This window comes from Sceloporus occidentalis, unplaced genomic scaffold, assembly GCF_023333645.1.
Source record: "Sceloporus occidentalis isolate IW3139 unplaced genomic scaffold, rSceOcc1.0.p SCAF_1, whole genome shotgun sequence".
NCBI lineage: Eukaryota > Metazoa > Chordata > Lepidosauria > Squamata > Phrynosomatidae > Sceloporus > Sceloporus occidentalis.
In genome coordinates this window covers 278,173,639-278,237,894 of record NW_028316981.1, presented here as the reverse complement: position 1 = coordinate 278,237,894, position 64,256 = coordinate 278,173,639, and the positions used below count along the sequence as shown (strand labels likewise).

The 64,256-nt window shown below is 41.2% G+C and overlaps 2 protein-coding genes across 2 annotated transcripts; both read right to left on the bottom strand.

Annotated features, from left to right (window-relative positions):
* Positions 1–23,747: 23,747 nt before the first annotated feature.
* On the bottom strand, positions 23,748–55,523 carry LOC149323944 (protein S100-Z-like). The gene is made up of 4 exons (XM_089512866.1): positions 55,301–55,523; positions 38,026–38,167; positions 28,565–28,728; positions 23,748–23,789 (listed from the first exon to the last, which is right to left on the bottom strand). Exons 1-3 carry the CDS (start codon positions 55,318–55,320, stop codon positions 28,570–28,572), a joined length of 321 nt encoding a protein of 106 aa, XP_089368992.1. The 5' UTR covers positions 55,321–55,523; the 3' UTR covers positions 23,748–23,789; positions 28,565–28,569.
* Positions 55,524–55,920: 397 nt separating this feature from the next.
* LOC149323943 (proteinase-activated receptor 2-like) lies at positions 55,921–64,020 on the bottom strand. Its single transcript, XM_089512852.1, has 2 exons — positions 63,890–64,020; positions 55,921–57,768 (listed from the first exon to the last, which is right to left on the bottom strand). The coding sequence occupies exons 1-2, from the start codon at positions 63,963–63,965 to the stop codon at positions 56,669–56,671; spliced, it is 1,176 nt and encodes a 391-aa protein (XP_089368978.1). The 5' UTR covers positions 63,966–64,020; the 3' UTR covers positions 55,921–56,668.
* Between the last annotated feature and the right edge of the window lie 236 nt (positions 64,021–64,256).

Below are 64,256 nucleotides of genomic sequence, written 5' to 3'. Positions count from 1 at the left end.
AGCAACAACAAATGTGAACTCCCACTCACTCAAGTCATAGCACCCAAAGACAGCCAAGTTATTCTGGTACATGTGGTTGAAAATTTCACATGCATCTCCTTGTTTCTGCCAGTAAATAACCATGACACAAATAGCTAACAATCTGCTGCCTAGAGTGTGGACTACCCTTGGTACAAGTAGAGAGTTGGCTTGATTTGAAAGGACAGATGGACGACTCAGGAGACACTGGTGGGGCATTGGCAGCATATTGGTGGTAGATAGGGGATCAGGGAAAGAAATTTTGAGTTGAAGTGTGTTATTTGTTCCTGCATGGCAGGGAGTTGGACTGGATGGCCCTTGTGGTCCCTTCTAACTCTATGTTTCTATGGCCTGGAATGGATGGGCCAAATGAAGCAACTTCTGTTTCCATTCTGCTCCCTGATTCCCTATTTATTTATTGTAATTTGTTGTTTTTAGTTGTCATAAGGTCAGCTTTGACTTATGGTGACCCTATGAATGAGACATCTTTAAGAAAGCCAGTCTTCAACTGTGGTGTTCAGGTCTTGTAGGCTCAGGACTGCAGTTTCCTTTATTGAATCAATCCACCTGTGCTCCTCCCCCCTTAACTGTCATCTTTCGGCCTATGAGGGAGAGAATAGGCTGGCCCAACTCCATCAGGGGCTAGCCTGAAGAAAGAGGCTCCTCCCCCTTAACTGTAATCCTTCGGCCTATGAGGGAGAGAATAGGCTGGCCCAGCTTCATCAGGGCTAGCCTGAAGAAAGAGGCTCCTCCCCCCTTTACTGTCATCTTTCAGCCTATGAGGGAGAGAATAGGCTGGCCCAATTCCATCAGGGGCTATCCTGAAGAAAGAGGCTCCTCCCCCCTTAACTGTCATCCTTCAGCCTATGAGGGAGAGAATAGGCTGGCCCAACTCCATCAGGGCTAGCCTGAAGAAAGTGGCTCCTCCCCCCTTAACTGTCATCTTTCGGCCTATGAGGGAGAGAATAGGCTGGCCCAACTCCATCAGGGGCTAGCCTGAAGAAAGAGGCTCCTCCCCCCTTAACTGTCATCCTTCGGCCTATGAGGGAGAGAATAGGCTGGCCCAACTCCATCAGGGCTAGCCTGAAGAAAGAGGCTCCTCCCCCCTTTACTGTCATCTTTCGGCCTATGAGGGAGAGAATAGGCTGGCCCAGCTCCATCAGGGCAGCCTGAAGATAGAGCGTCCTCCCCCCTTAACTATGATCCTTCAGCCTGCAAGGGAGTGAATAGGCTGGCCCAGCTCCACCAGGACTAGCCTGAAAAAGAAGAGCCCTCCCTCCAGTCCATCTGCCTTGATCCAGGCCTCAGAGGGAGAGAAGAACTGCTGGGCCTGATCCCCTGCCCCCCTCACCATTCCCTTCTCCTTTTGTGTCGTGTCTTTTAGATTGTAAGCCTGAGGGCAGGGAACCATCTATTATCCCCTCTGTTGTAAACTGCTTGGATTCCCAGTGATTGGGCGGTATATAAATAAATCCTATTATTATTATTATTATTATTATTATTATTATTATTACTACTACTACTACTACAGTGATCTCCCTCTTTTCTTATTGCCTTCCACATTACTGAGCATTATCACCTTTTCTATGTCTTTTCAGGGTATGCCCAAAGTACCACAGCCTCAATTTAGTCATTTAGGCTTCTAGTAAGAGCTCAGGCCTGATTTGTTCTTACATGAGAAGCAGATGGTCAAAAGGAGTCAGCTTCCTGGCAAACTGGAGGCATGGCATTCAGACAGCAGCACCCCCCCCCCCAGTCCACCAGGAAGTTGCATAGCTGACTGCACATGCGGTGGATCCAAGGCATTTCAGCAGTGCAGTGCTTACACATGCTGCACTGAAGAAATGCCGCCATGTCTACAAAGGCGCCCTTTCCTTGGTGCAAAACAGAGTGCCAGAGAAAGGCTGGGTTGGGGGCATGTTGTGCTGTTGCTGTGGCCCCAACCTGGCAAGCAAAGGGGTGGCCAGAAGCTGCTCCATTGGGGCTGTTTGTTTTGCCCCTTAGACTCATTTATTGGTCTTTCTGGCAGTCCTTGGTACCCATTGAATTCTTTCCCAGCACCACATTCCAAATGCATTGACTTCCTTGCTTTCATCTTTTTTCACTGTTTACTTTTCATACACGTATTTACAAATCAGAAATGCAAATAGCAGAAATACATAGAAACAAATAGAAATAAAATGGCCTTTTATTTTATTTTATTTTATTCATTTTTGCAATAAGCCATTTTATCTCTGGCTCTATGTATGGTCTATTTCCTAGGTGATAATTGCAACTGATCCTTTGTTGTGAGTGGGAGTGAGTGTGCCAGGGTGACCTTTGCAAGTCACTTGGGTATATGTCAGGTATATGTCAGGTGGCATTTTTTCTGCAGCAATTGTCACTTTTTTCTTTCCTGTAAGGTGACTCTGCACATATTTGCATAGCTAGTACTGATATTTTAGAGATGAGCACATATGCTGCATCTAATTATTATGTAAATCTAATTTTTAAAGAATTGGCAAAAGCATTAATTACTTCATACGTCAGATCTTGATATGGCAATAATGCCTTGATTACATTCATTTGGAATACTGTAACCCTTTCTATTGTTACCAAGTTTGGACTTATATAAACTGTTCGGTACATGCGGTCTGTGCTATGACTCCTGACTGACCCCATAGAGGACCCGCCGCTAACCTAAGAGCGGAGAGACCATGTAGGCAGCTCACCTGACTCAGGCAGAGCCCTAGAAAAAGCTAAAATTGGGAAATTCCATAGGAAGTCTTGGGAGTCGCCAAACCAGAATCGCCTCTGCTGTCCAAGTAAAGACAATGGACTTAGCTTCTCACTTAATGGGCTAGTGATCAGCTTAACGGCTCAGCAATCAAGTCGGCTGCCCTTCCGAATTGTGTCCTGACCTAGTGCATTGTGCAACACATTGCTTGCTCACGGCTTAACAAAGCCCAGGCAATCAACGCCTTTGTCTAGCAAGTCCCATAGCCTCGGGATACGTTTCCTCCTATATAAACCCTGAATTTTGAGACCCTCTTTGGGTTTTCTGAGCCTGGGTTCTTTGAACATTAAGCTCTGCTGAAATCACTGAGCTACACTGAGCTCTCACTGTCACCAACTTGAGCCCGGCTCTCAAGCCTCTGCGGCCTTCTTTCCGCTCCCGCGGCCGTGATCCACTGTCCATCCAAGCTTCATCTGTACTTCCCGGAGAAGACTTCTAAGGTAGTATATCCTACTGGTGCCTCTCCTTCTCAACCTATCTCCTGAACTTACCCCTCCCCTGCTGTAGCACTGTGTGTGTGTGTGTGCATGTGTGTGTGCGTGCCCCTTTTGCTGTGTGGTTTAACTTGTACTTTAATAAATGTTATTAGATTAATTGGACCTAGTTGGTATCAGAGTCTCATTCTCTTGGGGTGTACTGGCGACCTCTGGTATACACTTTGGGACACAATCCTGGCACGTGGTATTGTAAGGGCCACCTCTACTTTGATCCTTCCTAACACTATGTGGGGATAACTTTGGAAAGTGATCAGAAACACTTCAAAATGATGTGGCCAGACTGCTCACTGGGGATGGTTATAGGGAACATTGTACAGTGGGCCCTTGGTATCCAGTGGGGTTGTTCCAGGACCCCCCATGGATACCAAAATCTGTGAATGCTCAAGCCCCATGAAATACAATGGCATAATAAAATGGTGTCCTTTATATAAAATGGCAAAATCAAGGTGTGCTTTTTGTAATTTATATATTTTTAAAATATTTTCAAGCCATGGATGCTTGAATCCATGGATAAAAAATTATGTGGATATGACATTTCCCAAATTGTATGATCTTTGAAGAGGGCTTTCTCTTAGTCCTTCTGCAATTGGAAGATGGCAAAGACATGAGGAAAAGACTTTTCAGTGGCATTAATGATTAAAGTAGCCACCCAAACTTTTGCATATGCAAATTCCATATAAGCCCTGATCAAGACTACAGGAAGTATAGTGAGAGAACTATTGCTTCACTTTTCATATTAGCATAACTCACAGTTATATAAAACACAATCACACATTCCTGTTTTCTTCATTAGGAAAGGTAGGTACCTTTTCCTCCGAGGTACTTCTGCACTGAAAAGTAGGAAGTTATCAACACAGGTGAATATCACATGGGAGGCTTACCATGTGTAAATTGTCAGGAAATAGTCAGAAATTGTGGGAAAACCGTGATCTGTGTTCACACCCCTATGTTCACACCCTATGAGTAAATCATCATGGAGGCGTCAGCACTCCCCTATCCCATCAGTAAAGCATTCTTGGAGCTGCCACTTGGCAAAAACGTGATCTACCATTATTGCCAAATGGCAGCTCCAAAAACACTTTAGTGATGGGATGAGCAAGCACCAATGCCTCCATGACGATTTACTCACAAGAGAAGCACGTGGGGGTGTGACAGCAGATCATGGGTTTTCCACAATTTCTGGTGATTTCCTGACGATTTACACACGGTAAGTCTCCTGTGTGATATTCTCCACAAACACTGCAGCTATGCAGCCTACACAATTGTCAGCCATATGGGCAGTCAGAATGCTGGGATCTCATCCACAGAGCCATATCGATCTGATTAAATCTTACAGAGGTTAAAAAATGGATCAGTCATATCTAGTTTTGCAGGCTATGTTGTTCACAAACAGAAATTAAAACAAAACAAAACAAAAATACCCACTGTAAACCTTGACTGTCCACGTTAGCCATAGCCCTAGGCATCACTTACCGTTCATTAAACTGATCCTTGTTAGCACTTGTTGGGAATGTCATTTGTTAATATTACACTCTATAATTTAATAAAGCTCATTAACAGACTGACATTGCTGCAGGCAATTAAATAATCTAACACACACACACACACACGGTCACATTATTGTGACCTCTTCCATGCTTGGAAATCACACATCCATAACTCACTTCTGAATTAGCAGGCGCTGCTGCTGCTCCTTCTGAGGTATAAAAACATTTTCAGTTCTTCCTACTCATATATAGCAGGATGATCAGAACCAAAACAAATGAGCAGGTGTCTGAACCCCAGTTAAAAACCATTTGGGGACCTTAAGCTAGTGTTTCTAGGTTTTTCAAACATCAAGACAGGACAGGTTAGCTCAAAACTGGCTGGCACACATGAGACAGGTGTGTATATAAAAATGTGTTTCAAGCTTTGCAAAAGGAGGGCTTCTCTCTCATGGGAGGCCCCCATGTCACAAGATTAGAGACAGGTTTTATATAGGCCTGCCTCACATGCAATTTGGCTCAGTCAATTGGGCCTGCAGAGCTAAGAGTAGGATGAATTGGTGCCAGCCACATTCATAACAAACAGAATGCTGCAACATTTGTTATTTGAAATCTGAAGCCATTTTGCTCTGTGTCAAATACTGTACTTGCAGGTTGGTTTGTTTTAAGCACAGCTGATGCCCACTCTTGCTACTGTCACTGATACAGAATTTGGAGTTGCTATGCTCCAAGACAATAACTTATGTAACATAGCTGGACCCCCTTCCAGACCCTGGAACCATCCCCCCCTCCATCAGCTCTGATCAAAGCAGCTCCTATATAGAGTTGGTTTCAATCACTTCACATAAAAAAGTATTTGCATATTTTACCTTGGAGTGGAGCAAGTACAGACAATGCACATGGCCCCCAGGACTACCCAGCATTCCAAGAACCATTTTTAAAGGGAGAACCCTCCAAAAGGCTTCCCAATGCTCAGAAGGGGCAGGAAGGTCAATTTTGCCATGTCCCCTCCCAGCCAAAGTCCTCCTGCCCCAACATGAAGTGATTTACTAAGATTTTTTATCCAGCTTTTAGCTCTATAAAGATCTTTTAAAAGCACACACAAATACTATTAATCTCTTTAAGTGTAAGTGAACAATTGATACACAGGCCATATGATCTATTTTAGAGCGGCCAGTCCTCAGTGTAAAAGTATGTCAGAGGAAATTTCTTTATTTGCAGGCTTCCTGTATTTGAAGGGTTCTCTAGTGCAAGGTAGATATAAGGAACTATAGTAAAGACTGGAAATTAAGGGAATAAAGAGAAATAAAGACAAGGAACTGTAGCATGAGAAAGCACCAGGGGCTTTGAAGTTGTCCATCAACAGTTAGCACTTGGACAGCAGAATCAGTCTCCCCTGCTTGGATGAGATGTACTGTTTTTTGATTTAAATTACCCTTGGGCTACTGTCACTCACCTTGCTCCCTTGCTCCTCAAAATCCCTCTCTGGATTGGGTGCTTGGTGATCCCTTTATGGGGCAGTGGATGAGTGGTTCAATGTGATAAGCATGACCAGGCTCTATACTAAAATTTAACAGGAACAGCCAGACACAGTTGTTTAAAAAATGCAAACGAACAATTACAAGTTTGTTAATGCACAATTAGTTCACATACTAACCTCTGACTCATATTTAATAATTCAGACCTCCCCAAAATCCTATTCGATTCTTTTCTCTGACTGACTGTCCTATCTTTATCACAGCTTTACCTTATCTCTATGCCATCTTTTCCCTATCTGCATTCTGTCATAGACAAGTCTTAGTTTTGTATCCTTTCATACACACACACACCGACAGCCTTCCTGTCACAACATTTCCTGAGCTGTGATAGGCTGGCACCAACAAGACCTGCCCACCTTCTCCCTTCACATATGCATATATATATATATATATATATATACACACACACACACACACACACACACACACACTTTTTATGCAAACCTATCTCTTTTTGGATTATGCATAAGTGGCCTCCCTATTCTTGAGCTCCTTTTTGGTTTCCACACTACATTGCAGTACTCCCACCACCATTCATATTGGTATCTAGTCACCTTGGCTTTAAGCAGCATCCTTCCTCCTGACATATTCCCCAATGACCATAGTTAAAACTGTACTTGTCACCTTATCTCCATAACCACATGTTTTGCACTTGTATTGCTATTCTCACACACAGCCTGCTTCTATAGAATCATCCACTTCATGAATCTGAAGAAGTAGACTAAAGTCTATGAAAGCTCATACTACCAGCTTCTTTCTTTCTGTTAGACTCAAAGGTGTTACAAGATCCCTTTGCATAATTTTACATAAACATAATGATGTTACACTCTTCTGGGTGCCCAGTCAGATGAGTGATCACTATTTTTCTTTGCTTAGACTATTAGCTACAGGCTTTCCAGCACTAAGAAATAAAACAGTTGGTTCACTTTGCATGCAGCATGCAGAAAACAGCCAAAGGCTCAAAACCAGTCTTATTTCCTTGCCACTTTCCTTGAGTCAGTTTTCAAACTGTTAGAGTGAATTATAGAAAAATATGTTTGTGTCTCTTAGACATATGCTTATTTACTCATGTAGAGATAAAGAAAGAAAATTTGTGTGACCAGCATGAAATATTTGCTCCTATTAGATGCTGCCAGCTTACTAAGGCTTTTTTTTTTCTTTTTGAAGCTCTGTACCAAGTTCTGTCTTTATCAGCACTTTGTAGGACTGGACTACAAACAGAGGCAGTTGCCTCAGGCAGGAAAGGATGGGAAACAGGAAGAGATGGGGAGATGCTGAGGACAAAACTCCCCACTTGCAAGCAAGCCTGCTGCTGACAGGTGTGATGGAGATATTAAACCTTTATTACTCTTCAGCTGCCAGTCCACTCCCAAGGAGTGAAAGATAGCCCCATGTTATTGGCCACATGTTGTGTGTTGGTACTAATCAGAAGCCCAATGGATGGCTATAGAGAGAATACTCTGTCTTTGGTTGCAGACAATTCAAGTGCAGTGGGTGGCCACTTTTTAATGTGTAATTCAAAGGAGCTGTCCAAAGTCCTGAATCTCTGAATCTATTTGGCAGATAGAGTTCAGCACCTCTGATTGTCAAACCATAAAAGCTGAAAGGGACCACAGGGGAATTTAGTCCAAATGCCTCCCATGCAGGAATATACAAATAAAAGCAAACCTGAAATGTCACCTCTCCAATAAAGTTTGGTCTAAAACCCAGAACCGATTCCGCAACCACTGACTGTGATTTTAGTATAATCCTGTGGAACTGCCTCCCTGAGAGAATTTGCTAAATTGGATTACTTCATGTTTTCCCCTTTCGGAAACTCATTCCTTCCCCCCCAACAAGAAAAGTTTCTCAAGGTCTTTAGGTTACAGCAGTGGTTCTCAACCTTCCTAATGTCGCGACCCTTTAATACAGTTCCTCATGTTGTGGTGACCCCCAACCATACAATTATTTTCATTGCTACATACAAATATGTGTTTTCCAATCGTCTTAGGCAACCCCTGGGAAATGGTCGTTCGACCCCCAAAGGGGTCCCGACCCACAGGTTGGGAACCACTGGGTTACAGGATGATACATTTCAATGATTATTTTGCAGCTGTTATTTTAAACATAATTTGTTCCTTTCATTTTATTGTATTGTTTTTCTAGAATTGTAAATTGTCTTGCCGACCTGGGTAAGCTTAGAAAGTACCCATTCTTAAAGGTGACTTGAAGGTGCATAATGAGAGCAACAATTGGTGGAGATTAGTTTTACTCAAAGAGGAGAAATGTTAAATGCTTGAATTTCTGAACAAAAAGGAGAATTCTTTTATTTACTTATTTTAAAGTAATTTAGTTGTGGTGTATTATTGGCACAGGCTGTGAGAAAGAAAGCATTACACATAGTTTTGTTTTGCTCTAACACTAAAAGGCAGTCTTTATTCGTTAATGATACATTATTCTCTTTCAGTATCACATTTTAAGAATTTTGTCATATGATCATTTATTTAAATTTGACTTATGCATAAATCAGCTACCTGCACAAAAATAAGGTGGCTAATCAGATAGGAATTATTTCATAAACAGAGAGTCCTACTAGGAAGGAATAGAGATAATACATCATCAAGAACATTTCCTCCATTTACATTAGTGTTATTTGATCATCTATATAGCCTCAGTAGCACAGAGATGACCTTTTCACCACTTATGTTCCACAGCAATAGAATTAACAGATAAATGGCTTGTTGTCAAAAATGAACTCTGGCGCTATTATAGCAGCCTTGATAAATTTTCCTTGGTGATTAGGTTGAATATCTGGGGAAACTTTTATAAGACACCTATAATAAATTTTCAGAAGCATGCTGGTGGGTGGCATGGTAAGCTCTTACCTCAAAGAGGAAATCTCAGTTGTTACAAAAGCACAAGGGAATGTATATCTGAATTTTACAAACTTTGAAAAAAAAGTTGTCACTCTCCTACTTATGCCAAGTGACATATCATAAAAACAGTTGCTTTCTAAATATACAATAGTTTTTTGGGGGATACAACTCCCAGAATCTCTCAACTATCATGACCATACTAGCTGGGCCATTCCAGAAGTGAGTGTAAGAAGCTTTTCAAGCTGCCTTACAACAGAGATAATTAGGTTAACTTATTTTATCCTCTTTGCAAGCCACATCGAGCCCCCTGCTAGGAGAAAGGCTGCATATTAAATAAATAAATAAATAAATTGCACTTCAGACTTACAGTACATTCTCCAGCCCATGGAAACTGACTTTTGCCAACCTACCTTCATAGACTGCCATTTATAGCATTTACGTTGTTGTGTGCGATCAAGTCATTTATAACTTATGGTGACTCTAAGGTAAACGTATCATGAGGATTTCTTGGCAAGATTTGTTCAAAGAAGGTTTGCTGTTTCATTCCTTTGGCACTGAAAGAGTATGCCTTGTCTAAAGTCACCCAGTGGGTCTCCATGGCCAAGCAGAGATTTCAACCCTAGTCTAACAACCAAACCATTATACCATGCTGGGTCTCCTTTACTGGCCCAATAAGGTCATGATCACAAGATAAATTTTGTGTTCCGCAATTTTTGATGGCCAAGATGGCTACACCTGGAATTTCACTAGACACATGGCTTACAAAAAGCACTAAGTTCCTACAAAATGTAGCTGCTTTTCTTCTTACATGTTGTATAGCTATCAGTGTTGTCTCTTAACTCTGCTGTGTTTTTGGTTTCATTTTTCAGTAAACATTTTACAAATTTTTTATGTTTCTGAGTTAAAACATAAGAAATATAAAAGTTGTCATATTTGTTACACCTCATCTTGTGGCCAGTCACTTGCCTCAAGAAAAATCATTAACATTTCTCTTAATGGTGCCCTAAGCTATGCTAATTTTAAAGTTTTCACCAACTTGCATTAGTTGTTATATCTCACTTTTGAATATAATGTGTAGATTGTCATTGTCAGAGAAAATAGTTATTAAAAGGGTACTTATCACGATGGTAAACCCAATAGGTTATGTTTGACTAATTTTTGCTAAACTGAAAGCCTCGCCATCTTTTTTAAAACATAAAATTTAGGCTATGGTGCTATTTTAAATGTCTTCCTTATTACACAGACACAGAGAAAGTAATTGCGTAAGTGAGGCCTTTAAAATGTTAGTTGATGGCAAGAATCAACATTTGATTACTCTTGCTATTATCAACTATGCTTTTGTTCTGTTCAAAAAATGGATCAGCATGAACTAGGAAAGAAGATTGCCTGACAGTAGCTAAGAGTCCAAAAGCAAAATTATCTGTGAATTTTCTCTTTAGTTTCAGACAGAAAAGGGATCACAACTGACAAAGGTTTTGTGCTTGGGTTAGCAACCTGCCTACACTGTGACCTTTCTGTTCAAAATATATATGAATGGTGAGCAGAAAGGGCTTAAATTTGCAGAAGATATGGTTTAAATCATACACTTACCATATATACTTGACCAGAAGGTAAGAAATTTATGCCCCCAAATTGATGTTAAAATCCTGGGTCGACATATATATGGGTCAATAACTAGTACTGCTTTGAAAGGTCCTAAAACAAGCAAGCTTGATGCTCCACTCTTGGTGCCTCAAGGCACCTCTCTCTCTCTCTCTCTCTCTCTGTGTGTGTGTGTGTGTGTGTAAGAGGTTCCCAGTCCAATTTGCAAGCCTCCTCTTCCCATGGAAGAAACTCCCCATTTAACACCACTTGCTTCCCTTCTCAATCCAATATTAAAACCTCTCATCCAGCTCCTGGGAATCAGTGTAAGGTGGTCGGGAGAGATCCAGAGAAGGAGAAGGAGAGATGGAAGTGATATTTTCCCCTTTCCATCCATCATTATAGTCCCCTAAGTTTCCCCTCGACTTATCCATGTGTCATATCAAAATCCATGATTTTGACCCTGGAACATTCCCTTGACTTATACATGCGATCGACTTGTACATGAATATATATGGTAAATACTATGAAGGCACCAGGCCCTGGCTGATCTCAGAAGCTAAACAGGGTCAAGCCTGGTTAGTATGTGGAAGGGAGACTACTAGGTAATAGCAGATGGTGGGGACTATATTTCAGAGGAAAGCAATGGCAAACCAACTTTTGAGTATTCCTTGCCTTAAAAAAACATTTGAAATTCATGGGGTATCATAAGTCAACCAACAATTTGATGTTCAGTACATTACATGATCCAGGTGACAAACTTCATAATCATCACTACCACCATCATATTATTTATTTATATCCTGCCTTTTCCCCAGTTCAGAACTCAAGGTGGCTTTCAATAGTTAAAACAAAGATAGCTTAAAATTCACAACACAGAGAAGTTAAAAATGTAATTAAAAAGTCAAAACCTGTTAAAAATCATTAACCATTAAAAAGAAAGCAGCAAACAGAAAATCTAGGACATCACCTGAGCAGAGATAGATGACCGTAGAGACCACCTGGAAGCTGGAGGAAAAAGTTGCTGAATAGATTCAGGAAGGAGCCATGGAAGTTGTCCAGGGCAGAGGGAGATATAGAGGGAGGAAGCAATTACAATATTAAAGAAGAGGGAGCATAACATTGTCCCCCAGCTCAAATAGTGTGGATAGCTTTGGCTACAGTTCCCCTGGGTTGAAAGTACTGCTGTGAAATGCCAGGTCGGTGAATGGAAAAACAAGTGCTATTCAGCATTTGATTCAGGATGAGCACACTAGCCTGGTCTTTATCAAGAGACCTGGCTGGATGAGGTTGGAGTGTTAATCTATCTCAGTTCTGCCTCCAGGGTTTTCCATGCAACAGCAGGCAAGAGTTGGGGGATAGGGAGGTGAAGTTGCAGTAATCTATCATGATCCATTCCCTGGACCAGATGCTCTATGCCATACTCTGCAGGTATTGTGTATACCTAAAGGTGGGTGGCCAGGTCAAAGTAGGGTTTACCACCCACCCCTCTGCTCCATAGCCTCCCTTCCTGAGATAGGCAGGATGGTCTCAGGGTTGGTATTGGAGTCTCTTACTAGGGTTGAGACTGTCTTTTTGGGAGTCAAGGCTTCATGGCCTCCATGACAATCATAGGTCTGTCCCAAGTGGTATCTGGCCCTACTCATACTGCTGGGCACACTCTGAATCTTGTTTTCTGTGCTGGATAGGGTAATGGTGATCTATGGGGCAACTTCATGACATTGTGTTGTTATGCACAGATAATGCATAACAGAACCTCTCCAGGGGAAAAATATTCTTTTACATTTTTCTTTTTAAAAAATCAAATTGTAACCAAATTTTCACTATGTCTATGTAAATACATTTAGGTTGTGCATATGATATTGTAATTTGAAGGTATAATTTTGATTTTGCTAGTTAACCAGTGGCTTCTACTGGGTCCACTATAACTCACAGGTGCAGCTGGTGAGGACTCAAGAGAGAGCCTTTTCTGTGGTTGCTCCCAAGCTGTAGCACTCCCATCCACAGGAGGTCTGTTTGCCCCCCCTGCTCATTTTCCACCAGCAGGTGAATTTATTTTATTTTATTTTATTTTATTTTAGGAGGTATTTGGTGACAGCAGATAGAACTTTTATTGGGGAGGGGCTATAGTGGGATTTTTTAAAATGTCATCATGTTTAAATGCCTTTTAATATTGTTTTAACTTGTGTTTCTAACTTGTATTTTTAAATGAGTTAATTGTATTTTAACTTTTATATTAAGAAGTTTTAAGCCTTGGGGGAGGCAGCCATCACCTTGCATGTCTCCTTTAAATTTCAAAATGATTTATCGCCTCAGTGACATGGAAGCCACCAATTGCCATTATTGTTATCACCATTCTCATAAAAGCATTTCAAAATGACAACATTGGTCTGTCTTACTAAAATAAGGGAATGGTGAGTAACTGCATTGCTTTTAATGTGTTATTTCCAAGTTCCAGATGTTAGCTATTCTTTGCAGATGAGGCAGAAATCCTGGACAGGTTTATCATGCAGAAAGAGAGCAGAATGAAGGGGAAACAAAAACAGAGGATTTTCAAGGGATGACAGGTATTTTGCTGCCCCAGGCAAGATACTGAAATCTCATCACCATCAGCTTCCTGTGACAGGTTGTGCTTTCACAAAAATTGGTTGCAAGGTCTCTTTCAAAATTAACTCACCTCACTCGCATCAATTTGTAATGTTTTTAGTTTCAAAAATTAAGTTGATTTTTAATTGGTTATTCATTGCTTTGATAAACAGTTTCCTCTAACGGTTAACCAAACTAAAATCTGTACTGGCTACAGATTTAAACTGTGCAAAAAAACAAAACAAAAACTGTACAAGACAGTCAAAAGAAAGCCAAGGGCTAGAAAAACTCAGACAATAAGCACTTTCATTATATTTTGGATCAATTTATAATTTACACAGGAGGCAAAGCATTATATGGATGTTGCTTTGTTCTGTTACAATTTCAAGCAGCAACTTTCCCCCTGTAAATAGTCATGTAATATTACCGATATAGCAACTTCAATTCTTTTGTCTGGAAGTTAGGGGGAAATAATCAGGTGTTTTATTCATTTTTTTTAAAACTGCAGATATCCCACTCATTTTTTTAAATAAAAGACTATTGAGATGTTGAGACAAAAGCAAAAGAGAATACCAAAATGTCAACTCAATTTTTGTATTTAAAAACAAATATTCTAACAAAGGTCAACAAAGGGATAAGCTGTGAACCTGTGTTGTTTGTGTTAAAATGTATGCAATGAGCTCTTTGGAGTGTTAATGGCTGTAGTCATTATCCATTTCTAAAATGCCAGCTGTGAAAGGTTATAAAAAATATTTTTGGGCCAGATTTTCTGGCCATTTTATTGCATAAAATGCTTTACAATGCTTTTGGGGGGAGGGGGTCAACCCCACCCTTAAAATAGGTTAAGCTATCTGATCCACAGAATTTCAAAGTCTCAGTCTCAAAAGCATGTAGTAAGAAGGGATTCCACTGATACTATCGAGTCACCTGCAAACACCCTGCTGAGAGACCAGATACCTGCTGTCCTATGTAAAGTCACCCATATTTAGTTCAGCAGTTTACCTCATCAGTTTGCTATCAAGGAAGTCCCAGAGTAGTAATTCAGACCGAAGTGGGAGAAGCTCCTTATGGGAGCCAACTATGCCATCTGTTTTCTCAGGAATTCTAAAAGTAACAGCTCTGTAGCCTGAATCCTATTGTTAGTCTCAAACAGAGTAGACTAATTAAATTAGTGAGATTTACCTACATTCAACAGTTGATTAAATGTATTCTACACACACTCTAGCTGGGATTAGCCCAAAGGATTCAGTTCTTTGGCTCACTGAATAACATGGATCATTCAGATGACGTTCTTTTTAGCGCAACAATGCAAATCATCTCACTCACGCATTCTGGGTTTGTTATTAGCACTATGGAATCGCATCAATGCACATTTCTGCAAGTTCAAATGCTCACATGTGCAAGCATTCAAATAAAGATGAAGTAGATGATGCAAATAAATTTGGAACATACTCAAGGCATGCAGTGTTTATCCTGGGTCTGTTTCCATCAGTTATTCACACTACTGACATTGAATATTTTAAAAAAAACCTCAGGGGAAAACATGATATCGATTATCCTGGATTAAGTGGGGGTTTTGGTAGCTCCTCCAACTTAATTGGTGTATTCAGGATGCATGTGATAATCCGGATTCAACCTGGCTTATTTTCACAGTGTGACTAACCCCACAGACTCCATTACTGTGGGAGAAGGAATCTACCTCACTTTTTCTGCAGCAGCTCCAGGTTGTATAGGAGCTATACAGGTGTTGAATCCTATTATCAGCAAAGATTCAGCTCTCTTAAAACCCAGAGCAGCTGCAGAGGAACTACCATTAAAACCTCCATGGATTCTCTGCCCTACAATATTGGAGTCACCAGATGATGTATCTGATGCCTGAATCCATTCTCTTCCTCCATTAAGTCTCTTTAACTATAACCAGTAGAAGTACCATACTTTATCCAAGGTGATGACTTGCGTTTTCCACCTCTTTTTGTACTCTACTCCCCTTTAACATTAGGACCAATCTGAAAATTGTTTAGATATAGGGAAAAACAGGGTCATCTGATTAGTCCTCCCCCCCAGTTCCCACTTACAATCCAATCCAATAAATGTCCTTTTCTCTGTCTTCCTGTGGCCTCAGCAAATGTTGGTTGAGAACACACATTTGTTGATACAACATCAAGTGAGGAGTCTAATTTGTTGTGGTTATATGTCTTCAAGTCGCTTTCTACTTGGGGCAACCTAAGGTGAACCTATCATGGGATTTTCTTGGCAAGATTTGTTCAAAGGTGGTTTGCCATTGCCTTCTGCTGAGACTGAGAGCATATGACTTGCCCATGGTCACCCAGTAAGTTTCATGCCCAGGACTGCCCAGTGGGTTTCATGGCAAAACGGGGAATTGAATCCTGGTCTCCAGAGTCATAGCCTGACACTTAAACCACTATGCCATGGTAGGTCTAATAGTGTCTATGAAATAGGAGAAACTAGTGTGGTGGTATAGGAACTCTCCTAAAGTTCTTGAATTTCTAACTACTTGCTTGTACTCTTCTTTGGTGCTGTCCCTCTTCTTTAATTTCTTAGACATGCACCTTTCAAATTTTAGTTCATCTGAAAGCTCCTTACGCATCCATCCTGGTTGCTTTAGATACCATCCACTTTACTTTCTCACTGGAATTCTTTGTGACAATGGGGCTAAACAGACTGGCTTGAAGCACCGGCATGTTTGTGTGTGTGGTGTTTTGATGCTGCGCGCCGAACCACATGGTGGGGGATGTTATGGCACTCCATTGGTGCAGCGTTTAATTTGCAGTTCTTTTTAGTTCTGGCAAAGCGCCAGTTCGGGGTCATGGCATGCGGGGGCCATGGCCCCAATCTGGCAAGGAAAGGGGCAGTCTGTTTTGCCCCATGTTTCAATATCTTTCTATTAAATTATTCCCATCTACTATGAACTTCTTTTTCTTTGAGCATTTCTGAATTTTGTATCTTTCCCAGTACTTACTTAAGCTTATTGAAATCTGCTTTCTGAACATCTAGAGTGTGCCTTCCATACCACCAAAATCGGCTGGCAAAGCACACCTGGGGGACGGGTGATGGTCAAGCGGCAGCACAGCTGCAATTTACTGTGTGTTGACAGCTGTTTTTTCCCATTCTGACCTGATCCTGTCCGATGCATGGCCAGGGCAAAAATGGCTGTGCGATAATCTCCTAACTCTTCCGTTTCAGTTCCTATATTCCAAACATGAAATTCATCCTACTGGGGTTCAGTAATACCTTTTAAATAATATCTGTCTTCCTGTGTTAAAAGTTTAAGTTCATCTTGTTTATTTCCCATGCTCTATGGATGAGTGTAGTAACACCTGAAACCATGGGTCATTCCCTCCAGTTGCTTTATTATGATATTTTTCCTGTGCATTCTTCATTACTTATGCAACCCTAAGGTGAGCCTATCATGAGGCTTTCTTGGCAGAATTTGTTCAGAGGAGGTTTGCCTTTGCCTTTCTCTGAGGCTGAGAGAGTGTGATTTGCACAAGGTCACCCAGTGGGCTTCCATAGCTTAGTCAGGATTTAAACTCTAATTTCCCAGTGCCCTAGTCCAACACTCAAACCACCACACCACACCTTGCTAGTGAGTTTGTAATATCAGGAGTTTTGACTCACACAACCCCATATCTGTCTCTTGAAGTGGTTCAGAGTGTCTATGACACCAGTCTATGCCTTTTCCTTTTTTAAATGTATCTGTCATATTTAAGAAGTATCTGGATATAAATGAAATAGAAGATTAGCCTTGCCTGAGCTTATCTTGTTTAGTCAGCGATAAGGTTTACAAGGAGACACGGTAGGAGGCCTTAAAGGATCCGTGAAATAAATTGGCAAAAAAGAATAATAAACACAGTCTATCAGCACGAGCCTACTGCAACATGGCTTTCTGTCTGTAACAAAATTAATTTCACACATCAAGTGACTGAAAATGTTGCCTGTATGCTATACTCCTTTAAAAGCAGATACGTTCCAATAACAACCATAGCAGGTTCAAGAATGCCATAACAAAATATGTGTCATATTTATTTTTCAAACATTTTCATGATCAACAACTAACATACCATCACTTGTAAAATGAGGAGGCAAAACAAAGCCTACCAATATCCCTGCTAAAACAGCTTCATTTTCCTTGCCAACTACTGCCATATTTTTTGTGCTTATAATGTCAAAACATTCATTTGTTGATGCCTTGCTGACGTTAACTGAAACATGTTCACCTTGAACCATGCAATGCCCCTTGAAGCCACTGGACATCTCCACAATAGTTTGGCTTAGTGTGGACGTATGAGGTGGTATTGCCTTGAAACAGATTTACTTGAAGAGTCAATGCATGAAGGAACTGCAGAATCCAGAAGTTAGCAACAGTGAATTGATGTCATCAAAGAATCTTAGCATGATCTCTGATTGGGTTTAGCACTTGATGATGGTAATGGCTTGTTAACACTGGCTTGCTCACATGTGTTAATCCAGTAATTTCCCCAAGTGGTACTTAAAATTTCATTTCAACAGACTTTTTTTTTTAAAAAGTCAATGCCTTGCAGGCTTAGAGGCAATGCAATTTGTTTTCTATATAACTTATGGACATCTCATGCACACCAAATGTTTGCAGGAGCTTAAGAAGGGCTTGTTTGATGATGATGCATTTTTAGTGGTCTCACGTGTAAAAGGAAGGCTACTAGACCATAAATAGCTCTTATTTTCTATTGATTTTTCAGGTAGACTCTCTGATATAGACTCCTTTCTTAATTTAAGTCTTTAATGGTAGAGCCAAGGATGTTTGGATAAGCCTACGCAGCAAACACCCTTCTGATTGTTCAACGAGAGAGACTAGTCTAAATTCATGATCATGGAGCCATTTAATTAAAGACAGCAGATAAATCTTCAGGTTCTGTCTGACTTTGCTTCCCTCCTTCAATCTCTTCAATTGATCCCACTAATAGAAAAGATAGTGTTGTCATGTCTAGAACAAAGAATTATGGATTATACCCTCCTTTTGAAGAGAATGTAGACAAATACACTTGGTTATCAGTTCCCCAGCAGCAGCAATATGCAGCCCTGTTTAGCTCTTTCATGGACATCTGGAATAAAATTCAGGATAGACTGGACTACCTAATCATTCAAAAAAGTGGGTCAGTGGATGCTGATCCATTACAACAACTTGGGTACTGTGCCCCTGTCTCAAGCTACCCCTGAATAGCCACTTCTGCCTGCCTCTTTACATTACCTAGCAGGAATATAAGTGTAGTAAGAAAGGGTAACGGGAGACACACTTTCCTTCCTCCAGCAGAGAATCAAGAATACCAGTGTGGAAACCTACTGAACCAATATAAAATACTATTCTTCAATTAGGTTAGTTCAGGAGTTGAAACCAGATCTTATTAAGTTGCAACGCCCAGCATTCTTTCACCATTGGCTATGATAGCTAGGCATGCTGGGAACTGCAATCCAACAATTGGAGAGTTCCATAATTCCTACTCCCCATGTTTAACACTTAATGCTAAGGAGCCACAGTGTTATTGGAATAGATGAAGAAAAATTAGTTGACATTAACAGTCCTGACAAGCACCATTTCCACTGTGCTGGAACCAGTAAGCCTTAGCCATTCCTGTCTTGAATCTTTGGATCTGAAATTACTACCACTTTTTCAGACATCTGTTTCCCTACCATTCAGCTAGAAACAGATCAGATTAAGTTGCTATATTGTATTCATATTCTGAAATCTGAGCAGTAAAAAGGGGGGATTAAATAGAAGAAGCATCATGTAGCAACTGATTATGACTTTTCAATAATAATAATAATAATAATAATAATAAGGTTTATTTGTATACCGCCCTTCTAAAACAAATTAATCAAGGCGGTTTACAACAATTTGCATAACAATAACATAACACTGCATATTTCAAATACATCACAATATCAATAGCAATACATCTCAATACAAAAAGGCAACAATACAGTTATCAATATAACATCAATGCATATCACAAAACAGCCAGTATTACATAACAACAATATTAATATCCAAACAGCATTAACCCTCCAACCCCCAGAGTTACCACAAATACAAAAAAAAAAAATCCCCAAAACTGCCCAGATGGTATCAGGGCCCAAACCAGAGTTCTTTCAGCCGCGCTTACAGCAGCGGCAGTGGCAGCGGCTTTGGGGCAAGTCCTCCGGCCGCCTCCCTGGTGGCATGGGGGGGGCGTGGCGGCATCCTCCTTCGGGTGCTGGCGAGCCGGCTTAAGTAGGCTGCTCTCACTGGCCTCTCCCCTCCGCAGGTGCACCGCCAGAGCGGCTTTGGTGCAAGTCCTCCGGCCGCCTCCCCGGTGGCATGGGGGGGGCGTGGCGGCGTCCTCCTTCGGGTGCCGGCGAGCCGGCTTAAGTAGGCTGCTCTCACCGGCCTCTCCCCTCCGCAGGTGCACCGCCAGAGCGGCTTTGGGGCAAGTCCTCCAGCCGCCTCCCCAGTGGCATGGGGGGGGGGTGTGGCGGCGTCCTCCTTCGGGTGCCGGCGAGCCGGCTTAAGTAGGCTGCTCTCACCGGCCTCTCCCCTCCGCAGGTGCACCGCCAGAGCGGCTTTGGGGCAAGTCCTCCAGCCGCCTCCCCGGTGGCATGGGGGGGCGTGGCGGCATCCTCCTTCGGGTGCCGGCGAGCCGGCTTAAGTAGGCTGCTCTCACCGGCCTCTCCCCTCCGCAGGTGCACCGCCAGAGCGGCTTTGGGGCAAGTCCTCCAGCCGCCTCCCCGGTGGCATGGGGGGGGCGTGGCGGCGTCCTCCTTCGGGTGCCGGCGAGCCGGCTTAAGTAGGCTGCTCTCACCGGCCTCTCCCCTCCGCAGGTGCACCGCCAGAGCGGCTTTGGGGCAAGTCCTCCAGCCGCCTCCCCGGTGGCATGGGGGGGCGTGGCGGCGTCCTCCTTCGGGTGCCGGCGAGCCGGCTTAAGTAGGCTGCTCTCACCGGCCTCTCCCCTCCGCAGGTGCACCGCCAGAGCGGGTTTGGGGCAAGTCCTCCAGCCGCCTCCCCGGTGGCATGGGGGGGGCGTGGCGGCGTCCTCCTTCGGGTGCCGGCGAGCCAGCTTAAGTAGGCTGCTCTCACCGGCCTCTCCCCTCCGCAGGTGCACCGCCAGAGCGGCTTTGGGGCAAGTCCTCCGGCCGCCTCCCCGGTGACATGGGGGGGGCGTGGCGGCGTCTTCCTTCGGGTGCCGGCGAGCCAGCTTAAGTAGGCTGCTCTCACCGGCCTCTCCCCTCCGCAGGTGCACCGCCAGAGCGGCTTTGGGGCAAGTCCTCCGGCCGCCTCCCCGGTGGCATGGGGGGCGTGGCGGCGTCCTCCTTCGGGTGCCGGCGAGCCGGCTTAAGTAGGCTGCTCTCACCGGCCTCTCCCCTCCGCAGGTGCACCGCCAGAGCGGCTTTGGGGCAAGTCCTCCAGCCGCCTCCCCGGTGACATGGGGGGGGGCGTGGCGGCGTCCTGTAAGCGAAGGGAGAGGGAAGCAAACTTACCTGAATCTACTTTCTTTCCTGCCCAGCTATCAGATTTTTCCTTTCCTATTCACTAACCTTTTGAAATAAGGTTCCCAGTGTTAGGAAGTCTCTTGCTTAGGGGAATTTTAATTAGCTCAAATATAGCCGAGAGGAGGCCCTAACAAAACCACGTGCCGGAATCGGGTCCCAACAGTGTATACCAGAGGTCGCCAGCAAGCCCCAAGAGAAAGAGAGGCTGATACCAACTAGGTCCAATTAAAAGGGTAACGTTTATTAAAGCACAGGGAAAACCACACAGCAAAAGGGGAACATATACACACACACACATTCTTAGCTACAGCAGGGGATGGGTGAGTTAGGGAGATAGGTTTGAGAAAGAGAGGCACCACTAGGGAATACTATCTTAGAAGTCTTCTCCAGTAAGTCTGATGAAGCTTGGATGGATAGTGGATCACGGCCGCAGGAGCGTGGGGGAAGAGCTAAGATCAGAGTTCAAACTAGCATGGACCAGCTTGCAACCTGGTGATAGCACAAGGAGGGTCCAAAAACCCGGGGTTCTTATAGTGCGAAACGTAGCTGGAGGCTAGGGGGACTTGCTAGACAAAGGTGTTGATTGCTTGGGCTTTGTTAAGCCAAGAGCAAGTAATGTGTTGCACAATGCATTTAGGTCTGGACACAATTCGGAGGGGCATCCGACTTGATTACTGAGTCATTAAACTGATCACTGGCTCATCAGGTATGAAGCCAAGTCTGTTGTCTTACTCAGGTAAGCAGTGGCGATTCTGGTTTGGCGACTCCCAAACTTCTTGAGGAGAATTTCCAATTCCATCTTTTTCTAGGGACTCTGCCTTTGCAAGGTTAGTTGCCTACGTGGTCTCCTTGCCTTTGGCTTAATCGTGGGTCCTCTATGAGGTCAGTCAGGGGTCATAGCACATACCACATGTACCCAAAATTTTATTAGAACCAAACATGATAACACCAGAAACCAGAACTTAGAACCTCTTCACTGGTCCTCGGGGCAAGGTGGAGTATTCTGAGAACAAGAACATTGCCTTGAAAAGTGTGTGTATGTTCATATTCTTCATTCATTACATGTGTTTGAACAAATACTCTGTTTGAAGGAAAGCTTAGGCCATATCTGAAGAACTTCATGTTCTTCATTTTTTTTAGAAAATAAATCATACTGCCTCTAAACCTGCAAGGCACTGACATTTAAAAAACCGTCTTGCTCCTCAGAAAGCTGAATTTGCTTCAAGAATATCAGATAAAGGCTCTAGTGGAATGGCAGACAAAACGATTCCCCTTCACTTTATCTGCAGCTTTCATTCAAGCTACTTGAGTACCATTGAGAAGTAGGACTAAGTTTACCAAGCCAAACTCTACTATCTGCAGCTTTGCTCATGCCTGTTAGTGTGGTCAGATCTCAGGGCTGGATCCTTCTTTAGTCCTCAGAGCAAGGGGGAGAAGTCTTAGAAGGGAGTGAGAGGAACAGGGCAGTAATACTAGCAGAGATATTTGTTTTTCCATTTTGTGTGCAAAGTATCTGGATTATCTGTTATGTAGACATCAATTCCAAAATTGGACTATCTAGTACTTTATTTCAGTTTATTAGAACCACAGTAAAAGTAAACAAAACAATACAAAATATCCATGGGAGAAATTAGTTTTCAGCCAAACAAGGACTATGAGAATGAGGCCAGCAATTAATAAATGTTTTTGTGGGGGTTTCGGGCTCTGTGGCCATGTTCTAGAAGAGTTTCTTCCTGATGTTAATAAATTAATAAATAGTCTGTAGAAACCTATTTTGGATAGGTTTACGAAGCAGTTGCAGCTATGTTCTTGAAAAAAAGCAAGATAATGCAAATAATGATTTTTGGGATCAGATGGATAGAGTGGCAGGCTTGTCTCAAGTAACACAGAAATTTTGAGGAACCATGTAGGGGTGAAAATTCCTCTTTAAGTTATTGGCAGGGTAATAATAATAATAATAATAATAATAATAATAATAATAATAATAATACATTTTTATTTATATCTCCCGCTTCTCCCATAGGATAGTCCTATGTGACATTACAGTCTATTAAAGGCTGCAGATTCCAAGCTCAATCAGACCCCTAGCCTTGCCTAGAGTTATATGTGGCCTTGTTGTATCCTTCCCATACTCTTTGCCTGAAATCTTGTAAATTTGCTTGTAACTTTTCAAGAAATATATTGCTATTTGCATCCACATGTTAAGATGGAGTCACATGGCCAGGAGTTGTGGGCTAACCCTTTAAAATCTTGCTATGCAGTGACTACTTGTCTCACTGAACTGCCATCGGCCCCATCGCCCGGCTTGCTGACCAAGTAATTGCAAGTAGCTGCAAAATCAATGAATCAAAGCTGCTCTCATTTTTTTTCCAAAAAATCATGTGCCCATAGGTCACATCACAAGCACAAAGGCAGCACTGGGAAGGAGGAATGGTGGATCTACCAAAAACTGAGGAGGGATGGTAAATGCCCTTCTGCCATTAGTCCCTCCCCTCCAGAATGATGCAATTCAGACCCGTCTTTCCTACTTGTTGAACATGCTCTGGAATTGATTTTTTTACAAAGGAACTGCCAAGAAACTAGTGTCAGGAAAGAGCAGGGTGTTTTTTTTTTTTTTTTTTTTTTTTTTGCATTTGCCTCATTTCATCGCAATTGAAACCGAATATGGTAGGATCAGAACCAGTTTCAAATGGGAATGACGGTCATATAACCCAATAAGCAATTTGCTTTAAATTATAGTGGGAACGCAGCCTTAGTCTACATCTGAGCTATTGCTGTGTGCTAATATTTTAAAAGGTGAAGAAACATTGTTAAGAGTACTTGAGCTGGCGGAGAGGAAAGGAAAGCCAAATACTAAGGGGAAAAAAAATAAAAGGTAAAATCTTTGTTCAGTAGAAGTTACCGTCTCCCATCTTTTCAAAAGGCGATTGAACCTGTCAATGCAAACAGAGATGCAGTAGGTATTATGCAGTAAAAGCCTTGTCAGAAAAGAAATTATCCAGTCTAAAACATACTGGTATGTCATATTTCAGACAATGCCATGTGCATTCAGATGGAAATAATAACATTTCCATAAAGAAAGAAAACTATATAGGTCTTTATAATAAAGATACCTTTGTGCTTATTTACATTTTTAATGACTACAAGCTTCATTCCTTATTTTGAATACTGTTACATCACATTTTGCATACATGAAATATTATTAAATATTTTAAATTAAATATAAATATTAAATACAGTATACAGTAAGTGTTAAAAATGCACGGCAAACAAATGGTCTAGTCTTATAGTGTGGTGTAGCATGGGAGTTCTCATGGGTATCCTACAGATAACTGCACTATTATACAGACAGTAATGTAGTAGAACCATGGCTTGTAGGGTCAAAACCTAAGACTATGGCCCCATTCCCACTGGGCAAATAAAGCAACGTGTATTGCTGCGACTCTGGATCGGATCAAGCTGGTGGTATGAGTCGTATTCGAATCAGGTCCATCGTTCCCACTACAAAAGGGAGCAAATGGACTCAGTTTTTCTTGACCCATGTTCCCGTTCCCATTGATATCTCCATTGTATTTTGATGCGGTTTTTTTGTTTGTTTGTTCCCCGTTTTCATTGCCTTTCTGGAACCGTTTTTTTAAAGTTGTCAATCAAGCGCTTAGGCGATTAGACCACACAGTGATGTCTAATCCCTCCTCCTTCTTCTTATCCCCCCCTTCTTCTTCAAACCACCCCAATATGCAGCAGCCAGCCACCCCTTTTCTGTCTCAAAAAAGGAAACAAGGCTGGAAAGAAGGCCACATTCAGTGTTTGTTTTTTTCCCCTCTCTCTTTTTCCTTTCTGCTCACAAAAAGTTTTCGCTAGCCTCCCTTTCTCCATATCCCTTCTCCTCTTTCCTTTCTTTTCCCCTCCCTCTCCAAAAAACCCAGTTTAACTTTTTTTTCTTCTTTTTTTTAAAAAAACTTTTACACACTCGTTTATTATTATTATTTGCAAAGAGAGGGAGAGAAGGATGGCTCTGTGGGGAATTTGAAGAGAAAAAAGTTGAGGGGTTGGATAGATACATAAAGAGAGAGGAGTTGTATTTCTTAGCATTTCTCCCTTTAATTTTTTTTGGGGGGTGCTTAGGCAGCCTAAGGCCCTTTTATTACAGTTGGGAGCCTCGGGGATTTCCAAGGCAGACAGAGAAGCCCATTTGCAACTCAATGGTGCTCATGAGCAAGAGCCTCAGGTCCAGCATTCCTGCCTCAGGAGGATTTGGTAAGCCCTCACAAAGCTGAGGAGAGCCTGAGTGAGGAGGCTCCTGGCCTCTATAGGTCTCCTCCAGAGCAGGGGGACCTTCTTCTTCAAACCACCCTAATATACAGCAGCCAGCCACCCCTTTTCTGTCTCAAAAAAGGAAACAAGGCTGGATGCAGGAGCCACATTCAGTGTTTGGGGTTTTTGTCCTCTCTCTCTTTTTCCTTTCTGCTCACAAAAAATTTTCGCCAGCCTCCCTTTCTCCATATCTCTTCTCCTCTTTCCTTTCTTTTTCCTACCCTCTCCAAAAAACCCAGTTTAACTTTCCTCTTTTTTTTAAAAAAAGTTTTACACACCACTAGGGAAAGACTACGCAAACGGGGGAAAATGGTGCCCGAAATGCCAGGAAAGAACAAAGCTGGTGACACCCCCAGGACAGCCCCTTGAACATTGCTCCTCCCCCAGTTCGGACACCCTTGTCATTCCCATTAATTTTCTCTGGATCCGACACGGCAGCTGCAAAAAAAACAACACCCCAACCTGTGGAAAAGTGCAGTCAGGATAATCTGGGTTATCCACCGCTGATTCGGGTTTTAGCTAGAGAAATCAAAGTTGGATCAAACATGGATTCAAATAGGAACGATTTTCCTTAAACAAGGATCAAACACGAGTTCAAATGGGAACGATGTTCCTATAATCCGATTCTTCATTCGATTTATACCCCAGTGGGAATGGGGCCTATGACATCAACAGCTATCATCATCCATCTTGAGGACCTCCTTGTTGCCTGAGCTGCAATCCCCACAGTAGCTGGAATGGATTTTTGCAGCAATAATGTGTTATAGTGAGCTGTATCTTGTAAGGCTCCTGGTTCAGATGAAAACTGCTAGAACTTCATCTATACAGATATAGGTCACATAGATCAACACAGCTGCCTGCATTCATTCATTCATGCATACACTGGAGTGAATTCTCTTGTAGGTTGTTATAGCTATACAGCATGTCATGATGAGGGCCTTTACTTCAAAATTTGCCACCACAACACTGTTTACAATAGTGCAAAACTACTGTACCTATATCGGGGTGGGGGCAGGTAGGGGTAGGAATAGGAATAGGGGTGTCTAGGTTGAAATCCATTGTTAACTCAAAATCTTACTTGGAGAGACCTTAGGCCCTTCTGTCTCTGCAGATCTAACAACATGTAGGTGAGAACTGGCCCAAGACATTCTGCTGCCTAAGGCCATGCACCCACTTATCAAAGCTAAATTACATAGTAATGAAAGGCAACTTAATTTGCTACTCTCTCAGCTTTGGCAGCGAAAGTCTAATTATAACAGTGTAACTGATAATTTGCTGCCTTTTCATGATACATAAAATCTGTGGCCTTAAGGCATATTGGTTCTTTCTGCCTGATGATTGGGACGGTCTTGATTTTACATTATATATCAGAGTGCAACTCTATTTTGGATATTTTAAAGTTAAAAGTATGTGGTGAGGCTGAGGACTGGTCTGGATTCAGGAAACAAAAAGGTGCACAGGGAACAAAGGTCTTATCCTTTCCTTTCCAACTATTTGTGCCTGAATGCCTCCTTGCCATATGTGACATTTACTGGAAGATTTTTTAAAACCTTCACCATGCCCTGACAGCAGAGCATGGTTCCCCCCTACACATACACACACACACACTACTAATTGTTGAGCAGATTTGTGCACTTTTTAGGGGAAACATAACTGGAGTGGAATGGGTTGCACTCTCGGTGCACTATGTTCCCAACTGGATTGGCACCTGAATTTAATTTTATTGGTGGTATGAGGTCCAAACAGGTCCTACTGGATGAGTCCCCTAAGCCTACAGGTATATTGCAGCAGTGATGTTTGTAACCTATGAGCTGAGCTCCTTAAAAGAACATCATATGTTGAATCAGGGCAATAAAAAGGAAAAAAAGAAAAAATATTGAAAATGATTAGATATAAAGGAAAGCAAAGTTCCTTAACTTTACTAATCAAGTATATGGGAGAATTTTTAGTTGCTTGGTTTACTACAGTGTGACAAGCTAAAATTCCATCTGCTCCATGACTGTTCAGAGATTCAGTCATCCTGGCTACTAAAGTGGAAAAAATTAAAAACGTCTCATGTTTCAGGTAGAGTTTTTAGATTCTTTATCTGCAAAAGCATTCCACTATGCCCACAGACTGAGGGCCAAATGATGCAATACACTTAGCACATCTTCAGAAGCATTGCTTTCCAAATTGTGAAAGACATCTGTTTGTCATAACACACTGAGTTGCCTCAACTGCATACTTTACATTTAGCATGTTTCCTTTTGTGATTTTGGTCATTGGATGATAGTTTGCAAGTTTGATTATAAAAGCAAGCATCTCTGAGGAAACCTCATTTTCACAGGGAAAATGTGTAATTTTCACAGAATATGCTTTCCTTGAGAAGAGGACAAAACCTTAAGGCCATACTGCAAGTGAACAATCTCCCCACCTGTGAGGCCACTTCTGTCCTGTCCATTTCCCCACAGTTACAGCTGCGGCTTGAAACTCAGTAGTGACAGAATATTTTTTTAAAAAGCAACCTCCCTTTGAAACAAGACATGTAGGATGACTATACCTTCTTTTCAAGCCAAACTGAACTCCTGTAAGCACAATTCAGCTATGAAACAAGATGTGAACTCCCTCTGAATCTTGCTTGAAAGGGAAATTTTAGGGAAAGGGTTTGTAATTGCCAATATGGTGGCAAATTCAGATGAGAAAAAAGGGTGCACCCTCAGGGGGATTGGAGGCACTTGTGTCTCCTCATCTTTATAGGGTGTCTACACCTGCTCTAGAAGAATTCAGTTTTTACATGCACAGACAGGCCTAGCAGATATTCTGACTTCATATTTAAAACCTATAACTTTCATAGTAGAATTCATGTCCATTCATCCTACAGTGGCCATTTAAGTATCATTTAAAAATGAAGGATTTCAAGGGCTATCACTCAAACCACAATAGGTTATGAAGGAGAAGGAGGAACAGATGAATTCTACTCAATTCTGATGTTCCCAATTGAGAAGAATACAAATTAGTTGCAGGCCATAGTTTTCCTTTTCCTGACTTATTTAAATTTTGTCCTAACCAATACAAGACATTATTTCTATTCCAGATGCCTTTGCATCAGGATAAGGAGTAAAGTGACTGGGATTAAATGATACTACTATAATTACTTGTCTGGCTTAAACAACTGGACTTTTCAACTGCCCATATTTTACACAGTATTGTGTTTCCAGTGCCTTCCTCTTTAAATCTTAAGCATTTTAGATTTGGAAAACCATTCTATACAAAAAGAAAGAGGAAAGCTGAGAGTGTCAGCAGAACAACTTTCCTAATAATTTTATAATATCCAAATTCTTAGTTGGTCCAATGAGATTAGCCATTAGCCATAAAAGATGTCCTACAGAGTGATAATTAAATGTGTACCACTTACCGTGCCTATTCTCCCTTTTTCCTCATTTGCTCTTCAAAGAAATCATTGCATGCGACTGTCAAGGCAGCAACCAGGACCACGAATTCATTAAAATCCACCTCATTGTCTTTATTGCTATCAAGATCTTTCATAATCTTATCTACCAACTGTGGATCCTTTTGACACTACAAAGGCAAAACAGATATTAATATATATCTTGGCATACTGTCGGATATTGGTTAGAGAGTCTTCTGAGAAGTGGCAATTACTTTTGAGAGTTCGCTTGTATTTCCTTGAAGGTCTGTGCACCCTCTAGTTACACCATTTAAATTTTTTACATTTGCCCCTGCCATAGCAGTTTTTTCAGTCTCTATTTGACTTAACAAAATGATGGCTTTCTAAAAACATAATGTTTATTTCTAATATTTTCAACATTTTAATTTTAAAAAGCTAAATGTTAATGTGCTCTTCTCTCCCAAATAAATTGCTGACAACTGAGTGTGTCTGCATATAAATGGAACAATGAAGGAAACTACCCCAGAAAGAAAAAAAGTATATCTTGTTTATAAATTATACAGACATATGGTCCAACAGGCACGATATACAAAGAAATAACCCCCTGCATAAGAAAGAAGAGGGGATGCCTCTTGTAAACGGATCTTGCCACAACACATTTTTCCAGATCTTGGAAACATCATGTTTTTGGAGTATAATGTCCATTTGTCACTCTGACTAGGGAATTCTGAAAGCTGTAGTCCAAAAAAGTATCTTTTCTACATTTTTCACCACGAGGAAAATCTGATAACGCTGTTGTCTAACTGACTGAAGACAACTTTCCGGCTGATCAAGAAGTTTTCAGTTAGGCTAACAGATTAAAATGATTAACAATGAAATTATGGATTGTATAATCACAAATGAATGTTCATGGATTTTGCTCAGATTGCATCTCTATGTGAATCATCCTTCACAGATTAACACGTGGTGCAGCAACCTCTCAGGAAGTTCTGCCCCTCCCCACCCATTGTTCTGAATTTTGTGATAGATTCCTCAGCTCAAAAAATGAATGAAAATACTTCAGGGCCAAATGTGTACAAAATACTACAAATATTTATATTTTAAAAATTAATTGATACCATAAATAAATTCATGTAACAATGAGACAGAATGAACATCAGTGATGACCCCATTTTGTCCCACTTTTACACCAATCTATAATAAAGAGGTTTTTTAATTTTAAAAAGGAGCTAGGCTAGTTAGTGAACACATAAGAAAGTGAAATGGAGCAAAAGTAGAAAGAGTGTCTATCCATATGAAAAAAAAAGTTATTGAATTCACTGGGACTTATCCTTAGGTAAGTTCATATAGGATTGCATTTTCACTGGTGAAGCCTGATTTTTTTCCAGCTAATTCACTAAAGATAAATGCCATTATTAACATCCATTATCTTTATTAAACCAGGGGCTTGTGTACACTGGTGAAATATGCTGTACTCACCCTGAAGCCAGTCCTGGCAATCCTGATGATATATGAATACTTTGCTCCAAACTAAGCAAAGTCAAAGGAAATCCCAGTTTTCTGGAAACCCTGGAATGACCCCAGGCTCTTTTTGTGTGTGGTTTGATTTGGCCTGATGTAGTTGTCCACACACCAAGAGCTGTGCCATATTCCTTCATTGCAATGAGCACAGCAGGGAAAGTGAATGGTCTAATTTGGAACTGATGCCATCACTTTCTTGCAGTCAGGAACTTCATGGAAAGCCTGTCTGGTGTATCACTGCTTTTGCTTCTGCTGAGAAACAGGTGCCCAGATCCTTGTTGATCACATGTCCAGGGCTGATGCAGTGTCTGCCCAGCTTGCCTGTGTGTCCAACCAATGCGGTGTTGCACTGGATTTGGCCTGGTGTATGTGGTTGCCATCATGATTGGTATGGGGCTAAACTGGGGCATAATGCTTTAGAACTGCCCCAAATTAAGCAGCTGGTGTAGATGCACCGCGACGGCACATGTGCCCACAGAGAGTGCTCTGAGTGCCACCTCTGGCACGCGTGCCATAGGTTCGCCATCACTGATCTAATCCATTATTGTCAACACTGGCTGAAAGTAGCTCTCTGGAAACAAGGCTCTGAAGCGATCATCTTTCCAATTCCAGCTGAAAATACTGAGGAATGAACAGGCAAGCTTCTCAAAGCAAATGCGCTATCCACAACTCCCCTACTGCCAAGTTTACTGCACAGCCTTTAGCCTTGTTCAGCCATTTCTCACTCATCTAGGCCCTCCTCCATGATTACTCTCCTCAGGTGGAAAGTGACACAGATAAAGTGGAGAAGTTCCTACCTGCTCAAGAGCTCTTTATTCTGATTTTCCAGGCTAATTTCTTATACAGAGATCTCCATATGAACAGGAATCTCTTCTCTTCAGATGCACCACTTTCCATGTGAAGAAGGCGGCAGTGGAGAAAATGGGGCTCAGTGCTCCACTGCTCCAAAGCTGAAGAAAACATGGTGAGCAACAACCAAAGAGGACTTGTGTAAATTTGTCAAGGAGGCTACAGCCATAAGTGTAGAGGAACTGTGCAAAGCAATAAAGGATGGGTGTCTTGGAGGTGTCTCATCTCATCTATGTGGGGGAATGGCAAATTTCTTTCTCCCAGTGTGCCAGGAACCAGCAGTATATTTGTACCCACTGAGTACAACTTTGCATTCTTTCCTGGAAACTCACCAAAGATTAGCAGCCAATAGTACATGGACAAACACTAGTTCATGGACTACCACTTTGAGTAGTACTGGTATACATGTGCCTGCAGTCCAACATCCTTCTGCATAGGGTAAATATTCACATGCAAACACGCTACACCAGCACTACACAACCTTCATGCAAAACAGCAACAATGAATATCAAATATTAATGACTGGATACCTTTCTGTAATGAGCAATGCACAAATGCAATGTGCAGTTGGAGTGCACAATACACAACCACAATGCACAATGTTGCAGTATGTGCAACTGTGCTTCCACCCCTGACAGCAGAATATGTCTGTTGCACCATGGTGAATAATTCATCTTACACATGTAGTGTGATTTCTGTATGTGTATGTCATTAAGTGAACTTAACTCATACCTTCATTGCCTTGAGTCCCTATATTGGGAGAAAGGCAAATCAATTGGACCCCAACAGATTTAAGAAGTAGTCATGTCTGTACTTGACACTAGTATTTATGGGATGCTTAAATATGGGCCTGTTTCTTCTGCTAATTATGATGATTGTTCATGTGAAAGAGAAAGTAGAAAAGAAGCATTTGCAATCTGAATTAGCATTCTAGCTAATCTTGGGGTTTTTTTTTGTTCACATTAGAAACTTGACAGATATGAAAGGGGTTTTAATCCATGTATGTGTAAAATGTACTATGTAAGACTGCTAATGTATTATGATTTTCTTATATCCTGCCTTTCTCCCAATATAGGGACTCAAGGCGGTGAAGGTACAAGTTTACTTGTGAATTTGCACTTAATACAAGTATAATCTACTTTTTTTGCCTAATCTGCAGAGATCTGAAGACACATCTATCTTCCACTCGTTGATTACTCTGAAGATTAGACCACCATGGAGACATTTTATTAATATGGTACACAAGACCAAAAAAAACAAAAGCCTTCAATCCAAGAAAACTGATGACAGCTTCATTTTTCTTCCCCTTTCTTTCCCCTTTTATGGAGCTGCCAATTTTGAAGAGTGCAGTGCTTTTTAGGATTAATGGGCTGGAGAATGCTAGTTATATATCAGATCTTTCTTTTCTTTTTCAATGCAAGAATTTTAGCTGAGAATAATTTAGGAACAAACTAGAAGAACACAAATCATATCAGCACTGATAATGTGTCCTGGAACGAAGGCACTTCTCCCCAGTCCCTCTGCTCAGGAAAGATAGGAGGCTATATTTAGAGTCAGCAGAAGTTCCAATCAACCTGTGAATAAAACACCATGCAACTCCAGATTGGAGGAAGCACTTAAAGAAAAAGAAGATTTCCAGATATTGACCAGTATTCCTCTACATAATCTTGGGCCATCCATTTTATATAATCATGTGGGATGCCTCCATGAGCTTGGACATGAATATGCTTTTCCTGAAAAACTTTGGGTGGAAAAGGTACCACTCAAAAGCTGAAGTGGAGGAGCAGATAATAGTCTGTGATGGGCAAAACTCTACATTTTTTTCAGGTAGAAAAGTATGTAGGGTGCCTCTTTCCTAGTGCCATCACTAGGGTTGGTGTCACCCCAGTGCTCCCTAGCTTGCACACCATCCAAATACCTCCTCCTCCAGCCAGTCTATCTCTGCAGTGGTGGCAGGGGGCCAGTGCTTCTACCACCCAGCACTCCATGCTTGGTCTGGCATGGCTGGCAATGGAGGGAGGCAATGCCCTTTCTCACTCAACCAGCAGCTGCGCCAGTCCCAGAAGGAGCTACTGGGCACCAGCAGCATCCCACCTCCACCCGTGGCCACAGCCAATGGACATCAGAGGTGTCTTGGCTGGTGGAGGGGGGCTCTTGGACAGATGGGAGTTACTGCCCCACTTGGTGTTCAATTCCCCAAGGTGGCATCTGGTATGGTCCACATCCTCATACACACTCATAACTGCTCTTCCCTGAGTGGCATAAATACTAGTGTCAAGTAGAGACATGACTGCTTCTTAAATCTGTTGGGGCCCAATTGATTTTATCAGAATCTGCACATGCATTATGGTTTACACTGTTTTAAAGAGCAAACCATGGTAATATGGTCTTAGTCTGTTTAGACTATTTCCATGTTGTTTACATTTGTTAAACTAATTTTATTGTATGTCACCTTGAGACTGTATGACGTATAGAGGGATATATGCATTTTAATAAATTTTTAAAAAACAATTAAATAAATAAGTTGAAGCAGTTTAAAAGAATAGCTCTTTCCTCTGCTTTGGAGGCATAGCTTTATTCCAAACCCCACTCTGATCTCATGGCTATTTGCATGGATATTAACCATGTCACCCCAAACTGAGGTAAGAAGGAAATAATGTTGTGATCAACATTATGGGATGAACTGAAGAAGCAACGGGATGGAGAAAAGTGAAATTCCCTTGAGGACAAGGGGGAAGCACCCTCAGACTATGCAAAGTCCAAGGGAAGCAGAGAAGGATGATGACAGAATCAAGAGAAAGATTAGAAGATGTCAGCTAGGAAGGAAACCTATGGCTGGCATTCAGACACCATTTCAGCTACAGCTCATTTAACACATAGGTCTAGAGTACATATGTTTCTACTCATACATACAACAGTGACTCTTTGGTGGCAGTGTTCATGTTGCAGATATAATGTTGACATTGATGGTGAGGTCCATAATAGGTTAATCAGTGACAAAATACAGTATTATTAGCTTTTATTACATCTAAGTGGCAGTGTGATTAATGTGCTGTTTTGGAGTGGTTTTATTTACATCATTAATGAAAATGACCTCTTATTGTACTGAGTATCTGGTACAGCAATTGGCCCCAGAACTGACAATGAATTTCTGAGCGCTGAAGATCCTATGACACTGACAGCTAGTGTCTTTCATTTCAGTGGAATGGGGATAGGATTCAGAACATTGGACATTCAGAGGTAATTCACCACCCCACTCACATGAAGGCAACCAACCACCACTGCTTTATGACCTACCCTGCCCCACCTTGATCTTTAGTGAATTCAGGATCGTACTTTAGAGTTAGAGTGGGAGCTTCACAACCAAAGTGTCTTTACAACCAAGCTTTAGCAATATGAAGATACAGTATCCATTGTTGGTTTCAAGCATCTGAACATAATTTACTTACATTCTATGATCAATGGAGTTTCATCTCAGTGTTGGGTACAATAACTAAACAGAATCACTGAGGAACATAGGAATCTGACTTTTGTCACATCTGGCTCAATAATATCTTCTCTGACTGCCAGCAGTTTTCTAGGGTCTCAGGCCTTCCACATCACCTGCTCCTTCTAACTGGAGAGGCCAAGATTGATGCTGCAACCATCTTCATCTAACGTATGTGCTCTGCCACCATGCTACATCCCGTGTAAGTAGTGCTGGTACCAGATGATGAGAACAAACAAGGATGGCCATCAGTTTCAGGATGTATTTGTGAGCTTCTAAAAGCATCTGGCTATAAAATGTTGGGATGAAAACACTGAAATAGATGGACCTGGATTAGGTAAAGCACAGCAATTTGCACATTCTTCAACTGAACAACTGGATACGAAGTAAAGAAAAAGGCCACAGCACTCTGGCCACTTCCCTAGAACTTGGAAAGTATTATTTTTGTACAACCAGTTAGAAGCTTCGATTACCATGGTCATTAAATAAGTTACTTTCAGGACTACAGCTGCCATAACCTTCACTGGCCATATTGGCAGGGGGGTTCTAGGACTTGTAGTCCAAGCATTCAAACTCTGCAATTTCCTATGCACTTTATTGCAGAGGTTTTCCAAAAGTTTCCATGTCCTATATACTCAGTATTTATATGGGTCCTGTCTGATCTACAGAAGGGATTTCGCTCAAACATAGCTATGACAACTAGAAATTATAACATGTTTGCTTAGCCCTAGCAGTGTGCTCAGGAGAACTCAAACATGATGTACTTTCTTCCCAGAAGGCTGGCAGAGCAGCTTAAGCCTGGAGTCAGATCTTGTTTTTTATCCCCACAGAGAACTAAATGAAAATTGAAAAAAGAATTGCAGATTACAGTGTATACATTCATTTCACTTTTGTCTCTGGTTGACAGGATTTGCATGTTTTCATCACCTGAAACACAGCTTAGCTGTAAGTGACAGTGCCCTCCACCCTGCAAAAGAAAAAGAACAACAAAACCCAGCAACAACTTGTCTGTAGACCATGGGATGAGATGGTTTCTCAAAAATCTCTCAGCTGTCTTAAAAACTATTGTGTCTCATGCCCAGAACTTAGTTGAGAAGACTATGGGTGATCCAAGATGGTAGAACTTTATAAAGGAATAAAATAGAGTGAGATGGTTGGCACAGTGAATAGGAAGGGTCTGGATGTACCTGTGCTCAATTTGGTTCATCACAGCCAGAGATTTTAATGGGAAAATGCTGTACTTAAGTATTTTTCTATTTCTAACTATTGTGCTTTTAAAGCTGTTTTTAACTTGTTTTTAATGTTATTACCAATTTAATTGTGTTGTAAGATTGCAACTGTTGGTGTTTCATTTCTTCCTGTTTTTAAACTATGCTGCTGTTGTACTGTTATTTTCTTTTACCCACCTTGGTTCCCACTTCTCAGGAAAGATGGGATACAAATTAAAAAAACAAATAGCATGCATTTGCTTAGAGCACTATGACCCAGCAAAACTGTTGTATGGAGTTGCACCTGCCAAATTCCTCATGACTATTTTACCACATTCAGAGTCATCACAGAGCTAGCTGACGCACATACTTGCCACATCGTTGGGTAAGTATGCAAAGTGGTCCTATTTTCATCAAAGAAAAGCATGTAAGAAAAAATATTGGGGGAGGAATTTGATGAAGGGAAAGATGCAAGTTATATTCCCAAGTGTAAAACACCGCTAAGAATTGGACAGCAGACCATACAAAGAGAAATCAGGGAGGTTGAAGCAAGGAAGAAGGGATTGGTGTGTTTAGCATCACCTGTACCTGGTTTTTATTTGTTCTCTGACTATAGGGTGGAATCCCATTCACAGTAGAATGGAGAAAATGAAATAAAGTGAAACTCAAGCATATTTTCAGGCAGCTGATGATGAAAGACAAAATGTTCTTATTCAAGCCATCCCATTGTTAAAATCCCACCTTTACAAAACCAGCTTTCCTGCTACCATTTTTTTAAATTTTCTGTACCAAGTGAAAACTTTTGTATTTGATTGTTACTTTTGTTTTTGTTGATTGTCATGATGTCTGTTTTTATGCTAGACTTCTTATTGCCTGCTGTGTGTTCATTGTGATGCACAAGCTGTGCTGTGTTGCAATTGTGTTCTTGCTGTTTTATTACAAGCCATTCTGATCACTATTTCTGAAGACTGGCCAATAAGTAAATAACAGGGGGAAAAATAAACAGAATAAAACTCTGTATGGATCACTTCTGTAAGACATTTCTGTGTATACATGATTTCACAATTTTGCAGTAGCCCCATTCTACAGCTTAGAGTTTGGTGAGATCAGGCAAGGAATACAATCACCTATGGTTTAACAAGAGGCAACTTTTTGAGTTACTGAGATATTTGGGAAACAATATTGGTTTACAGACATCTTGATGAGAAACAAAAAGCCACTTCTTAAGGTTAAGAACCTAACGCCCTGTAACCTAGATCCCATTGTTAGACCTAACCTAAAGTAAAGCAATTGAATCAGTTGGATTTACTTTGCGTTCACTGACCATTCAACAATTGACCGGACAGCCCAATACCAGTTGGGACTAACCAACAAGGTTCCTACAGTTCACTTAGGACTTAACCTAAGACTAGAACTCTCCCTTTGGTTCACATATCAGTACAGTAAAGGGATTGCAGCTGTTAAAGGAAAACAAAATGGAAGTAGATCTCATATGACCAACATCAGCCCACCAGTGGTCTGGAGATATTATGTCTGTCATAGAAATTACCAAATCCCTTATGAATCTCTAGCCTATCCCTCCACTTGGCAGCATCACAGCAATGAGGACCATTATATACTGACTTTTTCTATAGTGGTTCTATGTCTTTTGAATTTCCAAGAGAGCAGAGGGAGATGTATATAGCTACAGCAGAAGAAGGACAAAAGCAGGATATTCTGCCAACAATAAGAATTCTGCATCTCCAAATGAAATTTTCCATCAGTCTTCAAATTTCTAACACTGCAGGGAGTAAGACATAGAAAACCATTCATACTTACAATTCTTATAGTTGCTCTATTTGCATTCCCTTCATAACTTTGCCTGTCCTTTTTACTGGGGTGCCTAAACTTTGTTTATAAATGTTCAGCTGAAAGATACTGCAGTATTAGGGACTGAAAGAAAATTTCATTTTGAGGGCAGAATTTCATAGAGTTCTTCTACACCAGATAGTAGAGAAAATGTAATGTAAGTGCAAGAATGTGCAAGGGTTACTTTTTTGGACTATAGACATGCTGGTTGAAGGATTCTAGGAGTAGTAACCCAAGAATAATTTTTACAGACTACAGTCTATATACACATCAAAATCTTATAACAAGGCTGGCTGCTAAGCCTCTTAATAATAATGCAACCAAGAGCCCTGTTTGGTTACCATCTTACATTCTCCCCTGGATGGAACATAATATAGTGACTATTTGTGCACACAGTTCAGCTGCTTTTGCAGAAAAGGCTTTATTGCCTGTCTGGATGAACAAATGGCACATAAAACATTCTTCAAGGGTTGCCCAATAGCTATTCCCCTCCTCAGTTCACCTTCCCAATAAATAGTCAGCAGAAAAGGCTCAAGATGATAACTCCATCTTACCGAAAGGAAATCCGTAAGTTCACTGGTGAGGAGCTGTTTGAGTTCTCCTTTATTGAGTTTATATTTATCCCCTTCTTTTGCTGAGTAATGGTGAAAGACCCTGATTAAGGTATCCATCGCACCTTCTAGTTGTGTCGGCATACTACAAGGAGAGAAGAGGCAAAGACTTAGGGCAACTTTGCATGAACCATCTCAAAATGCGGTCATTTCCTCCTTACAAAGGGATAAACACAGTTGCTCCCAATAAGGAAAAGATAGGGTTCAAATCCCTGTGGATCTCAATATGATCATCAAATGCACCCCGCTATTGTTTATAATGCTTATTTAGGAGAACACTTTTTACACATTAATCCAGAAGAAAATCTCAATGCTTTGGATTCATTGAGTGCTGGGTATTCAGTCCTAAACCATGACTGTGAAGTCTCTTTAGAAGGAAGAAGGAAAGAAATGCATATAGCAAGAGCATTCAAATGCAACATTCAGGCATTCCCCTACCTGTTCCGGTTCAGGTCTGTTCCAAATTAAAGTATTGTTCCAAGCTGGTAGAGAGTATATCTAACTATATCCAGAGTGTCCCACCCTAGCTTGCCAATATCCCCTGAGCTTCTAGAAGGAAATCGCCAATGGCTTTTACTTTATTTGTGACAGCTTGTTATTAGTCAACAGGTGTATGCATCTTTTCCCAGGTGCCCTGCCTGAGCCTGGATGGCTTCCCTGAGCACATTCAGTAAGGAGCTGGGAATAGAAAAGGCATGGCTTCATTAAAACATCAAGGACGGAAATCTAATTAGTTGCTAGGAAGCCAGCCACTGGGAATATGACTGCCACAAACACAGAAGAAGAAGATGTAGTGCTTCACCTTATTTGTTACATTTCTATACCATCCAGTCCCTAAAGAGCACAGAGTAGCATATTCATTTCTCTGCACAACTACCCTGCAGGGTAGGTCAGATTAAGAATCAATAACTGTCTGGCCCAATAGGGAAGCCAACTTCATGAACAAATAGGAATTTGAACCTGGCTCACTCCAACCCTGGCCCAATATGTTAACCAGTAAGCACTGCATCATGCCTTTCACTTCATAAGATATTAATGCAACTTTGCTTTTATGGTGAAATGCTTAACAGCATCACAGTTCAGAAGAGAAAAGAGAGCTTTCACTATATTATTATCTGACTGAAACACATAGAGGCTGAATAGACAGGAGTATCACTAAAGATCTCCTCTGCCAATAATCACAGGAAAATTCACTGCAATACATAAATTTTGGGACAAACAATCCTCTTTCATTGGAGAAACTGCTGCCAAAATACGGCTTCACTAGGAAATAAACATACAAAATGATATCCGTAAGATGATCATGCCTTGTCCTTTACAGTATACAGCACTCCACTTGAATGAACTGTCTTTATTACCATTGTCTGGTCAAAAGACTGTTTGTCCAATGGACTCCAGAATGAAGGTGGTGAAGAGGGGCTTGAGCCATCCCAAGACCAGGCTGGGAAGTGAGCCCTCCACTCTGAAATTATATGGCAAAATCAGATCACCAAGACTCCTATGCCTAGAAATATTAACAGTTATTGTTACTGAACCCTCCCAGGAATAATAAAGGGTGCCTACAATGTGTCCTATACATGCTTACTAACCTAATGGATGGCATATGGATGTACACGTTCTGCTGTAAAAGTCTTCATATTTAAGTATGTTTCATTGATACAGGAATGAAAAAGTAATTTGCCCTTCTGCTGTAAGTATAGTGGGTCCTTTATCCACTGGGGTTTGATTCAAAGACATCCTCCCACCATGGATACTAAAATCTGTGGATGTTCAAGTCCCTTTATATAACGGTATAGTAAAAGGGTTTCCCTTATATAAAATGGCAAAACCTGCTAGTAGGGAAAGTTAATAGCAACTGGTTTGATTTATTCCCCCTTCCTCCACACACATTTTAAAAAGAGTTCCAGGGTCCCTGTTTGATCTTTCTGTAGCCACTGGATTAAACTGGAGGACATTGCTTGCATCCTATGCAACTACATCATTAGCTCAGAGGTTTGCTTCGTTTTGTTTTTGGTGGGGCACAATCCTCACTGGGAAAGACAGGACAACAGCACAAATACTTAAGAGTTAGAATAATGTTGGTGAAGTACATGTGCACACTGCAAGTGAAAATTTGGTTTGGAGTGTGGCTCCCCCATGTGTATTGACATAGAATTGTTTGCTAGCTACTTTGATAGTTTAACAAACACTTTTGAAATCATTTATATCTTCTGTCCCTACTGCTTATGGGGCAACAGGGGGGAAACATGCAGCACCCCAGATGTTGTTCAACTGCAACACCCAGCATTTTGCACCATTGACAATGCTGTCTAGGGGTGGTGGGACTTGCAGTTCACCAAAAGTGGGCTGCATAATTCCCACACCTGACTTAGGATGCACCAAATCTTTTCACTGGCAAAGACCTTCTTGCTTACTACCCACTCCTTTGATTGTAAATTAGCCACAGCAGAAAGTCTTTCAACAGGAGTGTACATTATTTTTAATATCATTATTATGTGTGTAGTACTTTCAAAATTGTTGCAAATTAATGACTGAGATCCTGTACCAGGAAGCAGAGCTGATAGAGCTCCTTTCTCACTTACCTGTTAAGACTGGCAGACCACCCACACCCCAACAGAGGAGATTCTGACACAGTAGGGAGCAGTGTGATGAGTGATGATGGAGATTATTACACTACACTCTTATAGTGCTGCTATTCCACTTTTACTGCTCTAGCTGCCTTCTTTTGCATTCTGGGGTTCCCAAGAGCTCTCTGGCTGAAAATTCTAAATTCTAAACTGCAAATCCCAGAATGCCACAGGAGGCAGCCAGAGCAGTAAACGTGGAATAGCAGTACTATAAGAGTGTAGTGCAGTTATTTGCAATGTGTGACCAACCCCTTCCTGGTGGAGAGACATGCTGTAACAGGAATACAGTAACAGGCTCATGGATATCCTCTCAAGCAAACGTGTTTCCAAACCCAGTTGCAATGCCCAGTCATGTTCACAACTCTCCCCCCACCTGGGTACAAAGGTAGGAGCAGAGTGGTAACACCAACATTAGTCATCACCAGTTTTCTGAGTCTGATGCTGTGTTGATGACCTTGTATGCATGCAGGTAACACAGGGGAAACATAGCTCAGTGGCAGAACACAGTGGAAAGTCCCAGTTTCAATTCCTAGCAATGGCCAGGTGATGGAGAAGAGTCTATTATACCATGGATTGGTTTCACACCTAGTCAACTTTGATATCAGCTTGATATTGAAAGGGATCTTTGGTCACATCACCACCAGAGGTGTCTCAATGCAAGAAAAATAGCCCATCCAAACATGGAGATCTGGCAGACTTTGCTTGCGAGAACTAGCATATGTAGACAGGATAGGTCTTTTGAGGCTGGAATCTGCATAATCCTTCACACAGGTGAGTGATGGAGTGCAATGCGCCCAGTACTTGCCAAAAGGTGGGGATTCAAAGGGCATTTCCCTCTGGAGATGACATATTTTGCATGAGAGATCTAGCTTGATTACCCTGCCATTTCCTCCAAACCAATAGTTTTTCTTCCTCCTGGAAAAAATCCTTTCAATTCTTGCGAAACTGCCTTAGGTTCCTTTCACCTTATAAATATGCCTGTTTGGGGCAGCACCAATTAAGTCTTGGCTGTACACAAACACTCTACCTGTTTCTCCCTTGACTCTTCAGCACAAAGTCCCTGCTGTATGCTGAGCCAGAATCCAGTATCATATTACCTGCTGCTAAAAACCCTCTGAAATTGCTATCAACTACCACCTTTTATATCATCAGTTCTTTTCTGCATGTGTGAATGAATGCCTTTGAGTGAAAGCTGATTTCCCCTTGTTATAAATAAAATAATTAATTTAGAATCTGTTGTCTGGAGTTCTGGGTTTGGAACTGTTATACATAGGCTGAATTCCTTGTCTTTAAGAGTTAACCAAGCCCTCCCACTGCTTCCTATTGAGTTAAATCAAGCCCCCCCCCCCATTGAAGTCACTTGTGGGTGCCCTCCAAAGACCCCAGCATTTTGGGTAACAACTCTTTCTGAAACCCTAGAGAAGAAATGAAGCATGACAGAGTACCTAATTCTGGACTTAACATAAGGCAGGTAAGTGAGTTTGTGCTGAGAAACTGGCTTGGGGAAGAGCATACAAACAAGTACCAAAAGTGTGAATTTGAGTGCTTCTCTGAAGATGCCAGCCACAGATGCTGGTGAAACATCAGGAATAAACTCTTCTAGAACATGGTCACATAGCCTGAAAAACCCACAAAAAACTAAGTACCAAAAGTGTATTTTTATTTTACAGGGAGAGAAACACATGGCCTTCCTGATGTTACATCAAAAACTAAGCTTGGGAGAGCTACGTTTTAGACTACAAACCTCAGAATTCCCAATCAGCATGGCCATTGGCTATACTCTTTGATGGAGTTCGAAGTTATACTAAAAATACAACATTTTCAAGCTCTCACTACAGTTCCCATCAAACCTACCCTATATGGCCAGTAATTAAGGGTGATGGGAGTTTTGCAGTCAGCTAACATCTGGCAGGACACATCTGTGTCAGATGATCCACACCTATGTGCAAATGATAAAAAGTACCTAAAAAAGTTGAAACAAATGAACAAACAAGAAACCTGCCAGATAAGTTTTGACACTTTTTTTCCTGCCAAGTTTCTCATGGCTTTCCATTATGTGGGTTACGTGCTCAAATGCTTTGCTTTTGAGACATGTATTTTACCATGAAGCCAAAGGGTCATCAGAGTTGACAGAGTTTGCTTACCTGGAGCTTATGGATGGGACTTTGGCATTTTCAGATAATGTTTTTTGATACTACTCCCAGAATAAATAGCACAATATTTGGTTTATCTAAAGGATTTAACTGCTGGGCTTCCTGGTCTTGCAGTACTTGCAGCTAGGTGCTAGGCTGGGAACATCAAGCAGCAAGGACACACAGAAACTGGAGCATGTCCAAAGGAGGGCAACTAAAATGGTGAACGGTCTGGAAACCATGTCCTATGAAGAACGACTTAGGAAGCTGCAGATGTTTAGCCTGGAGAAGAGAAGGTTAAGAAGTGATATGATAGCCCTGTCTAAATACATAAAGGGATGCCATATTGAGGAGGGAACAAGTTTGTTTTCTGCTACTCCAGAGAACAGGACCTGGAACAATGGATGCAAGCTACAGGAAAAGAGATTCCACCCCAACATTAAGAGGAACTTCCTGACAGCAAGGGCTGTTTGACAGTGGAACACACTCCGTCGAAGAGTGGTAGAGTCTCCTTCCTTGGAAGTGTTTAAACAGAGGCTGGATAGCCATCTGTTGGGGATGCTTTTTATTGTGTGTTCCTGCATGGCAGGGGTTAGACTGGATGGCCCTTGGAGTCTCTTCCAACTCTGATTCTATGTCTAACTTAAATGTATGGAACACACTCTACCACACAAGACAACAGAATCTCTGCCACGTTTCATTATGTGCTTCTCCCACAGCAAAACAGGACTAGAGTATAGCTACATTGCAACCACACTAATTGAATATACCCTGAAGCACATCACCAAAAGCTTGTTTCATTTCTCACTCTTACAGAGCAACGGAGAAACAATGGTGAGCCCAACCATTTGGGGCTCAGGTTGAAGACTTTGGGTTTCAGGAACTAGCAAAAAAAAGTTATTTACTTTGCTATTAATGTATTTTCACTGCCAGGGATGAGGAGAGGTGTTTGTTCACTCTTCTGCCTCATGTGCCAAAATAAGTTTGCTGGATTTTGCTGCTTTGCATCTTGAGCTGGGAAGGAGGAAGGTTGTCATTTAGTGTTCTGCCTCAGGCAATCAAAGCTCTTGGGCCAGCTTTGTGAGTGAGCAAAATCACCCCACACAGTAAATGACAAGCAAATTATACACTTACAACAAAGTGCATATATGCTTAATATGCTAATGTATACATTTCCAGGCCTTGATGTTTCTCCAGTAATGGTGTACCACCTGTGCAGTGTTGCCAATTTCGCGACTTTCACGCGAAAACGGGGACTTTTCAGAGCTTTTCGTGTGATTTTCGCGCCTTGCTCTAATTCAGTGCCTTTTCCGCGACTTTGGCCCTTTCAGCTCCAGACTGCTGCAGAGCAACCAACCCTTTGGAGTGTAACAGTTTTCAGCCAAGAGGACTGGAGAAAAACCTCTCTCTCTCTCTCTCTCTCTAATGACTCCCTCTGAGAGCCAGGACGGAGCAAGCCCAACCAACCCCAACTGTTTGGAGGAATAGTTCAGCCAATCAGAGAGAGGACAGTGATTGCCCCCCCCCCCCCCCAGGCATTCTCAGGCTCCAGGGGCAAAGCACAGTGGCTGCAGTGCTGGAGAGAGGCAGGGAGTGAGGGATCTTGGCTGGCTTAATCCCAATTGCCTTGGATTTCCAAGTAAGACATAAGTTTTAAGGCACACAAAGGCAATAGTTGATAATGGTATCATGGCTTGATGTTGTGGACTTCTGTGTCTGCCTGAGAGTGACATTTGAATTTCTGAATTCCTGAGCTTGGGCAGAGTGCCCCAAGCCTACCTCTCAGGGTCGTTGTTGTACTGTGATGTGAATGTGATGTCCCTGAGTGTGTGTGTGTGTTAGTGATTAAATATGACTCTGAGCATGGGCAGAGCACCTGGTAAGTTGGCATCCCTGCCCTGTCTTCCAAGAATTTTGTTTTGTGACTCTCTTTTCGTTCCCTTTTCCATTGCCATCCATACTGCAGAAATAATCCAGTTTGGCACTGCTTCTAACTGCAAGGCTCCCTGCGATGATGGGATTCTGGGCACAACAAACCACCAAGCCCAGAATTTCATGCATGGAGCCCTGGCTAGTAAAAGCAGTGTTTCAAACATGTCACAACAAACTACAATTCCCAGGATTCCCTGGTTTGACAACGGAATTGCCTCCACACTTCCAGATCACAGCCCCAGAGAATGAGTCTACAGCATATCAGTGTTGCCAGTTTAAGTCCACTTCTTCAGCTGCATTTGGATTAATAATAATAATAATAATAATAATAATAATAATGGTGATGATGATAGAGAGATCTTGTAGCACCTTTGAGTCTCACTGAAAAAAAAGTTGGCAGCATGAGCTTTCCTAGACTTAAGCGTATTTCCTCAGATGCATGGGAACTGTAGTTCATTGTGGCACCAGAGCTCTTTCTCACAAAACTACAATTCCCAGGGTTCCCTAGCACTGAGCCAGGGCAGTTAAAGCAGTCTCAAACTGGATTATTTCTGCAGTATGGATTGGACCTTGAGCATTTTTAATAACGAAGGTCCAAAACACACTGCAGAAATAATCCAGTTTGTGACCGCTTTAACTCTCCTGACTCAGTGCTAGGGAATCCTGGGAATTGTAGTTTGTTGTGGCACCAGAGCTCTTTTTGATAAAGAAGGCTCAATGTCTCACAAAACTACACTTCCCAGGGTTCCCTAGCACTGAGCCAGGGCAGTTAAAGCAGTCTCAAACTGGATTATTTCTGCAGTGTGTCTTGGACCCAACTCAGGCTGCATCTTCACTCCAGAGACAATTCCCAGGATTCCATAGCACTGAGCCAGGGCACCTAAAGTGGTCTTGAACTGGTTTATTTCTGCAGTGTGTCTTGGACCTAACTCAGGCTGCATCTTCACTCTGGAGACAACCCAGTTTCATACCGTTTTTACTGCCATGGCCCAGTGCTATGAAATCCTGGGAATTGTAGTTTGTTGTCACACCAGAGTTTGCTGAGAGAGAAGGTTAAATGTCTCAGAAAACTAGAATTCCCAGGATTCCCTAGCACTGAGCCATGGCAATTAAAAGGGTGTCAAACGGGATTTATGTCTGCAGTGTGGTTGCATCCGAACACATTTCTATTTGGCACAAAGCTTCCTGAACCCCCTTCATGTCAAAATAAATATCTTAAAAGGACTGAAAGATTCTTTGTTTGGTTCAATGGTGATTTTGAGGGTTGAAATAAGTTACAATTATTTTTATTCAATTATGTTTACGTTTATTTGCAAAACATCTGCCATTTTAACATTATGGGAATTTTCCGGGAATTGTGACTGAATATTTCGTGTGATGTGGGGGGATTCAGCGGGTTTTGGACAAACATTTTCGGGAATTATCTTCGAGGCTTGTTGGCAACACTGCACCTGTGGCCTGACCTAGACTTGACCCACTAGGACTGGACTGACTTTACTGCTTCAGTTCTCTTTACTGATGCATTTCCTCTTCTTTTTCACAGGAGGAAGACTCCCGTGATATCTACTGTGCCTGGGCCATATGAAATATTTCTACAGGGATGTTCTCTAGGTTGTATTTTGGTATGATGGTTGGTGTAATATTCTTCTTTAGCTTTACTCTAATTTTAGATATGAGCACAGTCTGTGCCACAACCTGATCCTTGCTTTTGCAGAGAGGGTGGAGTTTCTCCATCTTCTGCTTCTGATTATGTCATCTGTTTGATTTCTATATTGGCCTTCAGGTGATGTCCAAGTATACAGTCACCTCATGCCTTCCTTGATGAATGTGTTTCTTGGCCTCACAAAATTCAGTCAGTCACTCTCCTGCTTTATTTCTTGATCCTAGGTCAAATTTGCTTACAATCTTTGTTTTTGCTGTTTCTTACTTTTGCTGAAATATAGCCTCTTGCTGAAATGTAGCCTACAACCCATGGTATTCTTTAGTGGCCTCCCATCCAAGTACTAGCCAGGACTGAATCTGCTTAGCTTCCAAGATCAGATTCGATCTTTTCTCTAGGCCTTCCTGCAACATTAATACTGACAAATATTTTGAGTGGTTTTTGCAATGGTTTATAGAGCAAGAATAAATTTTCACAAGCAACCTTCCAAGTTGTGATCTGCAGAATCACATACTCCCCTTCCCTGATTTAGATAAGAAACAAAAACAAAACAAAACAAAACAAAACAAAAGGATGATGAGCATTCCCCAAAATCACCAGCTCATAACTCTGGTGTAAGGAGGAGCTGTTATATATTGTGTGGACTTGTAAAAAGCAACTCAGACATTTTCCGGTGGAATATTAAAATACATAAATATTGGTATAGATCAATGGTTCTCAAACTTTTGGATCTCAGTTCCCATAATCTCTTCTGTTAGCTGAAGTTGAAAATATCTGGGAGAGTAAAGTTTGAGTACCACTGGTGTATAAAGCATTCCTTCCTTTTCACTGTCTTTTTACAAAGCTTATGTACTATAAGATATAGCCAGAAGAGGGACCCCTTATCACATATAAACAATTGTGTACTATAGATTTAACAAGCAGCCATGTTTTAGCCTGGTAGAATTCAAAGAAATAGCTGTGTTAGTCTGGAAAATTAGTATGCAAAGGGATCTTGCAGCACCTTTGAGACTAACTGAAAGATAGAAGTTGGTAGCATGAGCTTTCAGAGACTTGAGCCTAGTTCCTCAGAGGTATATGGCAGGCAGTGGCATCACTAGGGTTAGTGTCACCTAATGCGGGAACTCATGGTGTCACCCTCTCATTTCACACCATACAGACTTCTTTGTAATGTTTTTTTATACTAACATTACTCGTAAATCGTAATTCCCGTATACCACTGAATGTAATGCTAATAGTTGTGACATAAACAACTAGTAAAATTAAAATTATGCCTTCAAATTGCAATATCATATGCTCAACCTAAATGTATTTACATATAGATAGTGAAGATTTGGTTAAAATGTGATGTTTTTAAAGATTTTTTAAAATTAATTTTTAATTTAAAAATTTGAAATTTGAATTTTTCAAAATTCTGGGGCCTCTCCCTTCTCCTCCCAATGAGGTTTACGCTACTCCCACCATCTCTTAAAGCACTTTACAAGGAAGTTGGCGAATGCCACAGCCTTTTTCTGTCAAAAGGCAGGTATTTGAGGAGCAGTGGTGTCACTCCCCTCAGGGTGTCACCTGGTGCTGTCCATACACCCCACACACCCCTAGTGACACCACGGGTGCTGGGGACTCCACCACATCTATCTGGATGAGATCATTCGGAGACATGGGGCAGGGTGTTATCTGTACGCTGATGACACCCAGATATGTTTCTCCATGTCTCAGACTGCTGCAGTGACTATGGAAGGCATTTCTCCTCTGAATGAATGTCTTAAGGTGGTAATGGACTGGATGAGGGAAAACAGACTCAAACTGAATTCAGACAGGATGGAGGTACTTGCTATAGGGACCCCTAATCCGAGAATGGAGATATGTCAATCTGTTCTGCATGGGGTCACACTTCCCCTGAAGGACTGTGTTCGCTGCTTGGGGGTGCTCCTGGACTCATCACTCCAGTTGTCGGCACAGATAGATGCAACGATCAGGAGTGCCTGTTATCAGCTTTGGCTGATAGGCCAGCTGCAACCCTTCTTGGAGCTGGGTGACCTTGAAACAGTGGTACATGTGCTGGTAACCTCTTGCCTCAATTTCTGCAATGCGGTGCCAAGTTCAGAAACTTTAGTTGGTGCAAAATATGGCAGCCAGGCTGGTCACAGGTAAATCCAGAGCTGACCACATAAAACCTGTCTTAAAATCTCTTCATTGGCTGCCAATTAGTTTCTGGGCACAGTACAAGGTGTTGGTTATAGCCTTTAAAGCCCTACATGGCCTGGGTCCAGACTACTTGCAGGAGCGATTTCCTCCACACAATCCACCCCACACACTCAGGTCCTCTGGGAAGAATTTACTGCAGCCTAAGAAGACCAGATGGGCTGAGGTAACCCAGAGGGCCTTCTCATCTGCCGCTCCTAGGTTATGAAACGACCTGCCGGAAGAGATCTGTCACATTACCACTCTAGAAGCCTTTAAGAAGGCTGTTAAAATGTATCTCTTCCAGCAGGCCTTTCCAGATTAGCCTCCTCTCCCACTGATATTGGAAACCTACTGGGAGACTTTAGACAAGTCACACTTGCTCAGTCTCAGAGGAAGGCAGTGACAAACCTCCTCTGAAGAAACTTGCCAAGAAAACCCCATGATAGGTTTGCACTAGCAAAAACACCCTCTGAACAAATCTTGCCAAGAAAACCCTGTGACAGGATAGCCTTAGGGTCACCATAAGTCAGAAATGACTTGAAGGCACACAACAACGACAAAACTATGTACTGTAAGGGCCGAAATATTCTGAAGAGACCAGATTCAATCTGATCTTGAAATCTAAGCATGGTAGGTTAGTACTGTACATGGATAAGGAACCACCATGGAATACCAGGTGTCCTCTATATGTCAGAGGAAGGCAATGGCAAACTACCTCTGAATATTCCTTGCCTAAGAAAGTCCTTTGAAATTCATGGGGCTGTCATAAATCAACAGGTGATATGAAGGTGCATGTACGCACATGCACATACACACATATATATATTTGTGACTAATTGCTACCAAGCATTGCACCATGCCTATTACTTCTGTCACATTTTGTTTAAAAGTGTGTTACAGCATTCCTTTCAATTTTGAGAACGTATTTGTATTTAGAATTTTCAGACTATGTATAATTCTGTATTGAGAGCATCGATAAACAGGAGAAGGAGCCTCTAGCTAGAAACAATGACAATCTGGTTCTGCAACATTCTTGCCTTTGCCAGATAAGTATACAGTATGTGTTTACTGTGTGCAATTCAGAATCCTCCCTTTGCTTCCTGTAAGCAGGCAAATCTCCAAGTTCTATTTTATGTGTTACATTAACATTGATAAAGCAAACACAAGAATGTGCTTGACAGAGAAAACAAAGGTTATAAAACTAGAATACCATATCAGATAGCTTGATGACCGAGTAGTGAAATCCATATAGCCTGGGATGGTTCAGTGTAGATGCAAAGTCCTCCAGTTATTTGCACACATGATCCTATGTTTTGTATAATTCACCCTTTGGGGTAAATTCATATTTAATAATACTTGTAACCCAAAGAGCTTTATGCAATCAAAATATAAGCACCCATTTGCTGGATCCTCACATAATACATTCTATAAGCTGTGTCCAACTGACTTGGTTAAGTGACTTTGCATGTGACCTTTGACACAGGTGACAGTAGGACTCCCAGAATAATGTCAGAGCTTGAAATAGTTTCTAAACTGCAATCCTCAAAATCTCAGTTCTGGGAGTTCTAATTAAAAAAGTACTCAGGAGAACTTGCTAATGGAGTTGAAATTTTATTACCTGCTTTTTATTACCCTTTGTCTCTAGACCTCACATGGCCAAGAAAGGGATTGTCTTCTGCTTACATGATATCTCTCAATACCATCTTAATTGACAAGAGAGTAACATCTGAGACAAAATGTAGGCCCGTGACGCTTAATATTGTCACCTTTATCCTCCTGTATGGTTTTAATCTCTTTGCCTGATGAATAAGTGACATTTCAAAAGCTTGCATGGTGCATTTTATGCTTTGGCACTGGCTCAATAAAAGCATTGATTTGTAGGTTTTGGATTTTGTTGTATATTGATGCATGGCCAACACAGCTACCCCATATATGTTTTCAGGAGAATTGGTTATTATTAGGATCAGTTTTTTCCTATAAAAATCCACTTGTATGCAAAACATACAAAGGCATTTGGCATGGAATAGCTCTTATCAAATAACTCTAGCAAGGCTTCTCATAAAATAATCAGCTGGAGGAAGGAAAGGAGGTGATTTGTGGGTTTTGGATTTGTGGATCCTAAATGCTGTACAGAATATGGGGCATTGTGGTTTCTGTATAGAAGGCATGCAATTGCAACTGTAGCATGAGGACAAAGAAGCTAGAGATTGGATAAAAGTCAAGGAAAGGGAAGCTTGATGACTTGATGGCTTTTCAGGTAAATGGGAGTATGGTGGGAATATCTAAATTATATTTGCTAAATAGTGGGAGTATGGTGGGCATTATCTGGTTACTTCCTCTTCCTTAGCACACCCTTTGCTAGCCTTTCCATGACTGTGCTTATCTCTGCAGCCACCACTCTGTGGGGTGGAAAGATATGTAAACAGAGGAAACAGCACAGCCAAAAGATAGTCAGGAGAGAGATGAAGTAAAAACAGGCCTCCCAAAAGATTTCTGCAATATATGGAACAGGAAATGAAGAGGGAAGTTAAAGAGAAAAGAACAAAGAGAGGGAAATGTTGTATAGTTTGTCACCAACCCTGCAGAATTGACACTGCGTGGCAAGTTTCAATTCACGACATGCTTTAGGTTTATTTCTCCCTCATCACATCTTCCAAATATGGTGCTATCTGCTGGGGTTTGGCTCCAGGAATTCATGCACACACACTATGGAAGTCCGATTAAATACAGGGGCATAGTAAAATGGTGTCATTTATATAAAATGGCAAAATCAAGGTTTGCTTTTTGGAATACACACACACACGGGGAACATTTTCAAGCCATGGATGGCTAAATCTGTGAATACAGAGTACTGACTGTATACATAACTTGCTGACACTTCCCTGACTGTAGTAGTTTTCAAAGAAGTAGCCATGTTAGTCTCTAGCAGTATAAAAAGGAGGAATTAATAACAGCATTTCTAAGACTAGCTGGATCTGAAGAAGTGGGTTTGTATCCATAAATGTATATACCCAAATCAGTTTCCATTGGAACTTTAGCAAATGATGGCTTAACATTAATTTCTATTTCCAAAGAAAAACATGGTGGTCCTTCTTCCCTCTGCTCTTTACCTCATGAATAACTTCCTGATTAACATTGCAGGAAACTGAGCAAATAATTTCAATAATCCAAAGAACTAAACTAGCTGTGTTTGCCCTGGGACTTGCCTCTGGATGTCCAGTGACAAGACAAATGTGTGGATTTAAAAAAAAAAAATCCTAAGAATTTAAGCTTTAACAGATAAAGAAACCAAAAGAGCAATTCCTCCACCTGTTTTCCTACTGAAGCTACTTTTCTGAATGGTATTAATGTTGACTTTTGATACCAAACACACCTTCTTCCCTTCTTCCTTTCCATCACTTCAGCACCCATAGCAGAGCATGAGGCAGCACTTTGTACTGTCTTCCACCATTTAGCAAAGCCACACCCCTTAATTATAAAAATAATTAAAGTTTGTGGTTACCCTAGCAAAAGAATGACGTTACTCACTGTAACATTACAGCCATGATGTAGTGTAGTCATGGCATTGGTATTGGGAAAGCAAAATAAATAAATATAACCCATTATTTGTAATTAGTCACTTCTGAGCTTTGTCCATCTGGGCTATTCTTCTGCAGTTAAATATTATATTTTCAAGTCTCAGGCACACAACCCTGCCTGACTTTCTGCAGGCATTTTATAAATAAGAGGTTTGCTAAATCCCTAAGATATTTTTCCTTGTGTTTTTATAATGGGAGGAGGCACAACTCATTCTTAAACTCCAGGTGGTTTGCGTTTAGAATGTGAAAGATCGAGAGGTACCCACACATTCCTGTATTCATGAGTCACAGTTGTGAACACAGTTCTCATCTAGGAGAACATCCTAGAGTACTGTACTAACTCAGACAGATCTCCTCCCAGTGTAGGTAGTTATGCTATGTCCTTACAACAGCGAGGAACTGAGTAATCTAGTCACTCCCAGGGCCAAAAGACTGCAAAATTAGCCAAGCCATGGTTTGCATGTGGCCCCATTCTTGCAGCAGTCACACTTTTAATAAAAAATGGAAACTTGCTTCTTTTAAGCAGCCATCACACCTCTCACAATTGCACAACCAGGGCTGCTACTCCCATCACACTCTTCCTGAACTCTCCCTTAATTCTGCCTCCCTGCTTAATGCCCTACCCAGCAAACCTTTTAGGGCTTTGGGAGGTCTTTCCCCATTTTGTTCTGTAGCTCTGCAGTCCTGAACAATCCCTTCAAAAATTGGTAGAAAGAAAGAATGAAAATAATAAGAGAAAAATTGAAAAGGCAATTAGAGTGCTTTGGAATAGTGAGGGGGACAGGAGAGGAGGGAACACTGATACCACAAGACTGGCAATAGCACAACTACCCTGAGAGTGACATCCGTATCTACCGACTTGCATCATTCCCAGATCATTCACTGGTTTCCCGGTGAATGAAAAGGGACAGGTGGGGGACAGGGCATGCACAGGTCAGTTGCGGCAACATGCAATGTATTTCAGCAAAGCCACTTCCTTCCCATTGTACTCGAAGTTTAAAAGCCACATGTAGTAATCTCCTAAAATGGAAAGCAGGCAGGAGAACACAACATAACTGCCTCTGCTTTGGGTTGATAGCCTAGTTTTCCATGGCATGTGATTTCAACATTTTTTTGCTTGAAAGAGTCTACAAATTTAGGGATTCTAATAAACATATAATTATAACTGAGTTGAACTACTAGCATATTTCTTGTGTGGCTCAGAGGGGAAGAGGCATGTTTGAAAAATAAAGTGACTGAAAGTGAGTTCTTGTAACACTGAAATATATTTTCTTGGTTAAAACAGGAAGCGGAACATTTTTGCTTGTGGCTGTCAGCTTCTCCTCCCAGTCCTAAAAAGACAAACAAATGGATCCTGGAGCAAGTTAGACCCAAACAATCCCTAGAATCCAAGATGACCAAACTAAGACTGGTATACTTTGGCCATATCATGAGAATATAGGATTTACTAGAAAAGCCAATACTTGGCAAGGTGGAAGGCAGCAGGAAAATCTGCATTCCAGATACAGTAAATAGATTTGATCAAGGACATCATGACCCTGAGTTTCCAAACCTCAACAGAGCTGCTGATAGAGTGATATTAAGATCTCTCATTCATAGGGTCACTATATGTCAAATTTGACTTGACAACAGTTAACAACAAAAACCTGCTTCTGGGAAAGTCATTCTGTAGAAATGCATTTGGCCCTACCTCTTGCTTGCTTTTAAGTGAAGCGGATTTAAAAAGCAATAGATTTATTATAACATAAGCTTTTGTGGGTCACAATCCCCTTTGTCAATGTATAATCTTAAAAGGCTAAGGTATATACATACAAACAATGTACATAGTGTGATCAGAGCTAAACTAGATGCACAAAGTAATGACTAGCAATTATATGTATTAATCAAAATCAGTAAAACAATTGTGGGTGATAACAGAAACATCTTGACAATAATGTCCAACTATTATTAGAATTCCCAATATACCTAAACCTTTAAAATGGGGTGGGAACCATGCTGTTCTCCAGGTGATGTTGGATTGCAATTCCCAGTTAGAGGGCTGCACTATTCCTACTCATTCTCCAAGATTATATTCCACTTATCTGATAAAGTAGTTCATAATCCACACACACACAAAAAAGCCTAAATAGCCTAAAGGTAGTAGATCCCATCTGATCTTGGAAGCAGGATCAGCTCTGGATGGGAGACCACCAATGAATGCCAAATGCTGTAGGCATTATTTCAGAACAAGGAACTGGCAATACCACCTCTGAGAACTCCCTACATAAGAAAACTACATGGAATTAATGGGGTCATCACAAATTGACAATTTGAAGGCATGCATGCACACAAACATGCACACAGTGTACAAAATACAAATAATAAATCTGCTAGCCTTCATGGCTCCATATTTCTTTGTTATTTTCCTTCAGCAGACTGACATGGCTATCCCTTTGAAAACTGCATGCGAGTGGACATTTAAAGCCTTTTAGGATTTGTTTTATTGCTTCTGTCTCTTGCATTGTTTTAACTATCTGCTCTTTTGACATCCTTTAACCTTGCTATTGCTATACTCTTTTGAGCTGTTCAGTTGAAAGCTGGCTTGTGTCTGGTTTGCAGACAAAGGCAGGATGCACATTTTAATTTTAAATAATATCAGGCGAAGGTACAGTTTTCTCTGAGATATGAAAAAATTAAACAGCAACATTTTGATTTGTCTACACTAATGTGTATTTTTACACTATCTTCACACCGAACATAGCCTGGAAAAGTAACTATGGACTACATCTTTCAGAATCTCACAGCTCAGAGACACTAGGGAATTCTGGAAGTTATAGCTCAATTAACAAACTTTTCTAGTCTGACACACTGTCACCAGTATGACCTCCTTAATCAAACCTTAAACCAGAAGACACTTACAGTTTTCATTACCTTATACAGAGAATAAAAAGAGACCCTTTCATCCTACCTGGCCTAGTAATGATCCAGGTAATGCCCTGGGGTCCAGAAGAATAGTAGACAGTCCCCAAGCTAGTTTGGTGGTTGTCTTAAGAGCTGGGGAGACCCCATCCATCCCCCATCTCACACAGCCTGGACCTCTCCATCACAGGTACCATCTTGGCTTACCTAGATCTCTTCTGCAGCATCAGCAGGATACTGTCCTGCCTTCACTCCAATTCTGCAGCTTTTTCTTGTCTCATCTTGCCTTTTCCTAGACTCAGAGACTGAAGAAAATTGTGGAAGGGTAAGGCAGTGATTAGGAAGACAAAAATAGCCTCAACTCAGCTGGCTGATGGACTGGAGCAATGTCTCTTTCAGTCCAACATTAGCTAAACCATTGTTGCCCAGCTTTTTGTCTTATCAGTTTTGATGATGGAGTTAGTATAATGAATGAGTGTATGGGGTATGAATTTACAGCCACATTTTTTTTATGAGAAGGGGAATCAATCCAGGACAACCCAATATAGATAAAATGGTGCAAATGTAATATAATGATGAAAAGAGCACAGCATAAACGGTTTTCTAACTAGAACCAACTACTCTTTTTGCTACATCGTGATCAATTCTCCACCCCTGGTACCAAGCCATCCACTGTGTTGAATAAAGGCTTCTTGAATCTACACATTCACTGACATATTTCTCTGTGTGTTTTGTATGTGTGTGACTGGGAAAGTCAAATTTGAGTTTTTATACTGATCAACTAAGCTCTGGAAAAGTATGGTTACACTTTATAATCATAACAAAAATAACTGGAGTATATTAAAAGCATACCTTTATAAAAAGTTTAAAACGTTGGGTATTTAAAATATTTCAATGAAGTACAGTTAGTTAAAATGCACAAAATTATAGGCTACATTAAGACTATATATATTGGTCACATTGCATATTCACAGTATATTTAAAATAAAGATATGTGTGTACATATATTACAGATGTATATGTGTGCATCAGTGCAAATATAGTCACTTGGACATCAATAATACAATATTCCAGAACCCTCACAGAATCTGGTTTGACAGGTTTGACAAACACAAATGACTGGTTGACAGCCCCCTGTCTATGAGCTGTAAGAAAGGAGTTGCTTCTCATGAACAAGGAGAGTGCCCTCCAAAACTCTATTTAACTATTACATACATCCTCTGTTCCCTTCTGATTCAAAATATCTGGACATTGTAGCAATTCCTGGGACCGTAATTTTTTTACCTAGTCCTCTATATAGTTCTCTTTACAATGAACTAGCAAGTCTGCACAAAAACAGAATCCTTTCAATTTGTGTATATTCTTTTTTTTTTTTTTTTAAAAGAACTACATCACAACAGCAATTTTCAATTTTTGTTTTTCCACTTGACAAGTGTTCTAGTATATGCCTTTTTTAAGCATTAGTGATGTTCTATTCTAAATAAACTATTATTAAGTCCATTTAAAAAACAAAGAAGCAAATTCAGAACTCTTGGCAATAGTAGTTCAGTTTTTTTATGGATTTCCCATACAAATTTAGTAAGTTGATTTAGTTGTGTTTGAACTGGAAGAGTAAGAGGGGGATTTCCTTGGGTATCTGTTTGAAGAGAGAGAGATTTGCATCCTCTTTGTAGTGCGCACACTTCGACAGAGGAGAGCATTTTTAAGATTATCCCGAAAGTCTTTTGAAACAAAGTAGTAGACGAATGGGTCTATGCAACTGTTGAGAGTAGAAAGGCACAGTGCTGTGATGTATGCTGCATATATGCTACTGACACCGTGGGTTTTGATGTGAGAGTAGTGCACAAGCAGCAGAATATTACTAGGCAAAAAGCAGATCAAATACATGGAAAGAACTATAATGATGAGTCGGATGGCTCTCTTTCGCTTCTTTCCAATGTTTACATCTGTAATTGAAGCATTCAGAGTCTTTATCATGAGAATGTAGGCAACAGCTGTGAGGATGGCTGGGAACAAGAAAACTCCAATGGCTAGAGAGAGGAAGTAGTTATACATGTCATGAGCTAGCTGTGCTTGAGGCAAGACATCATGGCATGTGGTGATGTTGAGGTTTGAGATATAAACAGTTTGGTCCACAAGATATAATGGAATGGTGCCAAGCAGAATTAGTATCCATATTGCAACTGAAACCGCTATTGCAATGTCTGATTTCTTTCTTGACTGCAGTATGGGGTTCACAATTACCCAATACCTTTGTACGCTGAGACAAGTCATAAACAGAATGGAGCAGTACATGTTCCCATAGAAGAACCCAACCAGGACTTTGCATAGGACTTTGCCATAGATCCAGTTGTTGCCATTAACATGGTATGCAATCTTGAGAGGGAACCAGATGACAAACAGGAGATCAGCCAGGGCCAGGTTAGCCATATAAATCACTGCAGGATGTTTCTTTTTTGTTCTGAAGAAGAAGACCCATAGCGCCATGGCATTGCTTGGTAAGCCAACGACAAAGACAACAATGTAAATCACTGGCAGGAAAACTGTAGTCAGTTTTCCAGTAAGGACTTTAGTTGCAAACTCATCCACACTGTATGCTTCTCTAGATGAATTGCTTGCATTGATTTTATGACCAATAAAGCTTCTTCCTTTCGACTTGTTAGTCACATTCGTCACTAAAAAGGAGATAAAGCAGAAGTGTTAAGCTGCATACTTTCTGATTGAAATGCATACATGCACATCCAGGCTAGCCTCTGTAACAAAATAAATTATTAAATTTGACACTATAGTCCAGTTTTGAGCAATACGGAGAGGGCGATCAGACATGCTTGGTCAGTAAACCATGTTGTGTGCCAGGTAACAAAACAGTCTGAGGTTTTCACATTTTAAGTCATATGCAGGAATGAAGAAAGCTGCCCAGAGCAACCAACTGCTGGGAGATAAGCCACAGGAGAATTAATTTCCCATGTTCTCCTTCTAACTTTATATGCGAAACACACTAGAATTAACTGCTTCCCTATCTAGCTTTGCCCAGAGTAGCAGGCCTAAAAGAGCAAATACAATTTTAAAATGTATATTCAATATTTGAAAGTGTTACAGTTGATGATAAATGCACATGCAGAAATGCTAGCAGTGCAGCACTCCTGGCACAACAGGCTTGACTTTTATGCAAATAGATTTCCTGCTGGTTGGGGGAATGAGAGAGTGATGTAAATGGCCCAATTATTGTGCAAAACACCTAAGCTAATAAAATGGAAGGCACACATTTGGCAAGTGTAAAGTAAAGTAAAGGTCCAAAACACACTGCAGAAATAATCCAGTTTGTGACTGCTTTAACTGCCCTGGCTCAATGCTAGGGAATTCTGGAAAGTGCAGTTTTGTGAGACATTTGGCCTTCTCTGTCAGAGAGCTCTGGTGATACAATGAACTCCAGTTCCCATGATTCCCTAGCACTGAGCCAGGGTAGTTAAATCAGTCTCAAACTGGATTATTTCTGCAATGTGTTTTGGAACTAAGGCAAATAAATGGATCCAAGAGCAAATTAAACCTGAATCCTCCCTGGAAGCCAAAATGATTAAACAGAGACTGTTGCAGTTTGGACATATCATGAGATGACGTGACTCATTAGAAAAGACAGTAATGTTCAGTGAAATGGAAAGCTGGAGCAAAATAGAGAGACTACTAGAGGTGAATTGATTCAATCAAGGAAGTCACAGTTCTGAATTTGCCAGACCTGAGCAAGGCTGTTAGTAACAGGCTGTTCTGGAGGTCTCTCATTCATAGAGTCGCCATAAGTCAATGCTAGTTTGATAGGGTTCAACAGCAATAACAAAATGTAATGTGACCCCAGTCTTTGTTGTGACATATCATGTACCATTTCAGTTACAAGTGGGGACTCCTCCATAGAAGAAATTCATATTAAATCTCTCTCTCTTCTATCTATTGAAAAAGACTTCTAGTCTAGCTTTGTTACTGTTGTGTGCCTTCAAGAAATTACTCACTTATGTCAATACCACCTGCTGGCAACCCTATCCTAGAGTTTGCATGTTTATTCAGAGGTGCTTAGCCATTGCCTTTCTCCAAGGCTAAGAGCGTGTAACTTGCCTAAGTTCTCCCAGTGGGTTTCCATGGCTGAGCAGGGATTCGACCCTGTTCTCTTGGACTTATAACCAGTACATCACACTGGCTCAGTTCTAGGCTTTTTTATTTTCATCTTAGTCTGGGAAACAAACTATTTACTAGTGTAACTTCCCTCTTCCTTCTCAAAAATTGCACTTGGCTAACAGTAGAATTCAAATAAAGTCGAACAATTAAAAAAAAAAACAGATTTAAAACGATACATCAGTAAAAAGAGACAATGGGCCCCCTTCATTAATAACTCCACTGCCACATCATTTCTGAATAAAAAGGGGGCTTTGTCTGTAGTGAATTGCTAATCCTCTTGTTCGTACCCAACCCTTGCATAAGTGTTGTAAAACAAACATAGGATTGGGAATTGTCTGCCTGGTTCATAACACGTAGCCTCACTCATGCTGATGCAGAATAGGTTGATCATTAGGTGAGGTTGTTCTTCACAACCTGCTCCCACGCACTTAGCATGGTCAGAATATTTTAAGTTACCACTGGTCAGAACCAAACCCTTTACAGTAAAGTGATGACACATTTAAACTCATAGCTTGTGAAAGCATATATTACTACCAGATGCTAAATGGATGCATTGAGTAAGAGGGTCAGCCATTAATTACCTAGTCATGCAAAACTGGATTTCTTTTACACTAAGGAACAGGTCATGCTTTCCACAGGGGAAGCTTGAATTACCTGAGAAACCACCATTAAAATACTGCTTTCATTTACATAGTTAATATGCACAGGAAAGGAGAAAGGAGATGCTGGAGGGAGGAGAGATTTAAAAAATGATTTCCTCCCACCCCTCAGATACTGTCTTAACCTCTGGAAGTACTTCCTATGCCTTCAAACAGCAGATGAACAACTTGAAATGTACTCAGTTCCATTTTAAAGTAGACTCCGATCTCCCTCTCTCATCCTCCTAAAAGTAACTCCCCCTCCCTTTTACTATTGTGAAATCCTCACAAAAGAAACTGGAATCTGTTCTTTTTTCATTTCAGCACAACACACAGCTCCCATTAAATACTAACCCAGCAACCATTCATCTACTGGGATGGATCCCTACCAGGTCCCATACAAGTGTAAGGAGGTGACTATCCCATCTACAGCCAGAAGACACATTGCATAGTTGCTAATACTGTATTTAATAATTAGGCAGAGATGTCAAACACACTTCAATAAGTTTCACTTATACATCCAGTGAAATGAAGACAATTATACACTTCCATTATGAACCAAGAAACTCAGTGTAGTGCAATGATTGACTTTGGAGACCAGAGTTTGAATCCCTGCTCAGCCATGGAAACCCACTGGGTGACCTTAGGCAAGTCACACTATCTCAGCCACAGAGGATGGTGATGGCAAACCCCCTCTCAACAAATCTTGCCAAGAAAAAACTGTGATAGTTTTGCCTTAGGGTCACCCTAAGTCAGAAATGACTTTAAGGCACAAAACAACAAACTGTCAGCCAGAAATGTGGAGTCTGCAAGATGTTGCTAGACTGCATTTACCAACATCCCTAGCAAGCAAAACTAATGGTAATGGATGATGGAAGCTGCAGCCTAATAACATCTTGAGAACTCAGCCTCCTTATTCCTGAGATAAAGCTTCCGAAAGCTCCATGTGCACATCAATGGTATGTATAAATAAGAAACTGTGTGTAGCCAACATATTAGCATTATCACCTTTTATGATCTCTGTTGAAAGTGATGACAAGGATTTGGGCTATACTTCTGGAAACACATTAGAAGACCGGATCCATTTGTATTTCAAAAGTATACACATATATATTTGCTGCACATCAATTTTGTAGGTTAGGAAATGATCTTCAATTAGAAGGTCATGTGTTTAATTAGAGCAGTAAACATAAAGATTCAAATAAAGGCTCTAAAATTAATCGAGAATCAGAGGGAGCAATTAAGAAAAACATTATAATTAAGAAAGACATTACAAATAGAAGCTTTACAGAAGCCTATAAAAGTAGAATGTCTTCACTTTTTTAATTCCAGTATATTGAAACATTCAAGTGTGCAGGAGAAAGTCACAACCAGAATGCAAAAATAATGAATACAACACACCAACAGGTAGCTGCTTCTGTTCTATGCCTATATACAAAGTGTGACACTAGGACCTGACAGAGAAAAGAATTAGTTCAACAACAACAACAACGGTAAAGTCTAACTTTTATTTTGTTGGCAGACACAACTGAAAGGTAATTCTGTTTCAGTACTGAAATGTTCTTCTATCTAATCACATTCTTTCAGAGAATCAATACAGAAGAAAAAGAGTCTTGTTTACACTGACCTCTAGCAGTTTGGACCCAGTGAATTAATTTATGTGTTATAATAACTTTCTGTATTTTAATGGTTATCCAGTCTTGATATCATGGAAGCTTGGTCTACCACCAACTTGCCGCCCAGGCAATTTGTGTAGCAACTAGTAAATAAATGAGGAAGTCCTTACAAGAAGATCATATTCAACAAAGGTCCAAAACACACTGCAGAAATAATCCAGTTTGAGACCACTTTAAATTGCCCAGGCTCAGTACTGGGGAATCCTGTGAATTGTAGTTTGTTGTGGCACCAGAGCTCTAACAGAGAAGGCGAAATGTCTCACAAAAGTACAGTTCCTAGAATTTCCTAGCCCTGAGCCAGGGAAGTTAAAGCCTTGGCTAAAGTCTCAAATTGGATTTGAACTTAAACAATTATTTTTAGATAGCTGACACATTTCACATGTTGAGCGTTCAATCCTGGGAGTTGTATTCCCCTAAAACATTTCCAGTTTCTGGCTCACTGAGAAAATGTTGAAGTCAGTAGCTAAAATGTATGCAAACCCTGGAATTATTTTAGTTTGCTTCAATCCATCTGTTAGTTTATCCTTTTAAAATTACACTGTTTGAAATCTGTCAGAGTGGTTTCATTGAAATCCCTGCATTGTTGTTGTTGTGTGTATTCAAGTCATTTCCTATGGTGACTTTAATGAAAAACCTATCATGGGGGTTTATTGGCAAGTTTCTTCAGAGGAGGTTTGAGATTGCCACCCTCTGAGGCTGAGAGTGTGCGACGTGCCCAAGATCACCCAGTGGATTTACATGGCCAAGCCGAGATTCGAATTGTGGTCTCCAGAGTCCAGTGCCCAAACCACTCCACCACATTGGCACATTGACATCTCTGGACAGTGGGTGGGACACCAACATAAGTCAATAAATACCTTCAACTGAAATCAAATAGTGATTGTAAGCAGGGCCATTTTGCTGTAAGCCATTAGTTTTTTTAGAGGGCATTTAAGTAAGGCTAGAGATTGTGCAAGGCAAACAGATCAATGCGGAAAAGCACTTTCTCCGAAAGCCATTGTTGCTGCTAAAGATCTTTACTACAGGTAAGCAAATGCCACTTTAGGGTGAACAGGGAGTCAAGGACTTGACTGCTTTTTACACCCTAAAATTTACTGCCAAGTTGAGGCCTCCCAAAACATTCAGTACCATCTTGCTGCTTCAGCAAGAGCCAGGGCCACCATTAATAATAATATAATAATAATAATTTAATATTTTTGTTGTTTTTCTCATTGGATACCATTTTATCATTGTGCTGTTTATTAGGAAATTTAACTTATTGTGTTGGAGGGAGTGATAATGGGTTTTATTTTGTATTTTACCTTATTCTTTGCTATGTATTTATTCATATTGTAAGTCGACTTGATCAATCCGGAGAGGGGGGACATAAATAAATTATCATCATCATCATCATCATCATATTATCATCCCACCTTCCTCCTGGAACAGGGGCTTGAAGCAGCTAGCAAAAATTTAAAACAGTCCAAGCTGAAACAGTACAAAGCATGAAAAATACAAAGTTTTTTAAAAAAACCAATCCAACAATTTGAAAAATATGACATCTTAGAATAAAACTCAGGCATCCTCATCGCAAAAGGGGACAAGGCACTGCAAAATCTTGGGACTTTCCAGCAAACTGGAAAGCTAGAAAGCACTGCTAGCAATGTCAACACGCACTTCTTAAGTCATACTCCAAAGGGAGGACCTTCTGGAACTCCTCCTGGACAGAAGGCTGAAATGGAGGACGTGTCCTGGAAAAGGAGGACGTGTCTGGTCACCCTGCCTTAAAGACAGGCTTGGGAGTAAAAGTTGCCCTTGAAGAATTCACCTGAAGTCCAGAGCAAACATGGGCTCCGATCTTGCAGCCAGGAATGAAGCAGGAAGCAAGGTCCACTCTCAGACTCCATCCACAGGGGGGAAAGAATCCGCTTTGATACCGCTTTAAGTGCCATGGCTCAATGCTAGGGAATTCTAGGAATCGTCGTTTGTTGTGGCACCAGAGGTGCACTGAGCCATGGCCCTTAAAGCGGTATCAAAGGGGATTCTTCCTCCAGTGTGGATGCAACCTCAGTTTCTCTTTCCCAGAGCCTGGAAGGCCACTTTTCAAGGGATGCTTCCTGCACCCTTCCAGTTCGTTGAGAAAGTAGGGTGGATCAGCTTTTTACCCCTTGATTTCCACCAAAGCAAGGAAAAATCCCCTTTTAGGACTACAGCTCCTACAATCCCCAGCCAGGAGGATCACTGGGGGGATTCTGGGAGTTGTTCTCCAAAAAAAGTGGCTTAAAAAAAAATCTCCCCCTCCCCCCACCACCACCCTGGAAAAGGCTGATCTCTCTCACCTGTTGCAGAGGCGACCAGCAGCACTCCCCCCAGGACCAGGAGCCCCATCCAAGCCCGGCTGAGGCGACCCATCATCCCACAGCAGGAGTCCTAGCAAGGAGCAAAGAAAGCTCCACGACTGCAACCCACTTCCTCCTCCTTCTTCTCCTACCGCGCTGAGAGTTTCGGTGCTACCTAAAAGCAGGAGGCGGTGCCTGGGAGCGCCTTTGTGACGTCATCGCCCCGCCCTCCTCACCTGCCCAGGTGGACTTCGCCTCCCGGAGAGGCTGAAGTACGCGAGTTGCACCCACACTGCAGCAGTAACCCGGTTTGATACCGTTTTAACTGCCTGCAGTGCAGATGCCACCCTTCTCACGATGGAGGGGG

What these genes read in the sequence shown, in the direction of transcription:
- LOC149323944 (XM_089512866.1), bottom strand. Translation starts at nt 55,320, where the DNA reads ATGCTGCAGAAGAGATCTAG. An exon ending in ATGCTGCAGAAGAGATCTAG is followed by an intron (nt 38,168 to 55,300) that starts GTAAGCCAAGAT and finishes CTCTCCTTGTAG; the next exon opens with TATGCCGACACAACTAGAAG. An exon ending in AACTTACGGATTTCCTTTCG is followed by an intron (nt 28,729 to 38,025) that starts GTAAGATGGAGT and finishes TTGCCTTTGTAG; the next exon opens with TGTCAAAAGGATCCACAGTT.
- LOC149323943 (XM_089512852.1), bottom strand. Translation starts at nt 63,965, where the DNA reads ATGATGGGTCGCCTCAGCCGGGCTTGGATGGGGCTCCTGGTCCTGGGG. An exon ending in GCTGGTCGCCTCTGCAACAG is followed by an intron (nt 57,769 to 63,889) that starts GTGAGAGAGATC and finishes TCTCCTTTTTAG; the next exon opens with TGACGAATGTGACTAACAAG.